The sequence below is a fragment of the Helobdella robusta genome (assembly GCF_000326865.2).
Source record: "Helobdella robusta unplaced genomic scaffold HELROscaffold_9, whole genome shotgun sequence".
NCBI lineage: Eukaryota > Metazoa > Annelida > Clitellata > Rhynchobdellida > Glossiphoniidae > Helobdella > Helobdella robusta.
Window position 1 is genome coordinate 2,293,783 of NW_008705512.1, and position 72,089 is coordinate 2,365,871.

General features: G+C 31.8%; 5 protein-coding genes across 5 annotated transcripts in view; 4 read left to right on the forward strand and 1 right to left on the reverse strand.

Moving 5' to 3' along the window:
• Window positions 1-5,407: 5,407 nt before the first annotated feature.
• HELRODRAFT_127595 (hypothetical protein) lies at window positions 5,408-6,123 on the forward strand (the record flags this gene model as incomplete). Its single annotated transcript, XM_009033154.1, has 2 exons — window positions 5,408-5,476; window positions 5,992-6,123. Coding segments are annotated over 2 exons (201 nt in total), but the record flags the coding sequence as incomplete, so codon positions are not given.
• Window positions 6,124-19,563: 13,440 nt separating this feature from the next.
• HELRODRAFT_71154 (hypothetical protein) lies at window positions 19,564-46,323 on the forward strand (the record flags this gene model as incomplete). Its single annotated transcript, XM_009032970.1, has 54 exons — window positions 19,564-19,625; window positions 21,510-21,627; window positions 22,063-22,136; window positions 22,206-22,328; window positions 22,404-22,596; window positions 22,662-22,721; window positions 22,847-22,949; window positions 23,335-23,472; window positions 23,807-23,998; window positions 24,969-24,970; window positions 25,208-25,312; window positions 25,512-25,625; window positions 25,923-26,080; window positions 26,469-26,601; window positions 26,688-26,879; window positions 27,308-27,428; window positions 27,918-28,045; window positions 28,222-28,489; window positions 28,690-28,844; window positions 29,366-29,435; window positions 29,875-29,999; window positions 30,740-30,821; window positions 30,921-31,114; window positions 31,486-31,714; window positions 31,955-32,150; window positions 32,500-32,737; window positions 33,199-33,290; window positions 33,442-33,588; window positions 33,896-34,023; window positions 34,856-34,985; window positions 35,189-35,315; window positions 35,383-35,549; window positions 35,826-36,003; window positions 36,251-36,430; window positions 37,041-37,141; window positions 37,371-37,495; window positions 37,815-37,970; window positions 38,467-38,580; window positions 38,688-38,845; window positions 39,166-39,281; window positions 39,776-39,938; window positions 40,163-40,920; window positions 41,650-41,742; window positions 42,646-42,883; window positions 42,959-43,182; window positions 43,494-43,574; window positions 43,653-43,809; window positions 43,937-44,067; window positions 44,240-44,476; window positions 44,594-44,822; window positions 45,032-45,157; window positions 45,231-45,381; window positions 45,818-45,897; window positions 46,111-46,323. The coding sequence occupies 54 exons, from the start codon at window positions 19,564-19,566 to the stop codon at window positions 46,321-46,323; spliced, it is 8,373 nt and encodes a 2,790-aa protein (XP_009031218.1).
• Window positions 46,324-59,810: 13,487 nt separating this feature from the next.
• HELRODRAFT_70729 (hypothetical protein) lies at window positions 59,811-62,444 on the forward strand (the record flags this gene model as incomplete). The annotated part of the gene is made up of 2 exons (XM_009032912.1): window positions 59,811-60,047; window positions 61,113-62,444. Coding segments are annotated over 2 exons (1,569 nt in total), but the record flags the coding sequence as incomplete, so codon positions are not given.
• A 2,644-nt stretch (window positions 62,445-65,088) lies between these two features.
• Window positions 65,089-65,265, forward strand: HELRODRAFT_71140 (hypothetical protein; the record flags this gene model as incomplete). The annotated part of the gene is made up of 1 exon (XM_009032969.1): window positions 65,089-65,265. A coding segment is annotated over one exon (177 nt), but the record flags the coding sequence as incomplete, so codon positions are not given.
• A 6,444-nt stretch (window positions 65,266-71,709) lies between these two features.
• The window catches only part of HELRODRAFT_70596 (hypothetical protein), a gene marked incomplete at both ends in the record, with an annotated part of 1,706 nt that continues 1,326 nt past the window's right edge, over window positions 71,710-72,089 (reverse strand). The window contains one exon of the mRNA XM_009032890.1: window positions 71,710-71,872. Coding sequence (XP_009031138.1) covers window positions 71,710-71,872 — 163 coding nt within the window. The remainder of the gene's footprint in view (window positions 71,873-72,089) is intronic.

Genomic DNA, 72,089 nt, shown 5'->3' on the forward strand with positions numbered 1-72,089 from the left:
ATCCACCGTTCCCCTACCAGGCATAAACCCACACTGCATTTCATTAACTGTCACCATACTTCTCAACCTCCTCTCAAGCACCCTCTCCACTACCTTCATTCCGTGCTCTAGTAATTTCACACCCCTGTATGACCCACAATCTCTCACATCTCCTTTGCCCTTATACAACGGCACCAACACACTGTGTCGCCAATCCTCAGGTATACCTTCATCATCAAACATACTGTTAGCAATTCTCATCATAACTTCGATTCCTATCACCCGACTCGCTTTAATATGTTCAGCCGCCACTTCCGAAACCCCTGTCGCCTTACCTAGTTTCATTTCTCTAACTGCTTTCTCTACTTCCTCCCTCGTCACCTTCTCTATAGGTCCGTGTGTGACCGCGGATTCCACATCTCCATCCCACTCATTCTCTTCATTCATCAACCTTTCCATATGAGCTTTCCACACCTGAGCTTTTTCCTCCTCATCTATGCACAACTTGCCAGATCCATCCCAAACACATCCATTCCCTATAACATCTTTCCTATCCCTCATTGACTGCTTTGCTACTTTGAACATTTTCCTCGAACTCACATCAGATTCCATTTCCTTCATTAACCTATCTGATGCTTTCGTCATTGCAGTTGCCACTGCCTGTTTTGCAAACTTCTTAGCCTTCCTATACTCAGACTCCGCTTCCTCCGTCATGTCCCTTCTCCATACCCTAAACCTCTCCTTCTTGACTTCCAAAACCCTTCTTATATCTTCATCCCACCACCACGTCTCACCATGCCTACACTTTCCTTTCGTCCATCCACATACTTTATCTGCCGTAGCCAACACACAGTCCCTGTATCTCTCCCAAACATCTCCATCCTTACCACTCTCCCAATTTTCAGCCACCTTCACTTCAAATGCCTTCCTCACCTCTGCATCCTGCAACTTCCATGTCTTTCTCTTTGCCACAAACTTATCCTTCTTCCTCCTCCCCATTTCTTTTGATGTCACATCCATCACAACCATACTATGCTGCAACATACCAGGTATCGCCTTCACATTCTTCACATACTTCCTATGTTTGGCCCTTACCAATATATAGTCGATCATTGATCTATGTTCCCCTGACCTATAAGTAATCAATCGCGCTGGTTCCCTTGTGAACCAAGTGTTTCCCACCACCATGCTGTGTACATCCGCTAACTCCAACACTCTACGCCCTTCCTCATTCCGTATACCATATCCCCATCCCCCATGTACACCTTCATATCCGTCTGCATCCGCCCCCACATGACCATTCAAATCACCCAACAACACCACAAACTCATGCAACCCCGCTTGCCCAATCTCGTCAGAAACATCATCATAAAACCTATCCTTCTCCTCTTCCTTCCTACTTTGTTGCGGAGCATATCCTGATATCACCCTCACTATTACTTTTCCAAACACCATCACCACCACAATTACCCCATTGCTTCTCCGCCTCACTTCCAACACCTGCTCCAACAACTCTTCTCTTACCATCACACCAACTCCTCCCGTACCATCATCCCCCTTCCACCACAACTTATATCTTCCACCTTTAGCCCCCACAAACCTTGTACCCTCACCCTTCCATCTGACCTCCTGTAATGAAGTCATAGTCATGAATTGTAAAAACTGTGACTGATCCTTATTCACAAATCCGTCTTTGGATACGTCTGGATTTGTATTTGTAAACCTGGGTTACGGTCTGACTTGAAAACGTCAAATTATGGCTCAAGTGAATTATCTCACAATGTTAAATTTTTTCAATTTGAAATTGAAGCTAAAATCACTTATTACGGCCCTTTTTTTAAAACGGAAATAACGAGCGAATGCAGATAAAAAGTGTTGGAATTGCGGATGTAAACTTTCCGAGTGCAAGCGATTAAGGATTAAAAAATGTATGGCTATAGTTCGTATTCTGTTCTATCGTTTTCCCGTTATACGTCAGTTGACGTCACACATTCCTTATAATTTTTACTGGCAACCCCGATTAGCATATAATTATTGTTTTAAGGGTTATTGCTCAAACCAAGTCTTTCTGTTCAAAATTCATCACATGGGAAAAGAACAATGGTTCACAGATCTTTTGTTGTTTTTATTTGTTGCTGTATGTGAAACGTTGCTAAGGTAAATTACGGTTTTTTTTATCATTCTGGGTTTGAGTTAATTTTCTTGATTGATTAAGACGGCTAACCAAGTATTTCTATTCAAAATTCCTCACATGGGAAAAGAACAATGGTGCACGCACAGTGATACTTTGTTGTTTTTATTCGTTGCAGTTAGTGAAACGTCGCCGAGGTAAATTACGGTTTTTTATCATTCTGAGTTTGAAAAAATAAGATTTCTTGATTGATTAAGACGGCAAAAAATAAATAATAAGTTGGTAAAGTAAACTTGAAGAGGATTGCAACGTAGGCATCATTAACTAGACAAGGTAGATATTGTTGCAAAATCGGAAATTCGCTCTAGTTGCTAGAAGCTAGCTGCATGGCATAGATAGGGCACAGCACACATTTTTTTTATATGCCCTTTTTTATTATTAGCCACGAAAGTGAAGTTAGCAATGGTATTCGTATTTAGATCTAAAAATTAGTTGACCAATCGGTCAATCAATTTATTTTTAAAGTTCTGTTTCTCCCAAATGTTCAACTCAACAGTGCTCCTTATAAATTTTATTTTCTCTTTTTAGAAGATCATGGCTTGTACATGTGCATTAATGTGTAATTTTAATAACTATTCCATATTTTATTTATATGTAGTCAGTGTAAGAGAACAAGATATGGAGAAATTAGAAAGGATGAAGGCTAGAAAGCAACTAAACAAGCAGCAGAATTTAAAAAAGGATATAGTCAGTGGAGAATCAGTAAGACCGTAGTAGAGCTAATTACAATAAATTAATAACAGATGATATAATGAATCAATGTTACTATACTTTATTATTTTTTTACTTTATTAGTCTCTTAGTTTAAATATTTTAAAACATTTAAAGCTTTTAAACTTTAAAACATTACAGATATTCTATTGTTCAATTATTTTTGGAATGTGGCACTGATATAGAGAATTAAGCCGGTAATTTTTTTTTGCTAGATACATGTGGTACCCAATCTCCTAAGCATTAAAAAGTATAATTTTGTAATTGAATTCTGAACTTTTTTGATATAGTGTCATGAATCGACAGAACAGTTGTCATTATGAATGTTGCACTGATACAGTGAATTAACTGGTCGTCTTTTCTTAGATTTATGTAGTACTCAATCTCCTGCGCCAGAAAATATACAGCTTGGTAATGGGAATCTTGACATTTTTGATATATATTGTCAGGAATTGATTGAACAGTTATCATTATGTATTACTGAACTGGCGCTATGGTTTGATTTTTTTTAAATGGGGCACTGATATAGTGAATTAAGTTGGTACTTTTTTTTACTAGATTCATGTAGTAATCAATCTCCTGAGCATGAAAATGTATTACATGGTAATGGAAATTCTGACGTTTTTGATACATAGTATCTTCTAATCGACCAAATAGTTATCATTATGTGTTACTGAACACAGCACACTATAGCTTGGTTTTTTGGAATTTGGTGCTGGTATATTGAATTAGGCTGATAGTTTTTTTACTGGATTCATCTAGGGGCTGCTAGCAGTATTTTTGGGAAAAATCTGTGAAACTCAGTTTCCTGTTAAAATAAATAAATTAAAAAATGTATATATATATATATATATATATATATATATATATAATACGTAGGGTTTTTATTTTGCATGGTTTTTCGAACATATATATATATATTTATATATATATACATACATGATTTAATAAATTTGTACACATGGATTGTAAAGGAAAGTATGATTATATAAAAATATACGTGCGTTTCTACTTAATACATTTGCGTGCTAAAAACGCGTCATGAACGAGGCTTATTTATGTTAATTGATCATGCACAAAATTAACGTGCACGTCATATATAGTTACACGTTTCTATCAAAATAGAGCACCAATATTAAGGCCTTGTCTTCGTTATGGTTCATAGAGCGTAGTGTGTGTTGTGTATGCTGAGGTCTGATATTCGAATAGGCAAATGGTTGTATTTTTTCTTTAATATGTACTTCTGTTGGTGGGGTCGATACTGCTATTTATGATTGTTAAACATATGCAATTTAATTGTAATCATAGGTAATGTGAATAATTGTATATGTAATTGTAATTATGTAATTGTATGTAATTATGTAATTGTATATATTATTGCGACAATATAATCCTGGCTGCTATGATAGCATACTATCTATCTAGCAGCCAATTGAATATATTGTCTCAATAATGTAAATATATTATATAAGATAGGAAAGATTAAACGTTAAAGTAATAATAATAGATAATACATCATAATCGTTTTGTTAGTCCTAGAGCAAGGTTCTTTTTCAGTGAAGGATTATGTAGGAAACGTAAATCTAAAAATCATCAGCAATTAAAAAGTAGAACAAGTTATCCTATCTGTGGTGGATTATATAAAAATTAAAGATATCATTATTTTGTTTGACTGATCACAGGTTTTTTAACAGTTCATTATTGTTTTATTATATAGCTTATTAGTTATTTATTTATTCAGATAATTTCTTGAACTTAGTTTGTTTTTCTTTTTAATAATAAATTTTTCAAGAAAGCCATTTTTTTAAATATCAAATAATATGGAAATTTTAAAATTGTTTCATTATTTTATAATTATTTCAGAGTGCTAATCAAGTTAACTATCACTCAATAACTTTTTGTATGTGTATAAATATTTTAAAATAAATATGTAAATTATTAGTTGTAGTAGTAGAACATTTTTTATTATAAATTGCCATAGTCCCTTCATTTTCTTATTTTCGTTTGGGTTTGATGGGAAATGCTATCAAAATGTCTATTTTCAAACAATAAAATTGAGGTGATTGAGCCTTTACTATTTACTTTGTATTTACTTTCATCACTACTGCATTGTTATTAATTTCAAAATAAAATGATGATTTTGAGTTGCAAAGTGTTTTTTCCAATAAAACTGCTAGCCATCAATAAATTATTCATGCTTGCTGATAGGCTAAAGTTGATTTTTAAAGTACCTGATTTGAACATCCTTTTAGAAAAAATTTATATTATTGTGTTATAAATGTAAGGTAAGGCTTTTAAAATGTAAATTTTATATTATAAAATCATGAAAAATTACATAAAATTGCACATTCTGCTACTTTTATAATTTATTTAATATATTATTTAATATATATAAAAATATATTTTAAAAAATATATTTTTTTTCAAGTGCAAAATAGTTCTGTAATTTGCCCAAGAAAAAATATTTCTATGACGTCGCTCCCTTGTTCTCTTCCAAATGGTTCGTCACAAACCACAAAAGGTCCTCCATGCAAAGTCTGTGGGGATGAAGCATCTGGTTTTCATTATGGCGTGGATTCGTGTGAGGGTTGTAAGGTTAATGGTTGATGTTATTTTCATGTACTATTGTTAAAGATATTTTCTTGGCTTAATATGCTTGAAAGCTCACTGGCACTAATTGGTCATCAGTTAGTCCATTCTGTTCCCAATTGATAAAATTCCATAATTAATCTTTCCAAGTTTTATTTTCTCATTCTTCATAGAGAAATGTGTTTTAAAACTGGCATGCACTTTTAAAATATTTTAGCCTCGACCTGATGAACAAAAGTTTTGAGTACAAGCATTTCAAATTCAGTCAAATACTTTTCAGTTTTGACATTAAAAAATGTGATTGGTTTCATCTTTCCACAAAATTACAAAATTGCTTTAGTAGTTTAGTCACTGGTTGTAAAATACTGTAATTTTTAATTTTTAAATATATAATGGAGAAGTTGATAATCATTAATATTTAGCATTATTATTTTGTTTACATTCAACAGGTATAATATTTTTCGAAGGCAGATTTTTGAAAATTTTTTGATCAAATTACATTTCTATGAATTTTTTAACAGGGCTTTTTCAGGCGTTGTATTATGCAAGGCATAAACCATCAGTGTGTGGCCAATGAAAGATGTGAAATTACACCATTTAGTAGAAATAGTTGTCAGTGGTGCAGGTTCAAAAAGTGTTTTGCTGTTGGCATGTCAAGAGAAGGTACTTGCTTGCTTGTTTTTATGTTTGTTTGCTTGCTTGTTTATTTGCTTGTTTGTTTGTTTGGCAGTTTGTCTCCTTGTTTTCCATCCTGTCTACTTGTTTGATTGTTGTGAGATGGAATTTTAATGAGATTGTTTAAATCAATATGAATAAAAATACCGTTTGATACTATTTGCATGACTATATGACATTAATAAAAAATGGATTCAGGTTTTTTTACAGCAGTTTTTACAATTATAAATTTGTCCTTAATTAATATTTCTAATCTACATTCCAAACACTTACAGAGCAGCGTAGAAGTAGTCATAGAACATCGGTCGATTATTATACTTTTTATAGCTTTATTTCATGTCCATTTTGTTTTTATAAAAATATTGACAAGGCGGCAGGATGGTCTAGTGGTTAGAGGCTCCTGGTCTTATTTTGCAGTGTGTCAGGGACCTAGTTAAAATATGACAAAAAAATCTCCACCTGTCACATGCTTTGTATGTGATGCATTGTTTATCATGTATTCATTTACTTTGTTTCATTTCTTTGAACTTTGGAAGAGTTTATAAGAACTTTTCTTTACCTGTTTATGTAAACAGTGTATAAAAACAAAAAATAATACTAATTAAAGTTGTTCTTCATGGTGGTTTAACTACCAAGGTTTTGAAAAAATTAACTAAAATATTTGAGGGTGGGGCTACAAAAATCTTCATAACTTGAAAAAATGTTTTTTATTTATTATACCCATTCACCTACTTGTAATATATCATAGAAATGAAAGATGTTCCAATCTAGAGCATAGTTCAAGTTAACAGATAATGTTCTATATTTATTACTAGCTGATATTGCTGGTGTGGTGAACTATTACAAAAATTTTTTGGGGGTTTCCGAGTCAATTTTAATTATTTGTTTGCTTTTTTCATGACTTGATTTGATTTTATGAAATGAATAAATTAAAAAATTGATGGTTATGAGCTTAACTAATAAATGATGACGTTTCCTGGAGCTAAATCCATTAAAATACATATCAATTAGACATAACTTTTGTTATTATAACTCCAACTAAATTTCTTTGAACATGTATTAATCAGTAGTATTTCAAATCCATGTTATTTATGACGTGAATGAAGAGTCTAATAGTTGAACTTAGATAAAAAATTAAAATATTTTATTTAAAAATACACTTGGACATAAATTTAAGTATTTCAATTTTTTAAATTTTAACGCTATAATGTTGAACATTAATTTTTTTTTTGTAACATTTAACCAGCATCTCGCCTGGGCAGACGGCCAAAGAGAATCAAAGAGAGGGAAAAAGAGGTGGTTCACACTAAGAGGCCGTTAATGTCAGGTTTCATTGAGGAAAAACAATTGCATCAACAACTCTCCCCCACACATTATCAACAGAAAAAATTCAGTCCATCTCTTTGTCTGTATAAACTACAAGTTTGTTTGATTGTTTGTTTGTTGTTCTGCACACTTTTTTACTGTTTTTCTTTTCATTTGTGGGTATCATCTTTTTGATCGATTTGGTTTTTTGTTATCTCTAGTAATCTGGTTGTATATTCCGTTCATTTTATTTTAGATTTTGTAAGAAATTTTTTTGTCTAACCTTATCCATTAAGCTATTTTATTTTTAATGTTATTTATATATTATTATTGTTTTTATGAAAAATATACAGTCAAGACATGATGTCTCAAACTCTCAAAATGATGAAATAATTAAAATATGTGTATACATAATTGAAAAAAATAAAACTGACAAAACGGTGATTATTTTAGATGAAAATACTTGGTCAAAAATTTTAATTTCAGGCAATCACATCAACCTTCCTATTCACATATTGTATTTCAACAACAACAACAACGACACACGTTTAGACGACATTTTCCCCGAGATCGGGGGTTGCCGTTTGGCTACCTATGATGAAACCGAAATACCCCTCGACGCCATTTACATCTGTCACTCGCCTCAGCATCACGCAACCCCGCTTTCACTTTGTCCTTCTCCACCTGCTCTCTCCATCCCAGTCGCGGACGACCTCTTCCTATCACTCCTTCAACCTCGAACTCCAACACTCGCCTAATCCCGGCCCTTTCATCCCTTCTTAACACATGTCCATACCACCGCAATCTCGATCTCCTTATCAATGTCACAATGTCACAGATCAATTTTTATTAACTTCTTCTGAAAAGAAATGTTAATAATCAAGTTTTCAATTTTTTTGTAGAAATTGAAGAGTAATCAAGTGTCATTTAAGAAATGAATGTTTTTGTTTCCTATTCTTGTTTTATTGATGCAAAATTTTGAGGTCTAAATTCAATATAAATATGATCATTATCAAAATTGATCTTATTTATGATTTTTCAACTCTTATTTCATCCAATCTAAACATCCTTTTTGAATGCTAAAACTAAAGTTGCTTGAAAATTTTTTGTTCATTATAGTCAGTTTATGCCCAATTATTTCTTTTAATTTTGATAAATAATGTTTATCAGTGGTTTTTTTTTTAATTTAATGTTCAAATGATGTCAAACCAATGTTTATTTAATGGCAATTTTATTACATTTAAGTGCATTTAAAAATTTTCGCAATAACCATACAAAAATCGAAACGATGTTATTTCTATTTTTTGAAGGGTTTTGTGAACTCGTTAAATGATGGCAGTACACAACTGCAAATGTATTCAACAGAAGCGTCTTCGACTTCTTTGTTGAACCAGCAATCAATCAATAACCAGCAAAAGGATACGAATAAATTCATTAATCCCCTTTTAAAATCGCATCTTCTTTCTGATGAGGATGATAAAATCAACAAAGCAGTATCATCATCTAATCCATCAGCCATAACATCCAACGCACTACCATGTCTAGTCAAAAAGGAATCCCCTAACTTTTCACCACCACAAGATGATCAACACTCGTCTCTTTCGTCACCATTGTCTGATCCAGTCTTATTTAATTCACCTCACATAATTAATTATGAAGATGCAGTCAGGTCAAAAAATTTTTGTTGCCATTGCATAAAGAATGCAATTGGTTATATTGATAAGTCTGGAAGGGTGATAATGAATTCTTGCATGTGCTCGAACAGGAACAAAGACAAGGAAGCATCTGGTCACCAATCCCATTTAGCAGCATCTGATAATGATTGCATAAATAGTGAAGCTGCATTGTTTGAGCGATTCAATCAAGAAAGAGATTTATGTGCAATGAACAGATTGAACAGCCAGCAAGCTCAGATCAGTTCACGTTTGAAGAACAACCATTGTATGAATAGCATTAAAAATAACAACGTCATACCAGCATTCCTACCGTCTGTTCAAATAACATATCCATCTCTCCTACCATCGTCATCGTCGTCACTGTCGTCGTCATTTATTCAGTCCAACGCTTCAGCAAAATTTCAGAATCAGCTGAAACAGGGCGTTAGTAAAAAAGAAAGCTTGTCTCTTTCCAATGATGTTCTTTCGTCTAATTCTGGTGAATTGTCACTAGTTGGAAGGCCTGAAAATTGGTACAATGATTATGACAGGCTTGTTGGTAATAGTGATGAAAAATATATGGATGATAGAAATTATTTAACAAAGACAAGTAGGCCGTCTTCGGTTAATTCGTTACCAGATGTCAAAATTTATCGAGATTTTTCACCAGAAATCATCGACAGTAACGAAATCCAGAAACATTATTATGAAAAAATGTTTTCTCCGAATTACCAAGTGAACGATATTAATGACAACTGTGCAGTCAGTGACATCAGTGACAACACCAGCACTTCATCAAATAATGACGACTACGCCCTGCATAACATTAACAATTTTGAGATGCCACATCGGCCTTTGCCTTCTAACATTTTTAGAAAAAAACTCTACTCAAGTGATGCCTTCAAGGCGCAAGTTAGTGAAGCCAAAGTTACACCAACAGAAGACAGAATGAAATTACTAAGACAGGTTATTGACATTGATCTTTATTTCAATTTTAAATTTACAAAAACTGCAAAAGTTATTATTATTTGCGAAAATTCTAAAAAAAAAGTTTCTGTTTAAAATGAGTTACAAAGTTATGTTGATTCTGGCTGGTAGTTCTAGCAAAAAATATCAATTATAATTGTTAGTTTGATATATTTATTGTTTACCGAATTTAAGAAATCTACTGTTGACAGGTTGTACGTATGTTGCAAACGTAGAGGTTTATAAACTCATGCTAGAATCAATAAAATTACTAATACTAAAATTTTTATTTATAATGATGATGAGCTAACTTCCTAGCAAAACTTTTTTTAATAGTTTCTATAATCTTATCTGTGAAGGAAGTTTATCATGAAGCTGCTCATTTATGAGACATGTAATGATCATGAATTATGCATGAAGACTGAAGGGTGCTACTTATAAGTGTGAATAGACCGGTATGATGAGTCAAATTGTATAAGTATTTAAAGTGCCTCTATTCAGTTGTTCCCAGAGTTGCTAGTAGAATGCATTAAAGTGGTTATCGTGACGTGAATCCTTTTGTTGAAAAGAAGATATTTGACTTTTATTGTAAGTCATAAAGCAAAAAACAGATGTTTTTCAAAAAATTGTTCAGAAATGGTCAAGTCAAAACAAAATTTTTAGCACAACCTCGATAACATTAATGCATGGTGCATCATATACGCTGTGAACATTTTGTGCAATAATGGTGAATAACCATTACCGTGGTTAATTGTGCCGAATTGTAAAAGGTTTAATATTATATTATTAATATGACTTACATTAATGTTAATGTACATAACTTGTAATATTAACTTTTGTTTGATTGTCCTGCAACCAACTTGACTTGTTAGGTCGTCGAAAACACCATTGAAGCACACATTGAGACATGTGTCTACACGACTGACAACGTGACTTTCGGAATTCATTCTTACAATGAGTCCATCAAAGAAAGGCCAACGGTTACTAATAATAAACTGCATTAATAATTATTCTTTCATATTGAACCTTCAAAGATATAGTGTGAATATAAAGGTTAAAAGTTTCTCTCTCTCTTTTGCGTTTGCTTCAGAGGTTTCAACGACAAACACACACAGCGTATACGAATACGCGTGCAAACCACGCATCATACACATTGCATATGATAGACGGGGATCTCTTTGTATTCGAACCCAGTCATAGCAATAGTAAGACCAGGCGCCTTTAACCACTGAGCCATCACACATTAATATAGTGATGGATGCATTTGGTGCTGGTGCTGGCTAATCTTCCTCATTCTTAACTAGCTCACTATCTCAGTCCATAAATTTTTTTGATTAATTTCTTTCATTATTTTTGCTTTTCATTTAACATTAGTTGTTTATTCCTCAATTATACCTTCTCATTTGTTATAATTTGTGTTATAGTTTGAATTGGTATTAAATTATGTGTTGTAATATAATTTTTGTTATCTCCCCCTTAGCACTGGGATTTTGATCATATACAAGTAAGTCTTAATATATCCGATCCGAACAAATGGTGGGAGGAGTTTGTAAACAATATGGTGCCTGTCATCAAGAGAGTCGTTGCTTTCAGCAAGAAATTGCCAGGTAAATGATGTTTATAATGCTTCCAGTTATGGTGGTTGGAGGACAAATCCATCTTTGAATGTCTCGAAATTGATATATGGGTTGTTTTGCAATGTTTATTTTGAATTCTGAATTCTCTTGCATGAAACAAAGAATGTGCTAGGACAACTGATCAATATTGTCTTCAAATAAGTATTTATTCTGCTTTGATTTTTACGGCGTTGCAAAAGTTGTAGCATGCGTTTTAAATCAAAGGCTAGTTGAGGAAACAATGGAAAATACGGGGCAGTGAGGATGTGCAGCGTTGACAGTTTATGACGTGGCTAATTAAATTGCGGTAGCCTACAGATTAGGTTGATTAGGTTAAGTATTTGTTAATTAGACCAACAGTTTTTTTAAACTTTGATGATTTAATTCAAGCAAGTAACGCTTGTAATGATTATGCCTAATGCCTCGTTAAGATCTGTAAACAAAAAACCTTAGTGCATGCATATATTTAGCTACGTCTGAGAGGCAAGTGAATTTCTATTTATTTTGAGTTATGTTTTTCTTTTTTTTTTATTCACACACTGTTCAATTACTTTCAGGTTTTACTGAATTAGGTCAAGGGGATCAAATAAATTTGATCAAACAAGGCTCTTTTGAAGTCATCCTCACCAGATACACCATGCTTTTTTCTGACCAGGGCATGTTCCTTCCCGATATGCAAGTCAGAGTTCCAAGGTAAGAAATTTGCTGTAATGACATCACTTATGTAACAAATAATATAAAAGTCTATGGTCTGTTGCATGGGTAAGGTAGGAATGTATTATGCAGAGCAGTACAGTTACTTTGTATGCAAAATTTAACAAATTTCATAACCAAAAAAGAATTTATTGAAGTCAACATGCTAAGATTTAACATTTTTTAGATCGAGTTTTAGAAGCGGAACATTATTCTATTAAAAAAAATTAAGATATATTAAGATCTATATTAATATAATTGTCAGTCAGTTGGCCAGTGGCGTCACTAGGGTTGGTGTCACCCGGTGCGGTAACTCATGGTGTCACCCCTCTCATGACACCCCATAGACATACAGCATTCTTAGCAAAATTTATAAACACGAACAAGTTAAATGTGCTCGGCCGCGGCGCTTAATAATTCGGACGTCGAATTTGAATGATATAAATGTCGAATACAAAAATGATTTGAACGAAAAAATTTTTATTCATAATACATTTCTGGGCGCTGGGCGGGTTAGGCTGAATTAATGATAAGAATAATTTCATGGAGGGACATAAAAACATATACAGTGATATTTTGGTGTCACCCCCTGTGAGGGTGTCACCCGGTGCGGTCCGCACCCCCCGCACCCCCCTAGTGACGCCACTGCAGTTGGTTATTGTGGTGATGACTTGAAAATGTTATGTTACATCATTATGCAATGACTCGTTATATAAGGTATGCTATTGAGTGAAAATTTAAATGCAACAAATATGTGAATGCAGTTTATTTTAAACTACTAGAGTACTGAATATATGCAAAATTATATCAAAAAATTTGGATAAGAATATGCATAAAGTTTTATTTAAGATTTTTTTCAAATTTCAACTGTTCTGTCCTATGAAATTGCAATTAGAACAGGCTTCCTGGAAATTATGCTTTTATAAAAATTCTGATAATTTAGTGGCAGTAGTGGTGGTTTTATCAGTAGAAGTAGTGGCAGAAATAATAGTAACAATAATTAAATAAATATTTTAAACCAACAGATCGATGTTGCACTTGATGCCGTTGGGTGATTTTTTTGAGGAGCAATATAAATTTGCTAATGTATTCAACGTTCTGAAACTTTCTGACTCTGAAACAAGTTTACTGACCGCTATAATGCTTCTAAATCCAGGTAGGTTTTGTTTTAAAGTTTTTTAATCCTTCAGTAAATGGTTATAATCTATTGGGCACATAGGTAAGATTTAGTTCTAACGTGGTCTTTTCTTCACAATATATTAATTTCATTTTCATCAAAGGCATCAGTTTATTTAAAATTGGCGTCATCTCCACAGCACTGCAATTCGTTAAAATGCCTCTTAATGATTCTCCCGAGATTTCCTGTCATTATTGTCTGCTCAATTTTTAATGACTTAGTTTCAATATAATGTTTATATCCTTGATTGTCTTGTTTCTTTACCTAATTTGAAGTTTGGAACTTTCTCAAACTCCAAAATTTTTGAATATTATTTTGAGTGTAACATTGTAATTTTTCTAGTTATTGCTTTTGATTCTTGCATTTTTTTAAATATTATGTTTAAATTATTTTTTTTAGAAAGAAGCAATCTGGTGGACTTCAAAGCTATCTCTAAGTTGCAACTTCTTTATCTACAGAGTTTATATATGCATATGAGGGAATTAAGACCAGGCAAGTTTTTATTTTTTATGATACAAGTTGATGTTGTTGCTTGCAATGCCGATGTTTTCATAAAAACTGTTGTATGTTTGGTTATTGTCAGTAATTTTATAGTGGCACGTAGCATCTTTAAATGTCATTCTTGTTTTGTTTCTGATCTCCGAATTATTAGTAATATAATAAATATATAATAAATACATGTACAACATAACATAATAATAACATCTTAGTCAAAGTTATTATGAGAGCTACCTTAAATAACAAAAAGAATTAATATCTTATATGTCTTAAAATGATATTTCAGAGAAATATTTGTTGAAATAAATTGTTGTTTTTTAAAACGTTTGCTCACATTTCGCCGCCTGTTAGATGATTACGACAGCCACTTTGACCTCGTACTCTCCACGCTGCCCATACTCGGACAGATCAACCAACTGCACGCCAAACGAATGCAGGAAATGAAGATGAGTTCAACTATTGATCCCTTCCCACCACTGCATAAAGAAATTTTTGACAGCGGCCTATCTTGATCACTTGGTCACTTATATTTTGGTATTATTATTAATTCTGTTTTTTATAATTTTTTGTTTTGCAGTGATTAACACATCGGACAGTTCAAACGATCTTGTTTGATGACGAGTTTAAGTCATAGAGAATTATGGAAGCTATTGAAGATTTGTAGGTAAGGAATGTAAACACATTTGTTTTTTGTGGAAAAAAAGTGAAACCATGGTCAGTTGACAATTTTTAATCAGTTACGACTGTTCAGTGTTCAAGTGGAAGTTTGTAGCCGTAAGCAAAAGATTTGGTTAAATAATGTTAGTAATTTTTCAATATATTAGTGTTTTGAGCTAGGCAAGTAAGCAATAAGTTGATATTGGTTTGTTAAGCTTGAAAATTTCATTTTTTCTGTTGGGTTTTGAAATAATTTTTTATGAAATTATTGCCTCTTCAATATGAAAGTTTTCAACTAACAAAGCTGAAAATTTCAAATAATACAATATTGGAAGACATCTGAAGAAAATTGAGTTCAATTTTCAAACTTCATTTAGGATCACTAAAGTATTTAATATATAAGATTGCTTGTTAAATTATATTTTCAAAAATTTTTGATTCGCCAAACTTAATGATAAAAATGTTTGAACACAACTTAATCTTGTTTTGCTCTGATGGCATAACACTTAACGAAGTTTTAATCTAAAAAGAATGTTTTATATTTAGCTACACGAATAAGCATTCAAGTTATTAAACTTGTTTTCATCTATAAATTTGTTTTAGAATATTCTCTTAAAAAATATTATTGGTTGTGAAGCTGTTGTTGAAATTGAAATCATATTGAACCTTTTTTGTATATGATTGATTGATTTCAAGTGTAAATAACGGTGGGGTATAGCATGCGAAAATTAGGGTGACCAAAGTTTAGGTGGTTAGGTGCAAATTATTTTGTACCAACCGTCTTTAGATTATTAAGTCAAATGTCTTTTTATAAAAAATAATGTCAAGATGACTTCGTTAAGTGTTCTTTTTATTTATTTTGGTTGTTATTGTTATTAATATTATTATGATTATTATTATGATTATTATTATTATTACGATTATTATTATTATTATTATTATTATTCACCAATGTCTCTGTCGTACCACGTTGAAATGTGACTTCGAATTCATGTGCATGTATAAATAGTGTCTTTTAATGAACTACTTAGATACAAATTGTGAAATAACATATATACGATCTTCATTACCAGATTGTCTTAAAGTTTTCATATTATAATTTTTGCATGGATGTTTTTTTGACATCGTAAAATTTATTTTAGAATTTCAAAAACTGTGGTGGAATGGATCCAAATATTCTACTTGATTCAACTTTGCTTGATTTTTTTAACAGTTTATTCATATAAATGTGATTTTTTTTCATAATGTTTTTAGTTGTTTAGTTTTATTATTAAGAGTTTCATTTCATGCTTTCAATATCTTCAAGTCAATGATCGACAAATTTCGTTTTTAGATTGCACTATGATGATATTTTTTTTATTACAATGTTAGCTTTTATTTTCTGTTTGAATATCTTTGTATTTTATTCACCTTTGTTTTATTGATTCGAAACTTAATTTTAATATTGTTAATGCTTCTCTGTTTTGTTGCGTTTTTAAAGTTTCGCCCCAGTGAATCTTTTCAGCTGATTCATTTTTGTTTTTTTCATTGCTGAATTCGTTTAGTTGTTAATTTTTTAATAAAATTCTCCATAATTTAAAGTTTTTAGTGAAATTGTAATTATGAATTAAAGTTTTAATAAAATGTAATGAAGTAAAAATATTTTACCTTGGTAATTATTATCAGGTCTTCATTCAAGTAACAATTTAAACTTTTTTTTATTGGTGACTGCTGATTTTAAGAAGCAATTCATTGATTAGTTAGCTATATTTTGTTGAACTTAATTTTTTTATTTATAATTATTTTGATTTTTTTAAGCATTTTTAAACATCTTTGTTTTCTAATATTCCTCTATAAAAAAAAACTTTCAAATATTTTTTGGACAAATTGATATTTAGGTAACCGTATAGTTCACGCATACTATTTCTATCTAGTTCAGCTAAGATATGTAATTGTAGCGCAATGCTATTCATTCGTATTGGGAATTTATTTGTCGTGAACCGTTTGTAACATTCAGTATATTAAATAATTGAATTTGTTAAATAATACAAAAATTCTTTTTATTTGCATCAAAACTCATTCAAATTATATTTGACAACTTATAACGCATACATCCTTTTGTAAATAAATGTCCCAAATTCAATTTTGCTTTGTTAATGGATGTGGAATTTTTTTAAATATTATATTTAATACTTCAAGACAATTTACTTTATGCGGCTCGGAAGGAATGATGATGGAAGGTCTAAATGGCAGTTGTGTTGTGTGTCTGACAGTGACAAGTTTGACGAATGATGAGAATTTTGCAGACTGGTCTGGGCCACCGTCCATCCTTTCCCGAATAACAAAATAACCTGTTTATTATGGGCTAGTAGTATTATAGGATGAAGGGAATTTCTGTGATAAGTCTTTATATACGTACATATATATGCGATTGCATGCCTAACCATGGCTTGTTCATCAAAACGGGTTCATACATATAAATATGTATATATATATATATATATATATATATATATATATAATTATTGATTAAAATCACAGCATGTTCCGCGTTAGTTAGCTTCCTGTTTAATTTTTCTAACGGTAGATCGTCAAGTTTCAAAACAAAAAAAAAATTATTTATTTTATGCTTGATAGAACATTAAGCATGATAGAACATAGAAGCTTTTTTCATTATTCTTATGCCATCTTCGGTGTTCGAATTGCTTTGTGTATGTGGGTAAATGCTCAAGTATATATATATACTGTGTCTCTACAATGTTTATTCTTTGTTCATTGTGAATACTTAACTGTTATTATTACAATCTTCAACTTTGTGCAATATGACACTTTTACGTGTCTACATTATCGATGATACACTTTTTTTAAATTTATTAGTGGGAAGAATTCCAAAGGCACGGAAATATTCAACAACGTGCAGTTGGAATCCTTCCCACCAATAGATTTATAAACAGTGTATCATCGATAATGAGGACACGTAGAAGTGTCATATTGCACAAGGCAGTAATTTAATAACCGCCAGGTATTCACATTAAACAAAGAATTAACATTATAGAAACACAGTATATATATACTATATACTTGAGCATTTGGCCTATCATGCTTAACTGTTTTAGCATGCTTAAAATAATTAACAATTTTGGTTTTGAACTCAAGAAACTTGACCATGGTTTGCGATCAGCCGTTCGAAAAGTTAAACAAGAAGCTAACGCGTAACAGGCCGTGATTTTCATTAAAATTGTATTTCTGACCATCTTAATCCTATATATATATATATATATATATGTGTGTGTGTGTGTGTGTGTGTGTGTGTGTGTGTGTGTGTATCTATACATGTAGGTTTGTTTATAATACATAATATTAAGGATTTAGACTATCAGATATAGTTGTTTAGAAAAATCACCGCATTTTCAGCGTTGCCTAATTCTCTTTTTAATATTTGATCTATTTAAAAATTAAATAGAAAACTAGGCAACGCTGAAAATGCTGCGATTTTTCTAAACAACTGTGATACATAATATATGTGTGTTTGTGTGTCTGTGCATGTTTGCGTTTGTAGCACTTTAGTATAATAATGCCATGCCTAAATAATACTACGTATATCTGTATGCATAATACATATACATTGTATATATATATATTATGTTATCAATTAGAAATTTTTCAATTAGATTTGCTTTTTATTTTTTGTAATAATTGTAAATAATAACAATTTGTGATTATTTTATTGGTTATTGAATGCATATTCTGTCATTGTTTCTATTATGTTATCTGAGTTAGACATCCAAATTGACGAGATATATTGCTTTTTTCGCTGATATCTTCTTAGGTCGATAAATTTTTTAATTACACATATTTCTATTGTAGCCAATATGTTGATGATTGCAATCTTTGTTAACTCAAGCAACATCTATGTTATTGCTTTTTGTTGCTCATGGACACTTTTGATGATGTTTCTTGTTATATCGGGACTGTCTGGCGTCTTGTACCCTTATTTTTATGGTATCACCTCTATAATAGATTTCAAACAAATAGTTGTTTTATTCTTTACGAATAATGTTCATTAAAATTATTGAATTTTAATATGTCTGTCCATTGAATTTTTCTAAAAGTTATAAATACATCGTTATTCTTTTTTTGGAGTCTTTGTCTGCTTACGTCAAAAATTTCTAAAGTGTTTGATGATTTGAAAAATGTGTGCTTGCTTTTTCTCCATTGTTTCCCAGCGAATCAATTTTGATCGCTTGTTTTGTTGGCAGATAAAAATTTTCAACTACAACTTTCAGGTTAACAATCAAGCCGAGTGGTATAATTCAGTTCCTAAGTACAATACAATGTTTTATCAAAAATGGAGATATGACAATATGCCATAATTGCTGCTCTAGCTGTTTTTTCATTACCAAAAATTCCTAATTTTCTTGGCTTCTATGTTAAAATAATTTATTATTTTTAGAAAAGTATTTTATTGAGTTTAACATTTGGCAAAAACCGAAGTTCGTAGTTTGTGCGATCTTATGTTACGCATGTTTAAAAATATAATTATTTGATGCTTTTAAAAAGAAAAAATTTAAATTTGTTATATCTTTATAAAGCAGCTTCTATATATAAAATTTCATGATTTTGTTTATTCAAAGTATATGATTTTAAGCATGATTTTAAGCATATGGATTACGGATTTCGTCAGGATTTGATACGATAAATTCGATAAATTAATTAATTTTAGTTCATCGGTGTTTCCTTCTAGTCAATTAATTTCATGTACATCCTTCCAACTCGAAAACCCTTTTGTTTACTTATGCTGTGCGATGAATGGTCGTGCTTTCGATATAGATTATCGTTTATTTTCGATTCGCATTTTGAAAAGAAGTTGCGATGAGTTGCGTCCATTTCGTCGTTCAATCTTTGCCTGGCTCCGAGGAGCAGTTCAACGACAGGTTGGCCGCGTCAATTCAGTCTTCTCAGTCCATATTTATTTTATTTTCAGAATTTTCTCAATCTGCAGACAGATTCACATTCCATGAAATTTGGAATTAAAATTTTTGATAAAGATGTAAATTAATTTTTTTAATTAAATTTATATTATAAAAATTTAAAAAAGAATAATTTATTTTATTTTTCCTAGAAAGTTTTTCAAAATAATGACTAATGACCTAATCTAATGTTAATTAATTATTTTTTAAAATTAAATTATAAGATGAGGAAAATTTATTTTATTTTTCCTGGAAAATTTTTTAAAATAATTTTCTCGTTTTAAAAATTTCTAACAATTTAAAATTTAATTTTAGATTTATTAAAATAAAATAGATAATGAAATTGAAATTAAAATTTTCTCCTTCTAAATAATTTATTTAGTTATATATTTTATTTTCATATTATTAATTAATTGATTAATGTTATTAATATTGATATTGTTGCTAGAAGTTCTTACTTTCATTATGTAGAATAAAAAACTTGCCTTTTATTGACGATTCTATTCTTCTCCTTCTTGTTACTTCTTTAGTCTTATCTATGGTTGATTATTGTAACTCTTCTCTACTATGGTCTTCCTGATTCTACACTCTTTACAAGCTTTACTAAAGCTTTTAACTCAGCTGCTTGTCTAGTTGCTTATGCCTCTTTCTTTTCTCATATCTTGTTCTTTTGCACCGGTTATCTATAAAATATAGAATCATTTTTAAAATTTGCACTTTATGCATGTCTTAATCTAAATTATTTCCTAAGTACTTATCAGATATATTAATTGAAACTAAACGCCTGGTTTACGATTGTCTTCTTGTTCTCACGTTTTCTCAACTCACTCACTCAAACACTCTTTTGCTAAATTTACATTTGATTTTTCTGGCCCTTTTTTCTGGAACTATCTACCTTCTTCTCTGACTACTTCTCCATCACTTACGAAGGTCAAAGCAGATCTTAAGACCCATCTGAATGCAAAATTCATTAAGGAGCGCTTTTGAACATTTTGGAAAGCGGAAATAGCTCATTATAAACTAAATTGTTTCTACTGTTAATTAAATATTGAAGTATTAATCTATTCTATCTAAAACCCAGACAACCTCTGATCTCTAATCTAATGGAACGAAGGATGATTATATTATATTATATTTTAAATTATATTTATATTTATTGTCAGCTGAATTTTATTAGACTGTTTAAAGTGTGTCAGTTTTGTTGATGAAAAATATATTTCTATTTATACAACTTTTAAAAAATTAACGACCAAAAAATGGTACAATTGTTTTCATGGCTTTTCATTTAAATCTTTTCTTTCTGATTTGTAGTTGCTAATCTCTCAAATCTTCTAAAAATAATGTCAGGCTCTATTTCTATGCAAAATTAAACATGGAAGCACGATCTGAGGTACATACACATGTCATATATAATATATGTTATTATTTGTTTGCTTCCATTCTTAGCATAAGCATCAGTAAATTTGAAAACCTCTTTTATAAACTACTTCTTTTGATTGATCTATTTGTATAAAATTTTTAAAAATCTTTCCCTTCAATGTCCAAATTGGATCTGATTTTTAAGTTCATTCTATCACATCACACACATGTTGTTTCGTGTGTTTTTCTATACATACAAAAAAGTTATAAATGTTTAATGATTAAATTTTGTAAGTCCTGCTCCAACTGAACTGTATAACTGATACATTTAAATCAGTAGTGGAATGTGCTGTTTTTTTGTTATTGATGGTCGAATTATTTAAAATCATTTGCTATTATTATTCTAATAAAATTTTCGAAAAATAATATCTATAATCATAATGAAGTTTTAAATATTAATTTTTAATGAAATGTAAAACTGTTCTTTAGATTGAGAGATCTGTCAGATAAGATAAACAAACAAGGTTTACAAGGTCCACCAATCACTCAGAATATATCAATTAGCCAGGTTGTCGTCTCGTCCACTCACATTGCATTCCTTCTCCAAGTTTGTTTTCACTATCTTATTTTTTTATCATTTTTTCAAACTTGTAAGGTGTGTACAGGATTATTATGCATGTATCAGATTATGTTACGTATTACAGGAGTAGTTCAAATCATGGCCAGCAAGCATTGTGCTGGATGAGTTTTATATCTGTACTAAACTAATTTAGAATTTTTTAAAAACTTAATTCCAAGTTTTCAGTCTGAAATGGGGATTCTATAAGTGATTCTCACCAATAAAATTATGTGTGTGTTTTTGCATGTGTGATGTGCGCATGTATGCTTGTTTGTGTGTACACTTGTATATGCTTCCCCTGTAGCAAAATTATTCTCAACGTGAATTTCAGAAAAATATTTGCTGCCTTTGTCAATGTGCATTTAAATTGTACAACTGAATAAGGGGACTTAAAAATTTCGATTTTGATGCAATTCAATGCAGGATGGAAGCATATGCAGAGTTGGTTATTCTGTATCCAGTGATCGTCTCAATTTGAATAAAGTGGAAAACAAACAGTGAGCATCTTTAGATTTTTTTAACAAATTTCAATTTTGCAGTCATTTATGTGTTATAAAAAAAAACAGATCTATGAAGGAGAGCAACAGTTTCAAGAATGAACGTTCAAGTCGAGGAATTCGGATAGCTGAAAGTCCCTTGATTTTGATTAGGGGTGAAGATGTTGGCTCAATGGCTGAACAGAGCGTCGGGTTGGTTGTAGCTTTATTTAGCTTGAAATGGAATGAAATTTAACAAATTACTTTGCTGCTCTAAATGATCAGAAGGTTTGCATCATCGACGGGCAATGTTTCAACACGAAACAACTCATCGGTGGCTACTACGGCTCGCATGTCCACCTCAGGCCGTCCCCGTGGAAGAATTGTCAGAGCAGTTGGTAGAGGAAGAGGTTCAGGGGTTATTGTGGGGTCAAGACCTCTTTTGCCTGCTTCTGTGGTACCTGAAGATCTTGTCAATCAGGTATTCGATAAAAAATTTTGAATGAAGGTTAACTTATTTACATATTTGATTGTTACTTGAAACAGTGCCAAGTTGTTTTGCAAGGCAAATCCAGAAGCCTTATCGTCCGGGAGCTGCAAAAAACTGTTAATATTTTTTAATTGATGCCTTTAACTTTTCTTTCTAATTTTTTGTCTTTAATTATTTTTGAGGTTTCTAGATTTTTTTTTTCAAATAAAAAAGTAATTATTTGCAATATAATTCTTTTTAGAATTTAGATGTCAATTTGGCGGTCAATAATCTGTTGAGTCGAGATGATGAAGGTGATGATGATGGAGATAACTGCGATTCCTATATGTCAGGTACGTTGAAAAGTTTTTATATACCCTGTTGGCATTTAAAGTTTATTAAACTCTTCTATGTGTATGTCACATCGTATACAAAGTACACTTTGTATCTTATGAAGTATGGTCGTAATGTTTATTGAAAGAGTAATGCATCGTCATCATTATCATTTAGTAACCCATTTTACTACTATTGATATTATGAATATGTGAACACCACACATACGCACACACATTCACACACAAATAAATAATTGTGTAATTTCACAATGCAGTAAATTTTTTTCAAAACTTCTTTACATACAACCTGGATCTGAATCTAATTGATTCAGGATTATTTAGCAGTGTTTTCAAATTTACATAAAAAATTTTAGACTTCATGTTTTAATTTTGAAACATTTCTCTCTTAATTCAGATGATCTCATGTCCTTGTTGGATGCAGGGCTTCATTCCGACCATCCGAGTGTAATCATTGACTCCGAATCCATGTTTAGTGAGGATATGTTTGGATACTCAACCATGAGAGCCAGAAACTCATCTAGGAGCAGATCAGGTTTCTATTTGCATGCATTACATAAGAACGATATGGAATCAGTTGATGTTTTGTGTGTACTTTGGAATCTAGATTCTTATTGACAGCTTGATTGCAGAGTCTTTAGCAAGCATGATTGTTTCACGTTGCAGTATTTATTCTTCCTTGAAGATAATTTTTTATCTATTCGTGTGATAAATATTCCATGAACCTCAGTTTATAACATTGAACTGATGTCGGGTAGGGTACGATACGGTGCCTCCTACTTTCACGCCAATGGTTAATAAATAATTTTGTACAAATACATCAATGAATTTGAAGGTAAATTTGTAGTATGCTATCATAATTTGAACAGATCGTGACGACAGAGATGCAATATTTCGACTGAGGGAGAGAACCCGCTGGCTGGATAGCGTGAGAGAAGATAACCTCATAAAGATGGATCGAACCGATGGGTTGATTTTGCCCTCAGAAAATAAAAAACTGTTCCTTAATCCAATAAACATTGGAGATGAACTCGTTTATTGGCGTGATAAGGCAGGCATTTGTTAATTTTCGTTTTCAAACCTTTTACTACCTTCATTTATAAGCGGCAATACTTGGTCTTAGTTGTTTTATTATATTAACATTTATAGCAAATAAATGTAGCTATTTCTTTTTTTATATAGTGTAGATGACGTGTTGGTTTAATTAAAACAAAATTTGCAACTCATTTGTTGAAGTAATTGAACATTTATTGAGGTAATTAATAATAATCGAACAGTGATGATAATTTTTTACTGTTTGCTGAAAACAGTTAGCATGTTGATCGTGAGTTCTATCATAATTATATGTCGTCAAAAATTTGGAATTTTTTTGAAGTTTTTTTTTCAATATAGGAATTAAATTAAGTCTAAACTACTTTGATAACAAATTTGTTTGGTTTTTATTTCAAGAATGTAATTGATGGCTCACTACATTCATTCAGTTAAACTATAAATCTTTAATGAACAACTCATTTCATTGAACACTGGTTGTTGGGATACAACAAATTTTTTATCTCCATTTTAAATTTGAAATGTCTTCAAGTCGAATTTTACAGTAAGAATTTAATCCTTATTTGAATTTATTCAGAGTTACTTCATTAATAGCAGATTTGTCAGAGTATTATTTCAAACTGTAAACTTAACTTCAGTTTTCTCTCAAATTTTCAAACCATTGAATTACATTAAAATTATTCTACCCTATGTCCTGAATCTATTATTATCTTCACAGTTATTCACCGTCTTACTCTATTATTTTCTCCGTTTCTCTCAACATTACTGAACCGTTGATGCATTCTTCTGGATACTTTGGGATAGAAGTTATATATGCACAAATTCATTTCAGCTGCTATTGTTGACTAATTTTGTTTATCTATTACAAATAATTGCTTGTCTAAACACGTCATACGTTCTAGTTTAAAATTTTATGTAATTGAGAGTTTAGCTATTTTATTAAATCTTAATTGGAAATGGGAGTGTTGATATGATGATGAGCTGTGCGTTAATCAGTTTGTTAGAATGTCAATTTCAGTCGAAGTCAGTCAGCCTACTTAAGAAATCTAAAAATAGAATCTTAGGAATTACAGCTGAGTTGACTAATAGGAAAAAATTTATTGAAAAAATTAAGTAGAAAATGTAACATGGGTTTAATTTTACTTCAAATTACATAATTAATTCTAATTTATTTATTAACTTTTTTTTCAACAAATGTTTAGGACGGTCAACTAATGAAGTTCACCCAAATTGATTCGATGTACTCTGATTTGATTGCTGTCAACATTCAAGGACAGTTGTGCCAGTGGAGATGGTCTGATTGTGATCCATACGTTCATTCAGAGGTCATTTCAGAGGATGATGCATTTTATAACTCTCTTTTTATAAACTTTTTATTGTTTAATAAAAACTTTGAATAAAAAAGTTGCGGCTTACGAGCTTACCAGTTACGATTTTTTTATCCCGATTATGACATTTGATGAACCTTTTTTCTAATGCTTATCAACCAATATTTATGCCGTTGTATTTTTTTCTAATTCCCAGAATTTATCGTGTTTGCATAGCAAGTCTGCAAGTTTGGGATTGCTGGGTGAGAAAATATTGCTGTTGAGTGCGTGCGACGTTCGTGCTTCTGTCTTCACGGAATCAGGGAAGGTTGTAGTTATTAATTGTGCATCACGTTAAATCCACAATTTCTAATTTTATTTTATTTTTTTTTTTGAATTTTTTATTTCTATTCATTCAAACAATAATAAATAATCAAAATAGATTAATTGAATATAAATTGGTTGATTGGTTAAATAACGATACGTAATGTTACGTTTGGAACCCTGGGACTGAGCAAAAACTTAAAACTTACTCCCAAAATGTAAATGATTGAATGTTATTAGAATTGAAATGTTTTAGTACCATCAAACGTTTTCTTATTTTATAACAAGCTCTAAAAAATTTCAGATTTGCACATGGGTCGATGAGAGTTTGGGTGCTATAAGCACGAAATTAGATCAGCCCGCGTTTGTCTGTAGCGAGTTTCAACTGGATCGAGTTGTATCCCTGCATTCGTGCTGGTTGTACACGTGCGCCAGACTCGAGAGTGGAGCGCTGTATTGGTGGTCAGTTGTACTTTTCATGACGTATCGTACTTTGTTTTCAAAGTTTCTCTAATTATAAGTGAAAATGTTAATTTTTAAATTCAAATGGTAGTTTTTAATGATTGGCTTGTATTCAGCTTATTGACCACTCCTAACCTGGCATCTATTATTTTGTTAAGCATCCCCTTCACGTAATGTTCTTCTATGCCTAAAGTTTTGAACTGAGCAACTAACAATTCTTTTTTCTAATTATTTTTCCAGCTTAGTTTTCATATTATTCATTCTCGCTAGTTATGAAAGCATCCCATTTTTTACACTTCTCTGTGAAGTATTAAATTGAAGAAAAAAAGTTTAAAAGTTATGTGATGATAGTTACTTAACTTATTATTATTATTATTATTATTAACAGGGGAGTCATGCCTTACGGCCAGCGGAAAAGAAATATTGAGAAGTTGAGGAGTAAGAATAAGAAGGCCAGCAAGCAGCACTCGACTGTTGAGACGAGGGGCAGTGGAGGAGTTGATATTGTCATCGGTTCACAGGTATTTTTGTTTCGTATTAACGATTTAATTGCTAAAAATGGGAATACGATCTACAGCAACTTTTAAATTCCTCGCTTTGTATCCAGGTTTGTTTGTCGAGCAGTCCCATTTATAATATAGGTGCCCTGGCCTTTACTGTATCGAACGGGGTGCCAAAAGTGGGTCATTTGATGAAAGCAGCATGGGACATGGAGGAGATGTGTAGGTTTAAAATTAAACCTGCTTCTGCACCTACGCAATCTCAGAGGTTTCTGCTTTTCTTTCTTAGTTCAACTGTTGTGATCATGTTATTATTTATTTGTTTGTTATGATTTGTACTCAGTTATTTTTCAATTTATATTTTAAAATGAACCAATGTTTGTGAAATGATAGTGAATAAACTCGGAATTTTTGAGGGGTCGGAGTCGGATATTTTTAACCCAACTCTGACACACTGGTTGAACCGAAAATTCTTAATTCTAAAAGTGATGCCTTTCTAGACAAATTAGATAGCAGATGAATATACATATGATACAACTGATCGTCTAATTTTGCGCAAAAAATTGATGGCAAAGAAAACAACGTCCTACCTCGGGAAACTGGGTCTCTGGACGCTAAACGAAGATTGATTGATTGATAGCAGATGAATGTATGGTTAAAATCTTCTCGACCAAACACACCAATGTTTTTTGCCCCTGTAAACAGTGACCGACACGACGCAAAGCAGGACACGGCCGCTCGCAACAGTAGCGATACTTTCAAACCGGACATGCCACCTCCTCCGTCACCTGCATCATCAACGTGTAGCGATCACAGTGGACCATCCATCGTCAGTCCAATATCTCTCAGTTAGTTCATGCTTTCAACCTCATAAACATTCTTTCTCCATCAAATTTAGGATGAAGTTGCAGAGGCTGGAAGTTTTGTTCGTCGTTTCTGCAAGCGTGAATATGTGTTTAAGTCGCTAGTTTGTGGAAAGATGGGTGATGCCAACCATTCAACCTGACACTACGTACAACACGCTGCATTAACTTCACATTATTATTATTTTATTATTATTGTTATTATTATTTCGTGAAAAATTATAAAAAAGCTGCTACATAAAGTGGTATTGACTGATTTACTCTGCCGATGATGAATCAACACGCTTGTTTTAAACTTCTTTTTTCTTTATTTTGTGTAACACAAAAATGTTTTAGAGCTTGTACTTTAAATTTTTGTTTTATTTTTTTTTTCATTGAAAGTTGGCTTATTTGCCTCTATGCTTAGAAAAATAAATAAATATTTAATTTTTTAAACGAAGAATAATAAAACCATAATAATTATATGTGATATAGACCGGAAAAGGAAACAGATATCGACCTGGACGAATGAGATGGACAGGAAAGATGAAGAGGACTGGCATCTGAAGGATGTTGTCTTCATAGAAGACGTCAAAATAATTCCTACAGGCAAAGTTCTCAAAGTAAATTATTTAGCTTGCTGTTCATGCTTACTGTTCGTTTAACATTCTCCACTACATCATTTTCGTCATGCGCTTTCAATAGTTACATGTAAATCTAGTTCATGATGAAAATGTTGCTTATTTAATGATAATTAGATTTTTTTAATGTAAACACGTACGTGCGTTGCATTGTACAGATTGATGGCAACTATGTTCTCGTTCGTTTCCCATCACTCTCTCAAAGTGCTTCAAAGGATCAGTCGATGACTGGCGATGCACCTGGTTTGCTGGGTAAAGATGACTCAGTGAATATGTTGATGGATACGAGGATTTTGCGGAAAGATGAACTGATGATTGTTAAAGGAACTGGAGCGCCAAAGACGCCTGATTATTTCCAGAAAATTCCGAAGAGAATAAACATTGGCGACAACTCTAAACTTCTCTCCATTACTGTTGATTCTCAGGGTATCGTCGTTCAATTTTATTGATTTATAACATTGTCGTTGATTATCTGCTTTTGTTCACTGATGATTTGATGTAATTATTTTAATTCTCTTAATGAAAACCTTCAAAATTGATTCTAAACTAATATTATTTAGCTTATATCTAAACAATGTTTTCTCAGAATGAAAAAACTCATTGTGCTGCAACAATTTTATTTTCAGGCTTGCATATACTGGCCAGCGCGCCGACCAGGATCATGTACTTGTATTACAACATGAACACCTGCAAGATGGAGCAGACGTGCACGTTCACCGTCGATCCCCTCTCTTTCATGGCGAGTTCAGAAAACGATCCTACTATTTACAACTGTGACGAGGTTAGTGTTTTTATAATATCAGTATTTATTTTCATTATTACGTATATTATTTTATTATTACATTTATTATTTAATTATATTTTATCACGTGTTTTAAGGAAAAATGTAGTTTGCTAAGTAAATTGAACATTGATTGATTGGAAGGCTTACACTTCCTAACGTTTCTACTATACCACTTATAATACCTTAGTTAGAAGTTTAGTAGAGTGTGTCTTAATCAATGACATCTAAGGTTTTGTTGAAGTGATAGAAAATGTGTACCAGATGCCAAGCAAAAATGAATTGGGCTTCTGCATTTTGTGCAAGTAAAATTGTGCAAAAGCTAGCTAGCTCATCATATGTAGGTAGACGGTTGATGTTCCAGCTGGGAATAAAAAATGATTGGATCAGTTTGCTAACTAACTACCTCAGACCGAATTTTATTAAATTTGCAGATTTTTTAAAGCTGTGTTTTCGTTTCCTCATTGATTGTCAATATTTAACATAATTTTTTAATTAATTTTTTTGCATTTTTCACGCAGCCAAACACACCTTTGTTGCTGAGGGATGGCAACGGAGCACTTTATCCTATGCTGAAAAATTGCCTCAATGGTTTCTTAGTTTTTTGTTTGATAACCTTAAATCTTTGCATTGATTGGGAACATTGAATATTTATCGTTACGTAGTGAAGATTTTTTAAAACTAATTTTGGCAATCAAGTAAAACTCATCATGGACCGTACACTTGTTCGTTAACACTACCACATCTCAGCTTTGCTCATTTAAAAAGCCTCGACAATTAAACCAGCATCAAATTAGGACAAGCTTACTATTGCTATACTGATATTCTGTATATCTTATTCTCCATGTCTTGACTTGGTTTTTACCTGTATTATTATAATTATTTGAACATTTTAAAAATGCTAGACATTTTAAAAATTAATTGAATTTGAATTTTTTATATTTATTTGAATTTGAAAAAATTGTTTGGATAAAATAAGTATAATAAGATAAATGAATTAGATTAAAACAAGTTGTTTAACTATTTTTAGGAATCAAAGATCCATTGTGGTATGATATGTCGCCATTAAGAAGTCTGCACATGTCGTCTCATTTCGTGCATAACTATTCAACCAATCTGAAGACGAAAATTGCTATAATTGCTCTAGTTAACGAGGTTTGTATGGCATTAGTCTCAGATTCACATGGTACCATTTTTTATTCACTTGTTACAATTTTTTGTTGAATGGATCAGATTATGGTGTCGCATGTTTTCTGAGATGTGCATTTGTAGTTATATATTTAAAAATAATGAATCTTTTACTTTAGTTGGGCCTATAAAGCGGCTTTACTTATTTTACATTAAGTTGTCTTCAATGATTTTAAACTGAAACTACACTGAACTAAATTGATCAAGTCTTTGGAACTGAGTCATGTCTGCTTTGAGCCATGAGTCAGAAGTTTAGTAGGTTCGTGTTACTGAAAGTACTGATTCGGTTGTCTCCTTGTCTACAGATTGTTGAAGTTTTAGGAGGAAATGTTGTTTTTCATTGACAGTTTCTAAAGAGTTTACCAAAACTGTTTACTATATTTTGTCTTTGATTGACAATAATTTGGAATAATTCTGTTTAATTGATCACTATTATTTAATTAATTAATTATTATGGTCTTTTTTGACATATTTGTTTTTGTGGTTAAAAAGTATTATATTTTACATCGGCGTTCCTAGTTCATGAAATATCTATGCATAAAACTGTTTGAATTTACTTTAAAATGTTTTTCTATTTTGCAAACCTATCGAAAGAAAGATTTTTAGGTATCGTGATTGTTAGGTTTCTTCATTCAGTTTTTTCATTTAAAATTTAATGTTACTGATAGTTTAAACGAAAAAAAATTTACAAAATAATTATTATACAGGCACAGATGTTAATGCCTGCCATACTCAAGACAGATGTGGAGAAAGTGAAAAATATTTTGCAGAACATTGAAAACAAAGAAAGTAAGTAACCATTCCGCCAGTACACTTCTTTAAAATTGTCTCCAGTTGTTGCAACTTTAAAATTAAATTAACTTCAAAAAACGCCACACATTCAATAAGATGCACAAGATAGGGAGAAGTATATTGACATGTTGTTGTCGGAAAGATGTGACGGCAACCGCAACATCATTCACGCCTGTGTCGCCATGTGTGCACCTCAGTCTAACAAGGATAACGAATCAGGTATTGATTTATGGGGCCGTCCGCCAAGTTCGTTTATTTGTAGAATTAATCGCAATTTTTTTATTTTCATAGTTTTATTTGAATTCTGACATTTTTGAAAGTTTTTTTTAAGTAATTTTTTTTAAGTAAATACTTTTCGTTTTAACACATGCTATTGTTGTTCTTATTCATTATCTTACTCTTTTATTTAATGCGATATAAACATAAGTTATATGATTTATAGATTTATAGCCTCTCTTTATAGATTTATTTTAAATATGTAATATAATATAATGAATAATAGACTTTGTTTATTTTTAAAGGATAATATTTTCATTGATGTTTGATGTAATGACCACTGACAGATATGAACCTGCCACCAGTTCAACTGCCGCCAAGCTCCCTGGTAAGTGTTGGAGCGTCGATGGTGGATTGCTCCCTGCATACACTGAACTCCACTGAGATGCTGTCCATGCATCACGCACGAGATGCATTTGAGAGACATCATCTCGCCAGTTCATCTCGCGGTCTTCGTGCGATGGTCAACTGTTCCTCCTCGTCGTTATCATCGTCCTCTCTAACTCTACCTAGATCGTCTTCTGCAGCTATGGAACAAAGGGACGGCGACGATATGCTCATCCCTCAATTTTCCTGGCAATCTTCAGATCATAATCACCACCAAGATCTTCTGGGTTTGTGGAATCTCATGCTTGAACCTTGTGTTGTATGCTGATGTAACTGCCTGTTCAACTAAAGTAGCATCACCCTGATCATTTGTATTATTTATTTTAAAGCTTGTTGGGCTATATAATTATATAATATATAAATAAGCTTATATAAATTTTGATGTAGTATTTTATTTAAATTAGACGATTTTTGTAAGTTTTATACAGTAGATTATAAAAGGCCAACTAAATCTGAAATGCGTGCAGGGAACAGCAGTGTAATGAACATGCCTCGTGTGACATCCTCTTCAACAAATTTCAATCTACCGTCCTATCTCGGTCAATCCCATCAACCTGTCAGAAACGAGGAGAAAGATAGAAAGTTCAATGCTTTGGTGATATTGAAAGTTCTGTGTGAATCACCACTTCTTCAAGTTCATCTCCTGGATCTGCTCAAGGCCAAGTTCGTCGTTTTTTTTATTATGGGCATTTGTTACGAATGGTTGTTCAAAACTTCAACGTTATATAATAAATTTTTAATACTTTTGTTAGCCGTTCATGGGTGTAATCTAAAGTGATTGATCTGGCAGAAACTAACATCTAACTTCGCTCAGCTAATAAATGCTTCGTGGTCAAAGTTTTATAGCCATAGATAGATAATTTTATTCTACATATTTAATTCCGAAGCAAAATGTATTGAAAACTGAGAGGATCAATGTCTAATAATCAAAATATAATTTTGGAGGACCTCAAAACTGAAAGGCATGGCCAACGAGAGTTATTTAATTTATTTACTTATATTCTCCCGACAGGAATTCAGAAGGCTTGACGGCTTTCATGCAGTGCATTTGCAATCGTGCATACACTGCAGGTTTGTACCTGTTGGAAACCTGCAGAAGAATTGCAATGAAGGAGGGGGAGGTGAACAGGGAAGTACTGATGAGTATGTTGTTTCCTCCTCAGTCCAACCTCGACAACTCTCCAATTCACATTCTCTGCTGCAATGACATGTGCAGTTTCACGTGGACTGGTGACGAACATATCAACCAGGTTTGTTCTTTTCCCTCACTGAATCGACAGTGACGCTCTCCATTGTAAACGTTTTGTAATATTTTAATTAATATAATCTATTGAACAGGCAAATTTTTTTACAATGATGTTTAAATGCAGTTAAACATGGCAAGCATTTTTTTTTTAGATTTTGTTTTCTTACAACTTTATCCGAAATTGTTTTATATTTACTAAATGTTACTTGAAAGATGTATGCTAGGACAACATTGAACGCAAGTCACACGGAAACATTTATAACTAATAAATTAATAACTGTGATTCTACGATTACCTGATTTCTTTTAAAATTGAATAAAACTCATTAGATTTTACTTTTGTTGCCAAGCTTGCTACAACTGCTAGAATTAACTCAACTGCTAGAATTAAATTAGCAGCCATTGTCTGAGTATTTTGCTTCATGAAATGTGAAATTTTTACTACAATGCCTAATGTTCTGTTCAGGACATATTTGAATGCCGGACCTGCGGTTTGGTTGGATCTCTCTGCTGCTGTACAGAGTGCGCACGTGTTTGTCACAAAGGTCACGACTGCAAGTACGTATCGAACAAATTATTTTATTGCGAAAGATTTATTTTAAAAAATTAGTTAAAGCAGTTAAATTTTTCTAAAAATATCTATGAAGTTTATTTTTTGAAGGTTTCGTTTGGTTTATGAATTTCAACCAAATATGTAAATGAAAAACAGATTAAAGAAGACTTCCCCGACGGCTTATTGTGACTGTTGGGAGAAGTGCAAATGTCGATCTCTTATAGCAGGCAACCAATCGGCACGCTTGGAGCTACTCAATCAACTTCTTGTCGACACTGATCTTGTTAAGTTGCCCAACACAAGGTACATTTCAGGCATATGTTTGGTTAAGTTTGAGTTGTTTTGTAAATCTTTTCTCTTTCAATTCTTAGTAGTCTTAATAGGATGTTATCGTAAAACATCTTTCACAATATTTTTCAAAAAACGGTTTAAGATAATTATCAACTTGACACAAAGGACTTATTCTCGGTTAATTCATTAGAGTATTTTTCCATTTAACGAAGATATTAATTTTAAAAATTCTATTTCTCATGAGTCAGTTTAACTTACATTGTGTTTGCCTAGTGCCATCTCAACTTCATGATTTGATTGTACTGTTTTTACAAACTAGAGGTGAGAACATCTTGATGTTCCTGCTGCAAACAGTGGGCAGGCAGTTGGTTGAGCAGAGGCAATACCGTCCATCTCGTGTCAGGTCATCAAACCACCATGCCAGGAAATCAGCTGCTTCTGATATGGGTTACTATTCAATTTAGTTCTTACTCGTTATATTATTGGTGTTATTTATTCAAGATGTAGTGAACTGTGGCTCTTAAAACTATCAATTTTTAAAATTTGTCTCATTATCCTAGCATCTGCTGCTCCGCCTGTTGAATAACTTATTACTTTATATTCACTTTCTTAATGGTTTTGTGATGTTTCATGTTCAATCATTCATTTAAAATTTTTTACGTCTTACCTCGGGAAACCGGGTCTCTGGACGCAAAACGAAGATTGATTGATTGATTTAAAATTTTCAGCACAGGAAATTATTTAGTAACTTTTCAACCCTGACTGTTTTCAATAGATTAGTTTTTTATCAACAAATAAAAGAAATTTAAGAACGTTTTGAATTGATGTATAATAACTATTCGGAGTATATCTTAAACAGCAGAACTGCATCCTCCTAATTATTTGCTTGTGCACCTCACTGCATTTTCATCTTGCTCTTTCCATTTGCAGTTCCAAGCGCCTTCATGTTCCTTAATGACTTTTTCTTTATGCTGAAATCATTTCCTCTGCTTTTTTCTTTTCCATTGACCTTTAAGTTTGGAAATCAACACGTTTCTCTAACATTTTTACAGGTGTCATATTTAGTCTATTTAATTATAACGACCTTTTCATTACTTACTCTTTTTATTGTTATCTCAATTTCTGTTTTTATGATTTGTTCACGTTCTCTTTAAACATACATATATCACATAAATCTGTTTATAATCTGATATGCTGGTCCAGTCTTGCATAATGAAAATTAAGACAATAAAGTTTATACCTTTCAAAACGCTTTTTTGTTGAAAATTAAACGTTGTAGATACCCAGATGCCCGAGCATAACTTGGAGCCTCCCAAGTTCAGTAGGAGAGCTTTGGAGCGATTGCTGGACGACTGGGCGGCTGTGAAGTCTATGCTGCTTACTGGACACAAAGAAAAAAAAAACAGCTGGTCTGTTAACATTAAAAGTTGATTAACATTGCGCTATTTAATTAAAATGCTTCAATTGTTTAACTGAATTATTTAATTGAATTATTTAACTGAATTATTTAATTTAACTGTTTAATTGAATTATTTAACTGAATTTGGATGATATATTTGGTACAAATCAGTAAATGTAATTACTCGTTATTATTGTCACTATTATTGAATAGTTCTTCTGACGTACTGTACGAGGATCAGATGTACTTGGAAAGTCAGTCAGGCGTCAACCAAGTTGATAAATTTGTTCATTGTCTCATTGTAAAGTGCACTGTTGAAGTAAGCTTAAAATCATTTTTAGTCATTGATCGTTTATTTTTGGACAACCAACGGCGCAAAAGTTATTTATTCTATGTTTTCATTTCAGATGTTGGATTCATTGTTGGCTACGTTGATTCGAGAAATAACGAATGACAGGATTGAAGGAAGAAAAGAAGAAGCCAAATTAGTGGCGTGCAAGTTTATTCGATCTGTTGTCAGGATATTTGTGGTTCTCTCTTCAGAGATGGCACCGATATCTAATAAAAAAAGACAGTGAGTGTTTTTAGCTGATAAGAAGGTCTGCCCTTTATATAGATTACACGCCGCTGTTTAGCCCTGACCTTAACAGAACATTTTTTGAGTAGTTGTATATATGGTTACAAGTTTTGTCATTGTTAAGAGGTTGAAAACATTTATGGTTGTGTTGCAGTGAAATGAAACACGCATTTTATACCTCGGGCGGATCTGTGATTTCAACCATTTTCAGTAATAACCTTCTCGCAATTTAAGTGCATGTTATGATGTGATATTTTGATATAAAAATTTTAGGGGCATGGGATCATCACCTCCGACGGCCAAGTGTAAGAGGGTCTTCCAATCTTTGATCAACATTTCTATTGAAGAACTGTGCGAGGTTGCCGAGGCACTCATCTCACCTGTCCGCATGGGAGTCGCTCGACCAACTGCTCCCTTCTCTCTCGTCGCATCTTCAAATGATGCTATACAGGTTTCTGGCCTTGTATGCTTGCTTATAAAATGATTATAAAATAATGTACTTTTTTTTATGAACTGCAAATGGCCAAGCTATGTGTGTTATAAGCTAAAAAATAGTGTTTAAAGACACATACAGATGTGAATATGATTGACGTTTTTGAAGCGTCATTAAGTTTGACTCAGTGACATAAAATTTCTTTCTTAATTGTGAACTACTGCTAAATGTATACTTGAATGTAATTCTCAATAACAACGAACAGGGCAGTGAAGAGTTATTCTCCATTGAAACGCAGCCAATCAGGCCGACGGTGGATGGTCAGATGCCCATGTCGTCTGCCGATGCAACTGAAACTCGTTCTGCCAATCGTTTGTCATCAAGTGAGAGGGTGGCACAGGAGAGGGATCACGCCGAGGAGGAAATGGCGGATGGCGGTCCCGAGGTTCCTACACACATACATGTCTTTGTCTATTCCCCCTTAACTTTTTCTTCTATATTTATTGTTTGTGTATCGTTTATCGCATAAATATTTATAATTGTATATATACGTATATATTTATATATGTATATATTTATATATGTATGTTGGAAGGGGACCATATTTTGTACAGCATTGCATGAATTCTAACGAAGTGTTGGCATTGGCATCTATATCTAAGGACGATTCTACTTTGAAGCGTAATCATGTAATATATGAATTTAAATGTAACCTACCTTGCTAAAGAACTACTTTATTTTGTTTAAAGAAACTATGAACCAAACCTACACTGAAGATGATTTATCTGCATGATGAATTTTTATAACAACAGTTTCATTAAATTTTCATGATGAATAAACTTGGAAAACAATTTTATTTTCAATAAATTGGACGATTTCCTGAAAATTCTAGTAAGGAAAATTGAAAAGACATATTTTAAATTGATCAATGCCAACAATTCGGTAGAATTCATACCATATTAAATATGTATGAATATATATGTATGTGTGCGTGCGTGCGTGCGTGTTGGTTTATATATGTTGCATATAGTGTATGAATATAAACATCAACGTAGATGGAGGTGTTGGAAGGTGACGATAACATCGATGACCATGATGACCACCATTCGGAGCATTCGGAGCACGACGTCAACCACGGTGACCAGGAAGATGGTTAGTTAGATGATGGTTGATGCCTTTTTCTCTATTACTTTTTGCCAAATTTAAGAAATCTCGTTGACAGAGTTTTATGATAGTCTCTTTCAAGTTGTGTGTCTTTGCAACGATTTGCTGTAAGCCCCTCACGACTAAAATTACTACGTTGTAAAATTTAAATTGTAATTGTGTCCATTCGTATGATAATAATTGAAATGATGAACTCGAACACGTTCAGGTGCGATAGAAAGTGACATGGAGTTGGATATGATGAATGCTTCGGACAGTGACAGTGAAGAAAGTACGAGATCACATGCCGATAACGCCAGTGTCCAGAGGAGTGCCATTACAGCTGCCACTGCTGGCTCTGATGCGGGTCATTTTCTAATTTAAACTTAATTTATTACATTTTTTAATATTATGTAAAAAATTTTTGATGAAAGGTTTTTGTTGAATTGTTGAGAACCCTTTCGAGGATTTTCACTACTTGGACATTTTTATTTATTTAATTTTTTTGTTACGTTTTAAAAATACATTTTGCTGCAATTTATTAAATATGGGCTATTATACCAAATACAAACTGTGCATTGAAGTGTTGAGAAAATTTTGTTATGACCAAAGCAGGAGTGTTTATATTTTAAGTTCATGAAGATGTTGTGCTTGCATCGACTTTAATTTCATGAATCACCATTCAGGAGTTGGTAGCCTGCCATATTTTTCTGACGACGATGAAGATTCTGGTGACTCCTCCTCGCAAGATGATGACAGCAAGGCTGGCGACAGTGCCGACAACGACGCCGATGTTGCCGGCTTGCTGGATGAACAAATCGACAGAAGAAATAACAATCAAGGTTTGCTTTTAAACATTTTCTCGTCAATATTATTCAATGTTGAAACTTATTTATAAGAGTTATATAAAATCATTCTTAAAATTTCATTTATATAATGTATTTAAATCGTTAAAATTTTCACACGAGCGGCTGGATAGCTTAGTGGTAAGATGCCAGTCTTCTGCATTGCAGCAACTGGGCTTAAATTTAAGGAGATTCCCCGCCAAACTTTTGCATATATCATTCATTGTTATTGTGCATGTATAATCTTTCAGAAATACCGAGAATTTTTAATTTTTAAAATACCGTTTAATCTTTCAGAAATATACATTGTATATGCTGTCTCTTTCTGAAAGATTTCTTCTTGCTTCCCACTTTTTAACTTTCCACACAAAATATTGTCAAAGCTGGCATCGATTGTTTTAATTAGTAGTGAAAAATGATTGAAACATTTGAGTCATATTAACGTTGCAGCACCTAACAATAAATGAGAATTCTCCTTTGATTGTTCTCACAGGCTCTCACATACTTCAGCCACCACAGACCATGCAGTGGGCTCTTCGACCACGTGATGTCCCTCCATCCACCACCAGAGCATCCCTTTCCACAGCTGTTGCTACAACAACTTCCGGTAGGAATTTGGTTTTTTTTTGCAGTTCTTCTTTTTGTTTTATTTTTTTCTAAAGGTTGGATAATTATAAAGTTGTTGTATTAACGATAGGATAATTTATTAAATAGGAACTAGTGGAATTGTGTACATTGACCCATCAGTTCTTCGAAGAACTTCGGTGAACCCAGCTATCACGATGACCGTTGCAACCAATCAAGACAGCACTCTAAGCATGTCAACAACTGCAAGTCAACTGGCTAGATCTTTTTCCATAGTCATCAGACAGGTTAACTTCTAAATAATTTCTGCTATCGTCTACATACCAAGTTAATTCAGTTATTCTTGGTAATGCTGTTCTTGCACCGGGCATTCGTTTACGCTTTTTTTCATTTCAACCAATATTGTCACCTTTATTAAAATATCTTGTTTAAGCTTCTAATTTTTAATGCCGGCACATAAATTTTGTGAGATGTAGGAAACGTTGGTGGGAACATTTAAAAATGCGTTGGAGAGAAATTAGAAATAACTAATTAGTTTTTAATTTTAATTACTTTCAACGAACTCTGTCTGTTTGTTGACTGTTAATATCTTAAAAATGAACTACAGGTATCTGATCTGTTGATGACGTTGCACGACAACCAAAACGTCACTCCAAGTCTTCCTCTCAACCTCAACATCACTCACCAGGATGTTGTCGATTTACACGTGTATCTTGAGTGCAGGTAGGTAGATAATCCGTCAAGTTTATTTTATATAAATATGTTAGTCAATAATTTCAATATATATATATATCGTTATCTTCGTCAGCGTTTACGGGCTTTGAATTGATATCATGTCACATCTTTGTTCCCACCTATGTTAATTTAAACAATCTTACTTGATGTTTGGGTGATTACTTCTGGATGTCTTTATTTTGGTATTGAAGTTATTTAAAGTTAGGCATTTTTGGATTAAGCTTAATTATTGGCTTTCATTTGCTGGTACATGGCAGTACACCAATTAGGTATGATGAGAGTGTTGTCATTAATGCCACTCTTGAGACGACTTTTCCCACCCGCCTTATAACTTTGCAGGAATATTTTAAAATACATTACAAAATATATTAAAAGTTTATCTGCGTTTTTTTTACGTTTTGATTAATTAGAATCAAAGGATAATGAATTTGTAATTTCTGTATAAATCTATCACAATAGCATATTTAAAATAAATTTATTAGATTAAAATCAACATGGGATTGGTTGGTTGGTATAATGGACGCAACGGAGGCGCAGTTGAGATTCGGATCCGTACTTACAGGATCCTCTTCCTTTATGCACCCCTACAAATCAGCCTACTCCCAAAGGGGAGGGCTAGCAGCATCATCTCTCAATCATCCGTCAGTCATTAACAACAGGTTAGTGCTAATCTTGCTAATCTTTAGGCTGGATTGTTAACTGCTTACAACGATATTATTCTTTATTTTATAGTTAATTCTTAGTTATTTTTTATTAACAATTTTTAATTTTGTTCCAAATAATCGATGTTATACTATTCGCTAAACAGAGCCAACTTGTTATTGAGAGATGACTCAGCTGCATTATCACAACAGCAGCAGCAGCAACAGCAGGCAAGCATCTCCATGAACAGAACAGCCATGCCCACCAAGCCGCCTACCACATCTGCCACAAATTCTTTCGTTGATGGTAACAGTGCTCGCCGCGACTACCTGACATATGCACTGTCACTTATGAGGGCACATAGTAGGGAACATTACAACACCTTACCGTCTACAGACATCACGTCGTTGAAACATGTTGCTTATGTACTGGATGCTCTGATTTATTACATGAGAAGTGGCAATGATATGGACAATAGTATCAAAGATTCCATGTCAGTGCAATCCTGGTTAGAAACTGATGACAATCCTGATGAGACAGCATTCGATGATTACAACACTCGCAGTTTCCTACTTGAATCGGAAAGCATGGATAATGTGTCTGACGTGGATGATAATAAGACTGGTAGGAAACATCCGTTTTTCCAGAGATCGGATTCAACAATTTTTTTGGGCTGTACACCTCCTGACTCTTTCAACTCGCCTCTAAGCGAATCTCTCCCTCTTGCTGAACAACCTCATCTGCTTCATCCATATGCCCGCAAAGAGGATTTGTTTGGAATGCCGCGACAAATGGTTAACATGAGCACGTTTGCATCAGATGCGTCCAATTGTTGCCATCATAATCATCAATGGTCTTTTTTTAATCAAATGCCAACACACTTGGCTCTGTCCTGCAGATGCTTCAATTCACATTCTCATTCATCATCCAATGTTTCATCCTTCAATCACAGTTCAGCAAATGCAACCAGCTCGTCTTCTAACATGTCAACAACTCCACTGATCAGTCAGCCTCATTACTTCCAACTGAATCTGAATGCAGCTGCTTCGTACCCTCTGCCCCCCGCCCCTCCGGCACATACTCTCCATTCTTCAAACTCTTCAATCGTCGACGTTCCAGGCTATGCATCGGGAGTCATTGTAAATATATTCCAAGGTAGTGGAAGCACAAATAATTCTGCTAACCTGTCGGCAGCTATGGATGACCTGCAGCACAATCAGCCCTCATCTTTTGCCATCCAATCGGGAGAAAATTCGTCAGTTACATCTGCAACTATCCATAAGCACAAATATCCTACAGACAACAACTCATCACTCTCCTCTCAAGGAGGAATGGCTCATTCACTGATGGACTTATCTGTAACAAAACAACAATCTGGCGATTGTAATCTCGCTACAGCTATGGACAGTTCAATGTCCCAATCACCAAGACGATCATCTCTTCAGCCGCCACCGCCGCTCCAAAACATCAACCATCAAGCTAGTGTGATAGTTCATGCTAGCACGTCTTTCTCGCCACTGGTTAACCAGCCGCCTCACCATCATCACCAAATACATTCTTTGTTGTACGATGACAATTCCCAGCAACACCAACAGTTGCAGGCCATTTATGATGACCCCCGCCAACTTCTGTCTCCCAAGGATGATGACCATAATGTTGGACTTGACCTCACTAACCCCATGAAGAACTTGGCTTGCAGTCATTTCAGTAACAGCCTGAAGAACAGCAGTGCGTCAAACGCTAGCGGCCAATCATTGAAATCTCACACAGTCACATCTGCCAATCTTACTGACGCCAGACACCTGAGGTTCGTTGTGTTATTCATTCAATCATTTGCTTGTCTATTTGTATATACACTACACGTTACTTATTTTTATATACACTATACATATTTGTGTATGCGCATTATTTATTTGTATACACACGTTACTTATTTGTATATACACATCATTTATTTGTATATACACATTATTTATATGTGTATAAGCATTGTATATTTTAATGTACACATTACTTATATGTCTATTAAAGAAAATTGAAAAGACAAACTATAAACTGATTAATTCCAACAATTTGGTAGAATTCATACAGTACTGTATAAAATATGGTCTCTTTCCAATATATATATATATATATATATATATATATATATATATATATATATATATATATATATATATATAGTATATTTATATAGTAGTGAAATAAACTTTGCACAGTTAAACTTAATAGTTCAATAGTTCACAAAATTTTATCTATTTTTTCTATTTTTTAGTATGCCAGAGGAAGCTGCAAAAGCTGATAATCCAGCAATTGATGACGTTGGTGCTAATGACAATGTTTCAAACACAGTCGTAGTCGAAACAACTCAACTTCAATCACTACCGACAACCTATAGGTTAAATTCTCTAAACTAATTGCTTCTTTATTATTTCTTTTACTATTGAAAAATATTTTATAACTGGCCTTGAGCTTTACAAGTCCAATAATATTGGAAAATAACTTCCGATTTTGTTTGTGAAGGTGCTTGCTTCACTTAACAAAATGAACACTTGAAACACGTTTGTCTCCATCAGGAACGTATGAAAGAACCGAAATTCTGAAATGATAGGGCGGGCGGAAAAAATTTTTAAGCATCATAAACTTTAAAAATTTTCCCAGTGAAGATTTTTGATAGAAACAAAAATTATCAAAATAGAAAAAAATTGAGGAATTATTGTACTTTCGACAGATCTGCAAATTTGATGGGCTGTGTAGTGTCGGCAGAAACTTTGCTGGGTAGGTGGCGACTGTGTCTGGACCTCTTCGGCCGAGTGTTTTGCGAAGATGTCGGCTCAGAACCTGGTTCTATTATCAGCGAATTTGGAGGTTTCACCGTGAAAGAAGTACGATTCAAAAGGGATATGGAGAGATTCAGGAATTCGCAACAAAGAGATCTGTCAATTGAAGTAAGAAATTTTAGATATTTATTTAAATTATTCTTAACAATTTTTACATAATCAAACTTTCTAACCCAAACGCAGGTTGAAAGAGATCGTAATAATTTGCTAGTACAGACGTTCAAGCAGTTGAACACGCACTTCAACAGACGCCATCAAAATGCAGGACCCCCGTTGGCTGTCCATAGGGTGAAGGTCACATTTAGGGACGAACCGGGCGAGGGCAGCGGCGTGGCTCGCAGTTTTTACACCGCCTTCTGCCATGCTGTGCTATCTTCAGATGATCTTCCATGTTTGGATACCATATTGTCAGGAGGTCATCATTTTATTTATATCTTTGCTTGTTTTCATTTATGCTCAGATTTGAGGCTGAGAATTATATTAAATTAAAATTTGGGTTAGGTTTAGATAATCACGACTTCAAAATATATCGCAATATAGATTAAAAATATCAGCAGCTAGCACACGTATTATGTAGGTGGAATGTAACAAACTACATATCAATAAATCAGCTTCATAAAGAATAAAGCGTAAATTAGTCTGAACGATTGAACTAGCTAAAAAGTCAAATGATGCTGCCTTATTTATTTATTTATTTATTTATTTATTTATTAAATAGTCAACTTTGTTGTGTAGATCTTCTGCAAAGACTGAAATCTCGAGAGAAAGAACGTAGGCGACTACAACAGCATCAGCAGAAGTTACAGAAAGATAAAAAGTCTTGCGACACGCCACTTTTCTTCACACCCAGCACTTCATCAGCTCAACCGTCGTCAAGCAATCAACTCAACATTGGTAGCCAACTCAACAACAGCAACGATATTTCACAGTCTACCAGTGACAATAGCGATCAAGCTGGAGGAAATGATAGTTTATCATCACAGAAGAAACAACTTGGTGAAAAACTCTACCCAAGGATCTATGCTCTTCAACCAGTCTGTTTCTATTTTGTTCCTCGTTATTTTCTGCATTTCTCAATTCGTTTATAATTTTCGATGTTTCAATTTTTTCTTTTTTTTAAGTTTGATTTATAAATTATTCAAATTTGTAAACAACTTGTAGAATCTGGCGTCGAAGATTACAGGCATGCTGATGGACATGGGGTCTTCGTACCTTCTCAATCTTTTGGCTTCAGACGAACAACTGAAGCAAAGAGTCAGTGAAATCATGGAAGTCATCGCTAATCAGTCCAGGTGCTTTAATTCGGAAGTTTATTTTAAATTTATTCAACCTTTATATTTGTGTCATATCTATGACATTTTTTATGCGCATTCTGTTGGGTTCTTCTACTTGAAAAAAAACGATAACTTGTGGAAAGTTAACTACAGTTTTTATTATTCTTAAAATTTCTTAAATCATCTGCAGGGAAAGTGCTGCAAATGACAGTCTGGATGGGGACATTTTCAACTTGACCAACAGTTATAAATTCTGCAATAAAAAGAACGCTGCTTCACAGATTAAAAAAATAAGCGTTGGAGATGAAGAGTCCGAAGTGGAAGACAACAGGCCTCTGTTCTGGCAGCCAGGCAAGAAAGGCTACTATTCGCCTCGTCCAGGTAGAAACACAGCTGAAAGGCTTAATGCATATCGTAACGTTGGCAGGTTAGTCTCCTAGTAGTATTCATTTAAAACATTCACTGAAAATATTTTTTGTCGTTTATGTATTTTTTTCTTTTTTGTTATTATGCCTGAATATTTACTTGCTTGCTATCAATGCAGGATTATAGGCTTGTGTATGCTCCAGAATGAAATATGCCCGCTATATCTGAATCGTCACGTGCTCAAGTTTTTGCTGGGTAGGAAAATATCGTGGCATGACCTTGCCTTTTTTGATCCTATCATGTACGAAAGTCTCAGGCAGTTAATTCTGGATTCCGAATCAAAGGATGGATCCAACATGCTCATCAACATGGATCTAACGTTTTCAGTCGAGTGCTCTGCCGATGATGTTTGTTTGCCTGCTTTCCTCGCGCTTGTTTTTTATTATTTTTTTCGTCGAATTTTCAATTGTTCTCCACAGTGTGGTCTACAAATTTCTAGTTGCAAACAGTGCTTAGAGTTGCAGTTTGTAGCAACTTTCACGGATTCAAATGAAAATAAATTATCCGTCTTATTTCAATTTTTATTGCTTACCTATTTATTTATTCATAACACCAGGGAGGAGATTCTTATAACTTGGTGCCAAATGGAAATGATATTGAGGTGAATGCCTCAAATATTCATGATTATGTACGTAAATACGCCCACTTTAGAATGGTGAAAATGGTCTCGAGGGCACTGGAGGTTGGCTAAATGCTTTAATTTACTTATTTGATTGATTGCGTCAATCAATATATAACGCATTAATTCATTACAGAACATGAAACGTGGAGTGTTTGATGTGATTCCAAGAGGATCGTTCGACGGACTGACTAGCGAGGATTTGCGACTGCTGTTGAACGGAATCGGAGATATAAACACTCAGTCACTTATTAATTACACTTCCTTTAATGATGAAACGGGCGATCGTAAGTATTTTCGTTTGTTTAAAAACTTCAGTTTAAACTAAATATTACCTGAAATGAGATTGTGTGTGCGTTAATTAGTGTTCATCGGATGGATCAAGTGGTCTATTGCAGGGCGCAGTGAGATGAATGTACCGTGAGGGTTGAGAAATTGAAGTGAAGCAGTTAAAAAGCTTGAGCAATAATTATATTGAAAATGATTATGATGAAGGATGAGGATTTAATGTAGTAGAATGATGAAACCTCAATTTATAATAGCAGGAAGATGCTGCAAGATTCAAGATAAACAGTAGGAACTTTTTAATTTCTGATATTTGCAGTCTCAAAATCATCCCAAGATGCATGCATACTACAAGATACAACTCATGACGCAAAACTTGAATTTTTTTGTTAGCAAGATTAGTTTGAGGTTATTTTTTAATAATTTTTTTAGGTGAAGGAAGCGAAAAGGTTCAGAGGTTTAAAAAGTGGTTCTGGTCCACGGTTGAGAAGATGAATCCAGTGGAGAGGCAGGACCTGGTATGTAACAAGACATCCACTTAATGTTTTTGCCGTTTATAACATCTTTCAATGTAAAATAAAACATTTTCTCTTTTTTTGTTACAATAGTTTATTTCACATAGCTTTTATCCTCTGCAAGGTTATACGAAATAACTTCATAAATAATAAACCTTATCAACTTATACGAAACATGCTTCCAAATGGTTAACTTAAATTATTTTTGTTAATTAGGTATACTTTTGGATGTCAAGTCCAGCATTGCCAGCCAGTGAGGAAGGTTTCCAGCCGATGCCAAGTGTAACAGTTAGGCCAGCAGATGACAACCATCTTCCGACTGCAAATACGTGCATCTCACGACTTTATATACCATTGTATTCCTCCAAAGTCATCTTAAAGACAAAGCTTCTCCTTGCTATAAAAACGAAAAGCTTTGGATTTGTGTGAGTGACTGATGAACGAGCTAACGTTCCATTATACGTATATTACTACCGTTTGGTTAAAAATCATTATTCTAGTTGTGGTACTTAAACTTCTTAAATTTTAATTTGTACTGAAATCAAATTATGCTATTTTCATTCTTTATGATAAAAATTTAATTGAGTTTAACATTTAAGAAAAATATACTTATTATAGTTTTAATCTTTAATTGATATTGTTTCGAAAGACTCGTTAGAGTTGCGTTCCTTGCTAGCCCTAGGATTACCGAATCGATCGCATTTCAAATAAGGGTAAAGTTGTATCAAAACTGAAATAACCAAGAATCTGCGGAAGTGAGAACAATAATTTGTGGAGAAAAGCGGTATACTACTAATAATAATAAGAATGGCCATAACTCATAATTTATTATATTCCCTATAACTGCTCTAAATTGATTTATTCAATGTCCCAAAAATTCAAAAGACAAAACGTCATTTCCCGCTCAAGAATTAGTTGTTTTTTAAAATTTTAATGAAAACCAGGTGAATAGCAGACTTGGCAAAATTTATTAAAGGTAGAAAGAAAAGGAGGGGATTCTGTTTGGTGAACATAGGTCGCTGAAAATTTTAATGGCTCATAATTAATATCGTAAAATAATTAAGTTGATTCATCTGTCTAGCTGAAAACTTCGAGTTCATATTCTTGGGGATTTGCGCCGGTTTAATTTTTAGTTGGTTTCAGTTGATTTTTATCCAACAAATACAGGGAGGCAACGCTGGTTGAATGCATAATTGATGGACGAATGTTATGTCACAAGCATTAATCTCTCTCTCCCTCAATGTTTCATCATAGTTATAATGTTAAAACAAATGAGTGGTACTACGTATGGTCGGTTGTGAAGAAATCATCATTTTAGTAAATTTGTTATGCATTTTTGGAACAGGCGATGTCTGATTTTGATACTTGTGTAGAGACCAGCAATTAAGCAACTATTCTGACGGGGAGACCTTTATTTAAAATTTCACTTTGATATAATCAATACATCTTTTAAACTGAATTATATATTGCCACATCAAAGTTGTTAATAAATTAAAAGGATGGAATAGGTCGACCTGCAAATGTCGTAATGAAATTCGTGGATGACCAAATTGATAACTTAGAGCAAATAGATAAGAAATGAAATGCAAGCATGTCAGGCTACTAGGAGATTTAAATGCCAATCAGGATTATGTGGAGCATGTCGTGACGCAGAGGATAAGCCGTCATCGTGACTTTATGACCATTTAATGCTTTTCTTCACAAACGTCAGTTGCCAGTGAAAAAGCAATTTCTTTTATTCATTTAGCATCTAATTGTTATTTACAGCCTTTGATAACGATATATTCTATATGTCTATATTCTTTTGATATAATATGGGAATTTTACAGAAATTATATATAAACGCGCTCTACAACCAGGCACGATTAAATTCGATTTAACAGAATTTTATTACATTTCTTAGGAATAGCATGTTATTATTTAATGGAAGTTGTAGTATATGAAGTTGTAATATGTGAAGTTGTTTATATCGATTGAAGACAAATGTTTCATCATTTCGTGTTGATGATTGTCGAATGAGAAGTCAGATCAGACGTCAGTGCTGAAATAAGTTGCAGATTTTAACTCCAATTCCGTTGATTTATTTTTAAAACGTGGCCTCCATTCAATGAATATATACTTATGTTCTGTATATACAATTTGTATTTTTAAAATAATATACTTTTCATACAAAAATTTTCTTTACTTTGCAGAATATGTTTGGTTAAATGTTTATATTTGCTCTTCATCCAGAGCTCTCAGCTGCGTGAAAATATCGTATATATGTATTAGTATGACGGCTGTGTAGGAGCGAACGCATTATTGATGTGTCGTATCGTATTCTGACATAAAATATAATTCAAAAGATTGAAGCCGTAATAATTTTGCAATTTGAATAAGACGCACGAAACTTGTATTCGTCAAAAGTTTCCAAACAACATGAAAAAACATTGAATTGCTGATAAATTTTAATTGTGCAATTTTAACAAAAATTAACAATCGATCGAGACCAAACAAAAACAACATGGGAGATAAGAAATTCTAGCAAATATTCAAAAATTGAATTATAATACTAATTTACAATCGCAACCAATACTTCGTAAAAAATTACCTTCAATATCTTACAATGACGTAAAATAACATGCAATAACATAGAATAACAAGCAACAACATGGAATGGAATAACGTGCAATGACGTAATGCTTTCCAGTAAATGCCCAATCACGTCAATGTTGCATCCATCATCGCCGGTCATATTGCCAGTCATCCACATGATTTCGCCTTCTAACGTTATCGAACCTATGCAATACATTCTCTTGATTTATTTATGACTGAGCGTTCCACATTTATATATATATATATATATATATATATATATATATATATATATGTCTGTATAATGTGTGCGTAGATGTGGTGTCTTTGAATGTGTGTGTAGATGTGGTGTCTTTGAATGTGTGTGTGTGTGTAGATGTGGTGTCTTTGAATGTGTGTGTGTGTGTGTGTGTGTGTGTGTGTGTGTGTGTAGATGTGGTGTCTTTGAATGTGTGTGTGTGTGTGTGTGTGTGTGGTGTGTGTGTGTGGTGTGTGTGTGTGGTGTGTGTGTGTGTTTGGTGTGTGCATTTTTTCTAGAGGTTCCAAATTAATTTAGCCGTTACTTATTTTAAACATTTTTGTAAAAGGAGGAGATTCGGTAAGAGCACTTTTAGGAATGTTTGCTCAAATAATGACTAAATGTTTTGTGGCTTTAAAAGATAGTTGCCAATTTTTCGAAGCCTGATTTTAATTGATTGGTTCGAACAAAAGAAGTTTCAAAAATATACGTTTATTTGTTTTTCACAAATTCTTCACTGTGTAATTGGCAAAATATAAATAGCGGATGCTAATCTAAATAATTTCAAATGATACACTTTCAGATATGAAAGACACTTTCATCGAAAAACTTTTTGTTTCCTGTAAAAAGATGAGAAATTTTAAAAATTTGCAATGCACATTATGTACGAATGTTGAAGTTAATTTGGGCTTTTTAAAAATTTATCATATTTTTAAAACAATCTGGAGTAAACACTCGCGCTTTTTACATGATATAAAAAACTAATCAGTACGAGAGAATAAATGTATATATTTATTCCTCCAATTAAATGTTTGACAATTAGTATTTTTCACTAATCACGTGATTTTGTTTCGAGTTTTGATACAATCCCGTAATTATGTGATTAGAGTTTATACAACCCTAATTTTAAATTATAAAAAGCGTGAACATTTAGAAAACGCTGAAAGAACAAATTAAAAAGGACAGGCTCTGCCTGAAACACACATAATCACAGATCCATTTTGTTTCTTAATTAGATAAGTTCATTGAGTATGAAGTTTAGCCAAGCAGACAACACCAAACAATCGCTTATATTATATATCTCTGAACGTACGATTGTATGACTCTGTTAAACATATTACATACCTCTACATATGTTTATGTATCTACGATTGTATGGCGAGCTATCAAGCCGCTGAATGTATGGATGTCTATCGTATTCGTATTCAAGTGTGTTTGCTGTGCGGACGCATACAATAACATTGATCATTAATTAATGGCATGCACAATTATTATTATTAACGTTAAGTGGTTGTTATCTACGTAGTTAAACCTAATCAAACAGTGGAAATTTCGTTGAATATATATGATGCTCTTTTTTTATTAATGTCTTTAATGCATTTTTTGAATTGCCCTTTCAATTCATATATTTTAATTATTTTTTTGTTAATCATTAAGTTATCAGTGAATTTGAAGTTTTTTTTATATTAGAACAATAATAGTGCCGCATACAATCACATTAAAAACATGAAAAATGTCTGTTTGTGTGTATGTATGTGTATTGTGTGTGTGTAGTTTGTTTTGTTCAACCATCACCATTAAAGATTTGAATGGACCTGAACTTAATGATTCCGAAGATGAATTACTGTTATGTAAAATTTGTTTGAAGATACTTGGGTCACATAAATTTTGCACATAAAAAAAAGTTACTGAGCCAAAAAGATGTAACACATCACAAGGTTATTATTTTGGCCTCAGTTCAACTCCTGGTTACAAACCTTTTCAATCAATCAGTTCCATGACAATTTTTCAGTGTCTCACATATAGCAATTATTCTTTCTGTGGTTTAAAAGCAAGATATTTCCATCTAACTCTTCTGGCGCATGAAAGTTCATCAGTTGGACCAGAATATTTCGTAGCAGTGAATTTTGATGGACATCTTAAACCTAGTTGCGCTTTTAAACTGAGATGGCATTTTCATTCGTAGCATCTTTTAGAACCGCCATATCTTGCCTCCTTTGTTCGAATACTATTAATATTTGTCCAACTCTCAAGGTTTATCTGTCATCACGTCTTTTGCATATGATGCGGTCGGGACTTGCCCGTGCATGCGAAGTTGCATGCTGATGTACGTAGTCCGCATTCTGTACGCTGTGTGGTGTGGATGGCACAGATTTCCTGGCGCAAAAGTTTAATTGTAATTAAATAAGGAAGGAACACGATGAAAGCATTTTCACGCAAGGAAGAACTGTGCAAGAAAGAACTGTGCAAGAAAGAACTGTGCAAGAAAGATGCCATTTATTTAATAATAAAATTGCCCAAACGCGCACACACATACACACTCGAACACACACTTGCATAATACGTGTGTATAATGTATATATGTATATATATAATATATTATATATATAATAATATAATATATATATATATATAATATATGTATATTATAATATATGTAATATATATTATATATATTTATTTATTTCAAAAACATGTACAATGTACATAAGATAATAAATGTTAAATTTAAAAATTATTGAAAAGCAATGTACAAGTACTTTAATGATAATGCTAAATGTTTTAATTAAAATTTAATAAAACGAATGGCTTTTTATCGGTTCGAATAATTCTGCAGAGAAACTAATAAAAGAATGAACGAACGAATGAATGAACGAACGTACGAATGAACAAATAAACAAACGAATGGGTGAGTGAGTGAGAGAGTGAGTGAGTGAGAGAGTGAGTGAGTGAGTGAGTGAGTGAGTGAGTGAGTGAGTGAGTGAGTGAGTGAGTGAGTGAGTGAGTGAGTGAGTGAGTGAGTGAGTGAGTGAGTGAGTGAGTGAGTGAGTGAGTGAGTGAGTGAGTGAGTGAGTGAGTGAGTGAGTGAGTGAGTGAGTGAGTGAGTGAGTGAGTGAGTGAGTGAGTGAGTGAGTGAGTGAGTGAGTGAGTGAGTGAGTGAGTGAGTGAGTGAGTGAGTGAGTGAGTGAGTGAGTGAGTGAGTGAGTGAGTGAGTGAGTGAGTGAGTGAGTGAGTGAGTGAGTGAGTGAGTGAGTGAAGAGTAAACAAATAGATTCTTCTAACGACGAAAGAATAAATGAAGACAAAATAAGTAAATTAATGAGTGAATGAAAACTTTACTGCAAACAATAGACTATCACAAGGGTTCACTAGGTTCGTTTTATGACGAGGATTTGATAAGTTTCACGTGTTGAATAGTTGTTGCTTTTGTTATTTCTATTATTATTAATTATTATTATTAATGATGATTTAAACGTTTTACATTTATTTGTTTATTCATTGAATTGTTGTTGTTTTATTATCTCAGTTGTCAATCATCATTTCATGTTTAAACTTTGACGGTACAATTTTAAAAATAAACTATTCGTGAAAGATGTGAACTTGAATTTATGTTTTAGCAAAAATATCACTGAATGTTGATAAAAATTCTTAAAAAACTAAGGTTTCAATTAATAAAAGTGACTCAAGTCTGTTGAAAAGATGCATTAAAAACGTTTCATAAATTACTGGCTATGAAAATACAGACTTGATCGCAACATTATGGGTGTTCATTGTTAACAATGCATCAAAGTTCGTAGTCGAACGACTGGAAATCAAAAGCAAAGAAATAAAAAAGAAGCTTCAAAAGTATGATACTACTAGAAAAAACTGTTAGATGTAGACGAATCTTTAAGAAATAACAACACCAAGTGCTGGATCTAGAGTTTTTCGGTGGAGGAAATAATTAGAAAATTAAGTTTAATGACCGTTTTGGGTAATTTTCTGAAATTCCCGTTCATACCCGTTTTGAGAAAGGAATGAAAACCTTAGCTAAAAAACCTTTTTTTTGCCCAATATTATACACATAATCTTCAATATTTTCTTCCAGAAACTCCTCCCTAGATACGCCACTGACAATCTCATAATCCTTAGAGCTGGCATATTCCATATTTATGAAATTACTTAACAAAGAGAACAGCAACGCTCTTAGCAGGCATTCAATAAACTCATAAGAGTCAATCCCGTTCCTAACTTAGTTCTATAAACAAACAGTTTAAAAACATAATTAGAAATATAAACAACAACACAGCCGACACAATCGGGGTTGTTAATTATGTAGAACAGATAAAATATAACGCAGGCAAGACACGAATATAAGAATTTAATATACCTACCTAATGCATCTAACCAGATCTTTAGCCGAGTGTAGAGAAAAAACAGTTGACGTTTAATCAATTGCTCGAATAACATATTCTTATTCACTTTATTCATTTATGGTCGATTGAAATTTTAAACAGACAAATGTTTGGGAACGTTTAGACATTTTAGTTGTTTTTAAAAAAGTAATTTCCGCTCACTGACTCAAACAAATTTTTCATATTACTTTTTCCGAGAATGCATTTGACACAAATGGGTGAATTTACGATTTATTTTAAATTTTATTAATTTAAAAATTTGTTGAAAATTATCATCCGTTATACATTTATTTAAAAAAGATAACAAATCGATAATAGAATGCATTATAGTTTTTTCGATTGGATCATTGCTCAATAAATGGCGTCATGTGTTTGCTCCTCGTGGAAGTTTTGTAAAGATTTCAAATTTTCAAAGCATGAATCTGAATTCAATTGAAGATAAATTAATAAAAACATTTCATATTTTAAAGCAAAGTTGTCATAATAAGATTAAAATTAATATTTATAAATATATACGTATTTGCTATAAACGTTATATATAGAATACTCTATTGTACGTGTTTGTGTGTTAGGGTGTTTTTATGTGTTTGTGTGAGTGCGTGTCTGGTGTGTGTGTGTGTGTGTGAGTGTGTTTATGCATAACAAAAACTGCTGTTAATGAGCAAGTCAATATCAAGTTTTAATGGTTTAATAGACTCTAATTTAACAAACAACGCCTGCAAAACCGTCTAAATATGATTTTTTGTTTAACAAGATTTATTTTTCTTACTGCTCAAAAAGTTCAAATTAAGTATAAAACCTGTTTGCCTCAAAAATGTTGTTAAACCACTCAACGTGGTATTAACAACATTCCCAATCATCATGAGCTGTTAAGTAGGTAAAAAAGACATGACAACAAGGCAGTTACACAAGCTGACATCGACGAATGTAAATAAACATACATGCAAGCGGACATAGGAAACGGTGCGGTGTCATATACTTACTGACCTACAAACGACGTATTCAAACGCGCTGGCTCGTATAAATCATCAAATAGGCGTATGCAATGAATAATAATGAGCCAGTAATATTTGACTTTTGGGTTAAGCCATCCCAAACGCTTGTCAATCAAATCGTTTCTCGGTAGGCAGATATATGAACAAGTGTAGGATTATTTATTACGGTGTGTGATTTATTTAAAGATTAACATAATAAACAATCGCCTTTATGAAGCAATAAATTTAATACTTGGTTATCAATCGAGTCATAATTGTTTGTTAATGAATTATCAAAAAAACGTTTACTTTCTTTTTATCATACAGATTTAATTTACCGTCGAATACAATTTTTTTTAAATATTTAAACCATTGTTAGTTTTAAAGGATTTATCTGTTACAAGTTGGATTTACAAAAAATTGTTGAAACAACAGGGCTCATGCAATTAAACAAAAGTGAGATTTGTATAAATAAATTATTTCATCAAGTCTGATTCAATGAATTAATAGTTGAATAATATATTTTTAATGCATTGATTAACGTAATTGTCTCAGGTATTATTGCATAGTTGATAATTTTAAAATTTAAATAAAAAAGTTAAATAAAAAAAAGAAACACAAATGTTACAATAAAATTACCAACCTCTTTATTGTGCGCGCGTGTATTCGTGTGTGTGTGTGTGTGTTCGTGCGTGTGTGTGAGTGTGTAAAGAAACATTTCGCAGCACAGAAATCAATCTACATTTGATTAATACAAATTTCTTAAAAACTTATTAATGCCGCGCCGTTGTGGTGCTGGTCTTCCGGCGTTTGTTAGCAATGGACACACTTCAACGTAGGATATTTGCACCTGGACAACAACCTCACATAAGTTACGTGTAGTTGTGGGGTCAATTAAATTTTGAATGGTCGACCAATGTAAATTTAACAAAATATTCTACAAGATTTCAACTTTAACACGTCGTCCAGAGCAGGAAACATCCAAGGAATAATTAAAAACGTACACATTGTATGTGATATATATATATATATATATATAATATATATGAATAAATGTAAAAATTGTCTTAAATTAAATTAACATTACGTTAAGATTGATTTGGCAGTAGTAGAGATACAAATTATAGTATTCCAAAATTACTATTTTGTTTTGGTCGGTGTTAAGAACATTCTTATTATTAATTTCTACTTTTGTAAAAAAAAATATTTTGTCTTTAGTTTTGCCGAATGAATTCTGAAAATGTTTATAATGATCCAAATGCTATAAGAACAGAAGTAAGTTTTGTTTAGCGCACCGAAAAAATTGACTGCGCGCAAAATGTTTGAAGATTCTGACTTAGCGTTGAAAAGACTTTTGTGATGTAAAGTTGTGACGTAAGCAATACTGTCAACAATAACAAATCCATTAGTGTGGTATGGATCAAAAATATAAGTCCTCAAAGACACTAACCATTAATTTTAAATAATAATAGTGGTATTTAAGCCAATCAAATTTAATAATTTGCGACAGAAAACATTTAAAAACATTTTTGCAATATGATTGAGGAACTTATGTGCTACTGTTTTATACTGTTTAAAGCCTTTTTGTACTGCTTAACTAATTTATTCGCAAGAAATTCTGATAAAGCCATCAGCTCGCCGACTGAGTCGGGCATTTCAAAGGCCGCTTTAAAAAATGTTAAGAATATGACATTCATTGACACCAATCGCCTGATGATGAATCAACCAAGTTCTCTTTTCCGTTTATTAACTTCTAAAAAATACCCCTCTCGTACGTCCCCTTATTTTGTCACAGAGTCAATCGGATTAAATTCTACAACTGCATCATTGTGCAAACACGGTTTGAAGCCGATGTGCTTGATCAACAACTCAAGGAGGAATTTACTATGCCATTTTATTGTTATGGGCCGCAAAGAAAAATCACAGCAAATTCATTTAAATGGTGTTAATAAATATTTACATCAGAACAGATTAAATATTAATTACCGATCTTCAATTAAATCTCTCAGGCACTCGAGAAAAAGTTTTCCTAGCTTTCATACTAGATCTGTTAGCTCAACAGAATGCGTTACTAAAACATCCATATTACAAAACATTGCCATGTTCTTCGTTGCTTTTTACATGGCATCAAAGTTCTTTTTTGTGGTCTTCATTCTTATTTTCCTTTCTGGAAATTAATTTAGACGAAATAAAATAATTCAAATAATGTATAAATAACAACAGTTATTTGATGTGCAAATTGACAAGAAACTAGTACAGCAGAGTTAAATTACACTTCAGCAATTTCATAATTTTTAGCGTTGTTATAATATTGGAAATAAAAAGTTTGTTGGTTGTAAACAATTTTATTTTGAAGGTTCAGGACACGTCAAATCATCAAACTGGATTCCTGTAAAGATTATAATTATTTTCATTATTATCCTTATCAATCCATTGGCTACAATTCAACCAATCACAACTCGCCTCCCACCCTTCCACTGCCATCTGCTGCCTTGTCAGTTTCAACTCCGTCTCCACATCGGTTAAATTTATTTTTCCATCAAAAAGCAAACGAAGGGGAGAAAACCACGCCAACACTATCAACATCATCGTCGTCGTCGTCGTCATCACCACCATCTAACAACACCTCGATGAAATCTCTATCGTACCAGCAGCAACAACAACAAAGCAGCGATGTGCAAAGTAAAGATTATTTTTAACTTTCCATAAATTTTTTAATCATATACAATACAATCAAAACACTTGTGTAAGATGTTTATATATTCAATCATTCATTCATTCATTAGTCTGTCGTATCATTCATTCTTTTATTCGTTCGTTAACGCGTTCATTTGTTCATTTGCTCATTCATTCACTGTTCACTCATTCATTCGCTCACCACGATACATTGCGTACGTATAAGAACATGCGACATTCAAGTTACCGACTTATTTCGACTAAGGGAAAGAAAGAGAATTTTGATGTAAACATTCGGCAAAACATGAGAGCTGTTTCCAAACATTCAATCATTTGTGAAATTTTATAAATTATTTTCTGTTGTATTCTTTTACCAGCTACATACGCGTTTATTTGCTGTTGTTTTATTTATAAAAATTAAATTTTATTTTTCTAAAATTCTGCGTTGATTCTGCATGCTTTTTTAGTGTTAAAAATATTATATTTGTTATTATTCTTCGTACAATTTTTTCTAACACAACTGGTAAAGATGGTAATGTAAAGATTACGGCAAGCAGTTAATTTCTTCAAAATTAATACATCTGTTTTATTCGTGGAATTGGTTTTAACTGTTTTTTTTTCGAATATATAATATTTGCAATGTTCTTTTCTGTCTTGAAAATTTTGAACCGTATATTGTTCAAAATATTTATTCAATCCAAATGAATACTATGTGCCTTTAGAAATAAATTAATGAAAATAAATAAAATGAATAAATAATAAAATAAATCAAACAATAAAAAGGTATGATTGACATTTCAATCCGTTCCGTGCGAACATATTTAGGCGATAAGTAACATTAGTACTTCAAGATGATCAGTGTTGTTTTATAACGAGTGATGTCTCAATTAGAAACATGAACCAATCTACACTTTGTGAGGAATGGTTCGTGTAAACGGCACCAGTGGTTGATCCAGAATTTCGTGATGGAAAATTATTTTTGAAATGCTAAAGTTGATAACCTTCTTTTGGTTTTTATTATTATTATTATTATTATTATTATTAGTTTACAGAGTCCTATGCAAAGTTTCAGGGGCACTTGGATGTTCTGCCGATAGTAACTTGTGAAAAAGCTTGTTCAAAGAAAAATGTTTAAGTCGCTTCTTGAAGAGTTTGGTAAAAAATGTTTAGATGGTTAATGGTAGATGGTTGTTGACGAATGTAGGCTGGCAGACTTACGGAAAGAGAACTGTAGGTGACGATTGACGATTTGTTAACAGCTTGATGTAGCCGAACAGAGTTCACGAATGTATAAACGAGGATGTATGAGTTGTACGTAAGTAGAGCTAATTTACATTTAGTATAAACAATATTAACTTGGGACGTAAAAGTAAAATATGTGAAAACCTTTTTTTTAGATATTTTTTCCATGGTTTGGTGCATCTCCGTACCCACTCTAGACTTTAAACTTCCGAAGGCATTTGTTTTTAAAGTTTAGTACGTAATCAATGTTTGTGCAGGAAAGAATGTTTATAAATATATACATGTTAGACTAAATTCATTGCGCCTGAAAACTTTTCATTTGTTAATTCATGCTTTGTTTCAGTTTAACTTAAAATATAAAAAACTCGTATGTGTTTTTGTATGCTTTTACTTCCTTGGAAGTATGTTGAAATGAAATGCATTGATAGGAAGGAATTCTAGTACATTACGTATGAATGAATGGATGAATGTTTATAGGTAATTTATAGATTCATGCTCATCGGAGCATATAAAATTTTGATTAAATTTTTCATTCATTCAGTATTTTTTGCATTGAAATAATCATGCCATTATTTTGCCTCGGAGATTTTTTTGATTAAACATTTTGCGATTCGTGTAAATGTATTTTATTCAATAAGTTTTCATTTGTTAACCTGTTTAACAGTCCTCATTAATGCCGTTATACACTTGCACGTTATATATAAATATATATTACATATGTGTTTGATTGGTTGGGTGGTTAGTTGATTAGTTGGTTGGCTGACTGGTTGGTTGGTCTGTTAGCTGGTTGGTTGATTAATTGATAGCAAGTTTTTTTTATGTTACTAGTTCTCTGTGTCTGACAAAGTTGGCGTATGTAGAGTGCTATCATGCTCGTTGGCGTAATTTATATTAATTTTTTTAACGTTATTGGTACATAAAGTAGTAATTACTTTCTATATGCTGATTAGGACTTGCCTTAAATTAATGAAGAGAGCTTTAGCAAGCTCTAAATGTGTGGTCGTTGTTTGAACATTTTACGTTGGCATTGTTGCTAAGTATTTTACACATACAAGTTTTATCGACAGTTTCCAAGCGTATTTTTACATCAAGAAACTCATATTTACTCAGAGTTATTTCAGAGTTACTCGTTATATTTTCATTGTCATTGTAGATTCAAAGTTTCATGTTTTTGAGTGGACTCGTAAGTTTGACATTCTTTATAGATTTTTTAAAATGATTTGGTCAGTTTTGTGAGCAGTTGACATTTTCACATGATTTAACAGCTAAAATTAATATGTGGTAGGTGTTGCAGTTGTCGACAAAAAAAAAATTGTATAGAAAGGGAATACTGTTCATTTGATAATATTACAAAAAGGTAACAACAGACGATCATAATTTCTTACCATAAGTTCATTAAATAAAAAACGTTCACAAACTTACTGCACTAACGTAGAGAAATTAAAATCTACTGAACAAAGTTGCATAAAACTTTGTGAACAAAATTACTTTTATTTTGGTCACCCCCCACTAACATTTGGATTTGGAAAAGTGGGACAAAAAAAATTAGGGTTGTTCCTCCAAGACAAAAAATTACAACATATGTGATTCTAACATTTTTATGTACATATTCTTCTATAACCTACATATAAGATTATATTTGTGATATATATATATATATATTTTATTTAAAACCAAATAGTCATATAATAAATTAAACAAGAATTTAGAATGAAAATTGTATTAAAACTGCGATTTTCCAATTGAAGTTCGACCAGTAGGTAAGTTGAAATGCTGACCCCGTGTACGAAATATTATTTTGATTTTAATTCTGTGTGCTGAGCTCTGAAATCTATTTATTTGCTAAGCAATTTGCCGATCATAAATTACAATATTTTGAATGAATTTATAAATCTAATTATTTTTCAAGAAATGAAGCAAAATCATAATCCAATACATAATTTTAAAAAAGTTAATTAACAAAAACTAAATAATTTTTCGATTAGCAAAACTTTTTTAAAATTTTATTAATTTTTTATTTAAAACAAAGTTTTCGAGCTCTTTATTCGTTTTTATATATACACTTATCCTTCTACATTTAAAAGTTCAACCGAGAAATCTCATTTATTTTCCATATTAGGATTAAATTCTCGTAAACAAAGACGTGAACGAACGACTTTCACGAGAACCCAGCTGGATGTGCTGGAAACATTGTTCCAGAAGACGAGGTATCCAGACATCTTCATGAGGGAAGAAGTGGCCATGAAAATAAATTTGCCAGAATCAAGAGTGCAGGTTATTTCTTTTTTTTTTAGTTAGCTTTCTAACAAGAAATTTACAAAGTTACCTACACAGTCAATTAACTTTTATCTATACTGTATACATACTTTTTGCATACATTGCAAAATGTACATACACACGTATCGGCGTGCATGCAAGTATATTGAAATGACTGAAATAAGGTTTAACATATAATAAAATAAAGAATGTGAATTATGGATCTGAATTAAAAAGAATAAAGCAAGTATGAACGGTAAATAGGTGGAAAGGAATGGAGCTCCTTCCTCCCTACCCAACAGATTCAACTCAGGCATTTTAAAACAACTGCCAACTACGCTAGAGCTCTCGCAATGTATTTGAAAGGCTTGGTTTTATGTTTTTAAGAAATTAAATGTAAAAAGTTTCAGCAAGTAATATGATGGAGTAGCAAGTTCCAGTCGTAAGGTCCAACAAAATAAAGAACGTTTCATCAAAAATATTAAAAACTGAAAATTTTTGGAATATCAAAATTACCTTTAGCAGAGATAGATGGATCAAATCATGATATTCAATTTTAACTAAAAAGAGTCTAGTTTGACAAAAAATTATATCAAATTGGTAAATTACTGCAGTGCAGACATACGAGAGAAGGAAAAATGAAGGAAAAAAGTGGGATACGAGAAACAAGAGAAGCAGAATAATGGAGAACTTTAAAAGGTTTGATTGTGCTTTCTGAGTCATTTGAAATAGAAAGAGATAACAATAATTTAGACTAGAGAAAACGAATAAATGTTCTAGTTGCAGAGTCCATCTGTATAAAACTTGAACATCTTGCATTAAGAAACCCACGGAGTTTTTCCGTTGCCTTGCATACGTACACGTCATGGCGTTGTTTGATGTTTTACAAATAGTTTGGCCTATTTAAAATTTAGAAAAATATTTTAACATGGAATATCCGTTTTAATGATTTAATGTAGTTTAATATTTTATAAATGATTTGTTTCACATAGATATGTTTTTAATGAAAACATCATGTTATTTGAAAAGTACATTATTTATATCAAATAGATAAGCTATAAAATTTTTAATATCAATTTGAAGGTATGGTTCAAAAACAGACGTGCAAAATGTCGACAACAGCAGAAAACCTCAGACAATGTAGTGGAAGATAGCAGCAGTCAGTCCTACCACAAATTCAGCAATAAAATTTCCATGACGACACCTCCTGACATTCACAGTGGCATTCTTAACAAATGCTCAAACTCGCCTTGCGTATGCTTTTCCAGTTCTAACTATTTGTTGTGCCGAGAAAAAAATGATGAGTTTAGTAGTAAACAAATTTTCACTGAATCGACGGACAGTTGTGGTGGTGATAAAAATAGTACATTTCAAAGCGCAAAAAATTTGCGTACAAACTATTTAGATTTTGATTTACTACGCAAAAAATTGAACAATGAAAATTACAGCTACTTATCTGAACTCAAGAGTAAAAAAGAAGCAACTGGTGACGATCAGAGTAATGAAAAAATTAGAAAAAACGGTGGCAATTATTTGAACAACAATGAAGACGCGATAGCATCACAGAAAAACTTGAAAATCAATGAATATCCATTTGATTTAAAAAATGAACATCGATCTGTTTCAAATGTGACTTTAGCATTTTTATCCTCAATTGACAAACCTACAAAGACCTGTAAAGTAAGAAGTTATGAAAATGAAAGTGAGAAGCCAGCGTTCTACAGCTTACCTTCAATGAAAAAACATTCCTTCGTTGGCAAAAAAAACACCAATTCAGTAACAACGGCATCACATTTGGACAATCCCACATCGGTCAATCACCAATTTTTATACGACAAACCATCAGCCCTTTATAATACACACGTTACAAATAATTCTCCGAGTTTTCAAAATGTTGATAATATTGTAATAAACAACTGCAATTCCAAGCACAACATTACAGAAAAAGCAGACCCATCATCCTTTTATTATCAGCGGCACATATCTCCATATTGCTCAACAGATCTGAATTATTATTATCCCGCGGTCCCAGCCTCACCACAAACTCATTTCTACCAGCGAACGCAATTCTTACAGTCGGTTGCTTCTTCTGGCACGTCGACAGCATTCAATCAGTGTTTTGTATCGTCGCCATCGTCATCCTCCTTTTCATCTTCATTGTTCTTTCCACCTATTTATAGCCACACTCAAATATATTCATGCATTTCACCATCATCAACATTACCATCATCATCTTTAAATCAACCAAATAATGATTATAATAATTTTATGATCAACACATTCTCCGATGACAGGCAGTTAATGACTAACGGAGTCAGCAATATTCAACACAATCATCCATTCAACAACGAAACGTACAATGAATTTGTTGACGATAATAAAGAATGGGTAACGACGAAGTTTCAAGCACTGTAATAGTACATTCTATCCCTGTATAATATTTTATTGCAATGTAACATAATTTTTTAACTTAAATATCAACAAATTGTCGGTTCGATATTAAGTTTTAACATCATTTTTCTCTAGAATAATTAAGAAATGTATTTTTTAAATTTATATACCATCCGAAGTAAGCTTTTAAATCTCGTGTATTCTTTTATTACCTTGAAATGAAAAAATTTGTTACGAACCATTAAACTGTCAAATTTTTTCGCACATTTTGTCATTGATTAATTTAATGGTAAGTTTATTAGGCAATTTTTAAATATAAATATTCAAAATGCTTTAAAAAATGACTTGCTTTTTTTATTAGTTATTTTTTAATGTTATTTCTAGTTTTCTTTTCATAAAAAATATTTTCAATTCATTAGAAATATTTTTGTGCCTGATGAAGCTTAACACTTTGACGAAACGGCGTTATGTTTGCATGCATGATTTTCTATAAAAAATCAATTAAAAAGTCGAAACTTGGTTACTGTAAAATTATCACATTGAGCTTAAGGAAGGTAATGCAAAGTGACATTAGGAAAAAAGGTTAAACCACTGGAGAAGAAAAATGCCCGAAAAACAAAATTTACTTAGAAAATTAAAAAAATTATCTGTGAAAAAACAATTAAACATTGCACCTTGAGCCCTAAAGCCAATCGTCTGGTGATGGTAATATATTTTGTATGAATTTACTGTTTAATGAAGTAAAAATAATGACAAATTAACATACATCAAAAAGAACGAATAGTTGTTTCCGGAAAGTAATGCTTTAAACATTTTTTAGCTTTGTAAAACAGGTTTGTTAAGTTTACATTCCATATTACCACAAAATATTTTAAAACTGAAATCATTTATTTTCTTACAGCAAACTATTCATGGATATATATAATCATGACTATATCCATGACTATATCGATACTGAAACATTAGTAACACGAACACTGGAGATAGTAGTCATATAAATCAAATTTCATAATAAAAATAATGTAATAATAAATACTTTAATAGATTAATGAACTTTAATATAATTTAATTACTTTGTGTTGCTGGATATTTGACGTGCCGGTATACCGGAACATAATGGTCCATAATTTTATACTTGCTAACTTAGGTAACGTTAAAAAATCAATATATGGTGCTTTCAACGTTTGCTAACTTCACTGGTCTGGAGGTTTAATCTGATTTAATTTTAAATTGCGCTAATTTTTTTTAAAATGGATTCTGAAAGGACAATATTGCTTGCATTCCATCTATTCGGTTGTTGACTTATATTTTTAATTAATCTTTTTATCCAAACCAGTGATCACTGGTTCTGGTGTTAAAATAAATTAGAAATCACATATGAGTTTGATTTGTTAATCTTAATAAATCTTTATATTAATATATATATTATTTTATCTTCTATTTGTTTAATTTGTTGACTGTTCTTTTTTATTTTATTTATTATCATCATTTGTGACATGTGTTATGTCAAAAGGAAAAGAGCATTCATTAGAAATTTAGTGATCATTTTTATTACCAAAATTTGAATTTACAAATTAAGTTATTCTTATGTTAATCTGTTACATGTTACATTTACATTACATTGCAGTTAGTTTCATTTTCATCAATGGACAGATATTTGAAGCTGATGATAGGTATTGTTTTATCTTTTGTTATTTTTTTTTAATTTGTATGAATAACCAGCTTTAGTTAATTAATAATTTAATAACTACAGTTGAAGATTGAACTGTTTGAGGCAATAATTGTGTTATTATCATCCAGATCCTCATCATCCTAAACAATTTTTCTAAGCACAAGTCTTAATTAAACCAACCAGAGCTTTAGGCCTTTAACTCAGCTATTCCAGATATCTGTTTCTAAATGTTGACACATCTTGGTGTATTTTTTTTATTTGATTGGGAACTGTGTCATTACCATCGTATTCTTAAAATACCTTCTCCCAAGTGTGCTTAGTTATTACAACTGCAAATGATTATTAAGCGTTAGTTCACCTAAAATTTTGAAATCTTAAAAAAACAATTACTTTTGTTTAAGAAGAATTATATTTTCCACCTAATTTTTTGTATTATGCTGTTTTGGCAAACAAAACTGCTTACACGTTGTTTTCAACTTAATCATGATTAAATTTTTGTGTCACATGCTATACATTTACATCACACGTTACACATATTTTATGTGTACTACCTACAGTCAACTGCTATCTATCTGCCTGCTGCTTGTGTTGGGTCAAAAACGTTTTTGAAATGTAGTAAAAAAGCTCATGTCTATAAACGTTAATGAAGATGATGATGAGATATACAATTCATAACTCATATTTATATTTATACTCAAAAAAATTTTAAGCAATAATTTTTTTAACTTGATTGATATTAGCTTTATTGAGAAGAAAGGGAATTATGCTTGGCTTCTAGAGGTTTGTCAGCTTTCCTATTAAGCTTTTATTATTTTTTTTTATTTTACTATCAACACTGGATTGATTGGCAAAAGTTGTTTATGCATGAATGTACATGGATCTACATGGATCAAAATTATCTTAACATGAGATCATTCTTGATGCCCTGTTATTGAACTTTTCTTTTTCTTTTATGAATGAGTACAATGATAACAATACATTTTTTTCACTTAATAGTTTTATGCTCCTTGGTGTGGTCATTGTAAGAAATTAGAATCAACATATCACCAAGTTTATTTAGAGTTGAAAAATACAGCTGTGATTGTTGCAAAGGTTGATGCAACAAAGTATCCAACACTAGCCTCACATTATGATGTCAAAGGCTACCCAACCATCAAATTGTTTGTACTTTAACATTTTTATGTAATAACCATATTTTTGGGATTCATAATTTGTTGCTGTTAATTAAAATTACATGACTCGAGCAAATTTATATGCCAAGGACTGCTAATTGTTTATTTTATTCATGTATTTATTCAAATTTTTAAAAAAATTAGCATCTCTGGCTAAACTGTTCTATAAAAACACAATTTTAATAGTGAACATGTTAACAATTATTTTGAATTAAACTTTCCAGTAGGACTAGAAATTAATAATTTTTTACCCTCTTCACTTGCTCATTCATGTAAAAGTTTGAACTGATGGTTATGCAACAGAGGAGTAGCAGTACCATTTAAATATTTTCACCGTTTTGAGTCACACTTTCTTGATGCAGCTCATTTTTCAATCAAAGTTATGCCTCTACCAAGTTTGAATTCAGATATAAATATGCATGCCAGTGGTCAGCTATGGATTTCCACTGAATAGTCTTTGTAACAGGCCTCTTCTAGTGAATCTGTAAGAGATTTCATGTGAACTGCTGCTTTTTACTGTTTAATAGAGGGTGTCGGTGTATTCGTCTAATATGAACATAAACTAGATGAATAATGAATAAAAAATTATATTTTTTATAAACGTTTTTTTTAAAATTTCATTTATATATTTATTTCTAATGTAATTTATAACATTTTTTGCATTAGTACGTTTTTCATTATGATATATAAAACAAATGACAAATGATCAAAATTCTGTTAGTGTAATAGAATTAAACATTTTGTTGAACTTTTGTTCAATTGAAACATATAATTTTAAATGAACGGAAGTTCGACAAGATTTGTATCTGGAGTGTGTGTGCAATTTATTTATACGAAGATTGAAACATGTTTTCATTTAAATACACCTAATACTGTTACCTTTTAGCATTCATGGGGCAAAAGTTGCCACTTACAACGGGGAACGAACGAAGGAAAGTTTGGTCAAATTTGCTAAAAAGGCGTACGGGTAATATACAATTATAATACCATTCCAATAAATTTTTTGTTTTCTTTCCAGCAATTTTCAATTATTTGTATCGTATAGTTATATAAACTATGGAAATTGCTTAATATCTTTTTATCTTATGACTTCTCACATATAACAGATGATGGTAACAGTTTTTTTAGTTGTGATAATTTTGATAAGATAAACATTAATGATGCTATAATAATAATTATTATTATATATAATAATAAATATTGTCATTTTTATTATTTTAGTTTATTTACAATCTTTCATTTTCAGACCGACTGTATCTCACATAGAAAAAGAAAAAGATTTTAATGAACTTCTTGATCACTCGTCAACTAACGTCATTTTTGTGTACATTTTTGATCCTGAGCTGAAGAAAGATGAAGATAAGAATTATGTCAGTGAAGTTGAAAGTTATTCAATGTAGGTATGTTGTGTAATTGCTCTCACATGGCATAAGACCTGGTTAAAAGTCAATTTTAACCCATGTGACTCCCAACCAATAATGGTTTTGGCATTTTAGAAACCAATTAATTAAGAGACAAATTATTAAATTTTGCATAATTTTCGTATACAAGATTTTTTGGCAGCATTTTTGTTAGTTTTTGGGCTTTAAAATATTTAATATCCTTTTCCTGATACATTTGTATTTTTAGCTTTTTCTGAAACTTTCTGAAGTGTTTTTTTAATTTTTCCTGATTAATTTATCATGCATCTTTGCACTCAGTAAACTTTGATAGTAGGATTTTATTGCTTTATTTTAATTGCTGTATTAACTATTTAATACAATAATTTTGTTAACTGTATGCTAAAATTAAAACAACTTTAAACCATTTTTTATAGAATATTTATGCTTCGTTGGCAGAAAAATACACTATCAGCAGTTATTTCTACTCAATGAACGCCGACGCTCTGCCAGAGGTTGTCCTTCTTTATATTTTTTATGTCTTTCCTGACACAGCTTCTTATTTTACTAGTTTTATTTTAATTTAATATTATTTTGACACCAATATTTTAAAGATGTTGAATTTTTTATTAGATTTTTTTTAGAAATTATCTTCAGTTTTTTTTTGTAAATTGGATACAATATCATGCCAGTAATTAAATTATAAACCTATTATATTGCTTGATATCTAAACGTTGATTTTTAAACTTGTTAGAAAATCTTTGAAAAATCGTTGCCATCGATTTTGGTGTTTAAGGATGGTCATCACAAAGTATTTGAAGGTTATTTATATTTATTTATATATAATATATGTGTAATGAAAAGTTCATTTAACACTTTTGCCGTAAACTGCACTCGAGAATTTTCAACATTTTAAATTATTTAGATAATTTCGCCAATTTCACACAACTTTTTCAACACATAACTTCTGTCATTCTCCATTTTGCCAGCATTTACTCCTACCTATTATTAATTATAGATTGTTACCTAGTATTAGTTATAGATAGATTAGTATTAGTTATAAGTATGAAGGTTATGAAACAGTTGTAAAAAAGTCTTCTTTTCATGTTTGACAATTCTTAAATTCTCATAAACCTTTTCTAGTTGACAAGAGTATAGTATTGAATCCTTTTTTTTGTTTGTTGGCTTTATTTACATTTGGTAATTAATTAATAATAATAATCAATAATTATTATTACAATTAATTCTATTTATCCCATTTAGGCCATATAAACGGTCTAGGGGATTGGATGAATGAAGAAAGGTTCAATTTAGTAGCATCTGTAGGTGGGATTGGTCTTAACGAGATGTCATCCTTGAACAAATTATTGTTCATTTACGTTAATGAACAACAAGATAAGTATGTACGATGCAGTTTTTTTGCTTTTTCTATTCGGTAATTTTCTATGTTTTATAGCAGGTGTACATTTTAAGACCGTCATAATCATGTACATTTTAAGATGACATTTGCCATAAAATGTCGTCAATTGATAATATTTTTCTTACTACACAAAGTGCAAAATTTTTCAATTATCTTATCTCTAGGTTGTCTTATTAATTTAATTCATTTATTAACTATCAAAACAAGGTTATATGATCATGTTTCAAAAGTTGCTCTTCAAACGGAAAAACTCAATAAAAGGTTATTAACTATTTCATCATTATTCTTTTGATGATACTTTATAGTAATTAATATTTTTTTAACTGATTTATTTTATTATTCACCATTTGCCTACATCCTATACGCTTTTTGTTGCATTTCTGGCGTCATAAAACTTTTTTCTTTACATAAATTCATTTAACTTACCTGCAACTATCTTTGAATTATTTTTAATATTCTTGTATTCGGCTGTCTTTATGTTTATATATTACTCATAATTTCAAACGCGATGTCATTGCTAATGATTTTAAGGTTCTCTATTTAGTTAAGAAGGTAAATTAAGTAGATACTAGTGTTAGATATCAGATTGTATTCAAATATATAATACAAATAATAATAGAGTAGGAGACCATTAAATAAATCACTTGAAATAATAAAATGCTGGATGGGCATTGTTTAGTAACGGCCTTCCTGACGATGACAGTATTTTAGAAATTGGAAATAACGAGCAACTTTTCACAAGGTGCAACCGATTTACCTTTTCTCTAGTTTTCAGACGAAGTAACAGGAGGCGTTCTTCTGGACGCCATTATGTTTGCTTTGTTCTGGTTACCCAGTAAAAATTTCATGCTCTATCACAGTATTCAGCGAAAAATCGAAGCCACAATCTTATATAAAACAGAGAATTTTACGTAATAAAAGACGAGAATACATTTCACAGGTACCAATTTGTATGGTTGAGAGATGTAGATACCGGACGTAATCTTATCATGTCTCATGCAAACCCTCCATTCGTCTTTGTCTTCAACACATCAAATCATTTATATTATCTTCCTACGTCGCACATGCTTTCATTTGAGGATGTTCAGAGTTTTATGAATGGCGTTGATAAGGATCTCTACGAGGTTAATATAATTTTTTAGTGTTTTCAGATTAAGAATTTTTGTACTCTGATCAAAATAAAAAAGATTGTTCAAAACAAAATTTATATTTATTTTTTGTTACATTATTTAAAATATGACTATTTTGAGTAGCATTCTTCATACTAGGCCTGCATAATAAGAACCTGGGTAAATCTTTCTTGAACACATTTCTAAATTATTAAAAACATATCCAGTTTTGAACTGGAACCTAAATTCTGCAAAGCTTCAACTTGCAACTACTTTTTAAAAAAATCTTTTTCTCTACGAATATTTTTTTTAATCATTGATGATGGTTCTATAGTTACTGATTGACATCTATGAGTAATGCAGAAGAAAGAATATTAACGTTTCTGTTAAGGAGAGTTTAATTTCAACTTAACTGTTTCTAGGATTTACATAATATTAAAAGAAGCTATCTAATCAATTGCATGAGTGATTTATTCAATCAGCAGCTGGAAAATGAGTTGAGAGCTTAAAAGCTGAAGTGGTTTGATTGAATAGCTACGTTTAATGTTATAAAATTGTTAAACGGAATGAGAAATGAATTTACACAAACATAGATTTGCGGTGGATTAATTTTAAAATTAGGATTTAAATGATTAATATAGAAGAGTAAATTATATTAGAGTAGCGATCAAGAATTTTGGAGAACAAAAAAATTAGATGGTTTAAAACTTTAAATTGCTATCGATTTTTAGATGACTGAATGCTATATAAAAATTTAGAATTATTAATTTCAACATTTTTATTTTTAGACGTATGGAGGCAAAGGAATAATTCCACTGTTGAAGCATATGCTCTACAACATCGTTAACTTTTTGCTCGTTAGTATCTGTATATCATTTATAATTTAATATATATACAATAATTTTATGTTTCTTTTCATTTTCTTGATGAGCAACTTATCATAACACTTTTATTTTTTAAATGTATTTTGTTAAATTTATTCACAAATGTTTAACATAATATGCAGAACATTTACAAGGAATCATTGTGGCTTCTTTTGATTCTAGTCATTGTTCCAAGTTTCATTTTATCATTTCTTTGTTATATTTTATGTTGCATTGACTCTGAAGTGATTGATGAAGACGAGGAAATTGTGTCTCTAGAAGACATTGATAAATACATGTATGACAATGAGTTCAATCAAAATGATGATGACTACAGTAACTCATTGAAAGGTTATTTTTTTATTTCTCCAACTGTACTCATGATACGCAAAAATATTTAAATAGAAATATAATATATAATCTATAAATAATATAATAATCTATTTGCCTAACATATTTTTTTATTTTCGATTATGTTCTATGTTTAACAACTACTTGCAAATATCTTTTTGCTCTATCATCCACGTGATTAGTTATAATATATAATCTATAAATAATATAATAATCTATTTGCCTAACATATTTTTTTATTTTCGACTATGTTCTATGTTTCACAACTACTTGCAAATATCTTTTTGCTCTATCATCCACGTGATTAGTTTGCGAATGCTTAATAACTAAATAACCAACCAAGTATAAAGAAGCAATGACCATTTAAAGAGACATTTTGAGAAATGACCTGCTGCTAAATGAAACTTGATAAAATGGTAAAATCTAAATGAGTTGAAATTTGAAAAATAACAAAATTTTTTCAGAAAATAAAGAAACCGAGATCTCAAAAAAACAACAATAAATGATCTGTTTGGGAGGAATTTTTAAACCAATTAATCAGTTATGGATGTTATTTGTTATTTTTCCATTATTTGTCGTTGTTAATTACAATCAAATGATTTAGTCTAATGTCTGTTGTACAATTTTTTTACTGATTGTGACCGACACTTTTTCATCAAGAGAATTGTGAATTTTAACTTAACAACTGGTGTAAATTTTTTTTTCCATTTAAAGTTATTTTTTAACGCCTACTAGCGTACGGTCTAATCTACATATTTATAGAATTAATTTAAGAGGAAATCAAAATTAAATTTCGTGGAGGCTGAAGTTGAAAAGTAATAGAGGATCGATTGAAATTTTAACTCGTCCTAGTCATATCAACGTTCAGGCTTATATTACGTAAAAATTTTATTACATTTTTGTATGCCTATTTTCTATAAAAACAGGTTGCGCTTAGCTCACATGCTTCTTCTTATGTTACGCTTGTCACCGCTTTAAAATATTCCTATACTAAATTTGTATGCACAGAATTTCGGCACGGCGTTCAACTCAAACCAATGTCTGATGTTCTTAAACTCCTAAACCTCGTTTCTAAAAGACTTAGAAGCGAAGTTTAAGAATTTTATGCTATTGAGGAAAATACTAATTTTAAAAAATTATGCACAGCATGTAGTTAAGCAAGGAATCTGACTATAATTGTATTCTTCCCGTCTATGAGAAGTTAAAATGAAACCCATAAATAATTACATGACATTACCAAAGTTTTAATTATGTTAAAAATTTTTCATTCAAGAATAAATTTAAAATTTAGTCAAACAACATTTGTGTGTGTGAATACAGTTTTTATACATCATCTATAGGCTCTTCACTTTTTTTTGTAGTATTTGTATCCAGTTTTGTTGGTTCAGTGAAAATCTCTGCATTTTTTATGCCTAAAAAGGAACCCATCCCAGCAGCTCTTTCAGCTTCCTTCTGACTGTATGGTTCAACTCTTAAAGATTTCAACCTAAATAATTTTAATCAAGCAATGTTTTAAAAATTAAATGAAAATATAAGTGTATGCTGAAAGTATTCTTGAAATTAGGAATGAAACAAATCAATAATAAATAACTAGAAGCCTTCAATCAGAATGCTGACATAAAAATTCTAAACCGAAATTTCAATCCAATAAAACCTAAAATTAAAGAGACTTTCTGTATTTTTACATATTTAAATATAACGTA